General features: G+C 43.0%; 1 protein-coding gene across 3 annotated transcripts; it reads left to right on the forward strand.

Annotated features, from left to right (window-relative positions):
• Positions 1–27,401: 27,401 nt before the first annotated feature.
• Positions 27,402–40,889, forward strand: wu:fa11c10 (protein FAM110A). Of its 3 annotated transcripts, XM_061736876.1 has the most exons (3): positions 27,402–27,461; positions 34,405–34,716; positions 39,138–40,889. In XM_061736876.1, exon 3 carries the CDS (start codon positions 39,146–39,148, stop codon positions 40,355–40,357), a length of 1,212 nt encoding a protein of 403 aa, XP_061592860.1. In that variant the 5' UTR covers positions 27,402–27,461; positions 34,405–34,716; positions 39,138–39,145; the 3' UTR covers positions 40,358–40,889. The 3 variants fall into 3 exon arrangements, with proteins under 3 accessions (XP_061592860.1, XP_061592859.1, XP_061592861.1); XM_061736875.1 differs by lacking the exon at positions 27,402–27,461 and having other exon boundaries at positions 34,292–34,716; XM_061736877.1 differs by lacking the exons at positions 27,402–27,461; positions 34,405–34,716 and adding an exon at positions 38,439–38,486.
• The last annotated feature ends 31,200 nt before the right edge of the window (positions 40,890–72,089 follow it).

Raw genomic sequence — 72,089 nt, forward strand, 5'->3', positions numbered from 1 at the left:
TATAGTACCAGTTATAGTACCAGTTATAGTACCAGTAGTACCAGTTATAGTACCAGTTATAGTACCAGTAGTACCAGTTATAGTACCAGTAGTACCAGTTATAGTACCAGTTATAGTACCAGTAGTACCAGTTATAGTACCAGTAGTACCAGTTATAGTACCAGTTATAGTACCAGTAGTACCAGTTATAGTACCAGTAGTACCAGTAGTACCAGTTATAGTACCAGTTATAGTACCAGTTATAGTACCAGTAGTACCAGTTGTAGTACCAGTTATAGTACCAGTAGTACCAGTAGTACCAGTTATAGTACCAGTTATAGTACCAGTTGTAGTACCAGTAGTACCAGTAGTACCAGTTGTAGTACCAGTTATAGTACCAGTTATAGTACCAGTAGTACCAGTAGTACCAGTTGTAGTACCAGTAGTACCAGTTGTAGTACCAGTTATAGTACCAGTTGTACCAGTTATAGTACCAGTTATAGTACCAGTTATAGTACCAGTAGTACCAGTTATAGTACCAGTAGTACCAGTTATAGTACCAGTTATAGTACCAGTAGTACCAGTTATAGTACCAGTAGTACCAGTAGTACCAGTTATAGTACCAGTTATAGTACCAGTTATAGTACCAGTAGTACCAGTTGTACCAGTTATAGTACCAGTAGTACCAGTTATAGTACCAGTTATAGTACCAGTTATAGTACCAGTTATAGTACCAGTTATAGTACCAGTAGTACCAGTTATAGTACCAGTTATAGTACCAGTTATAGTACCAGTTATAGTACCAGTAGTACCAGTAGTACCAGTTATAGTACCAGTTATAGTACCAGTTATAGTACCAGTTATAGTACCAGTTGTACCAGTTATAGTACCAGTAGTACCAGTTATAGTACCAGTTATAGTACCAGTTATAGTACCAGTTATAGTACCAGTTATAGTACCAGTAGTACCAGTTATAGTACCAGTTATAGTACCAGTTATAGTACCAGTTATAGTACCAGTAGTACCAGTTATAGTACCAGTTATAGTACCAGTAGTACCAGTTATAGTACCAGTAGTACCAGTTATAGTACCAGTTATAGTACCAGTAGTACCAGTTATAGTACCAGTAGTACCAGTTATAGTACCAGTTATAGTACCAGTAGTACCAGTTATAGTACCAGTAGTACCAGTAGTACCAGTTATAGTACCAGTTATAGTACCAGTTATAGTACCAGTAGTACCAGTTGTAGTACCAGTTATAGTACCAGTAGTACCAGTAGTACCAGTTATAGTACCAGTTATAGTACCAGTTGTAGTACCAGTAGTACCAGTAGTACCAGTTGTAGTACCAGTTATAGTACCAGTTATAGTACCAGTTATAGTACCAGTTGTACCAGTTATAGTACCAGTAGTACCAGTTGTAGTACCAGTTATAGTACCAGTTGTACCAGTTATAGTACCAGTAGTACCAGTTATAGTACCAGTTATAGTACCAGTAGTACCAGTTGTAGTACCAGTTATAGTACCAGTTATAGTACCAGTTATAGTACCAGTTATAGTACCAGTAGTACCAGTTATAGTACCAGTAGTACCAGTAGTACCAGTTGTAGTACCAGTTATAGTACCAGTTGTACCAGTTATAGTACCAGTAGTACCAGTTATAGTACCAGTAGTACCAGTTATAGTACCAGTAGTACCAGTTGTAGTACCAGTTATAGTACCAGTTATAGTACCAGTTATAGTACCAGTTATAGTACCAGTAGTACCAGTTATAGTACCAGTAGTACCAGTTATAGTACCAGTTATAGTACCAGTAGTACCAGTAGTACCAGTTATAGTACCAGTTATAGTACCAGTAGTACCAGTTATAGTACCAGTTATAGTACCAGTTATAGTACCAGTAGTACCAGTAGTACCAGTTGTAGTACCAGTTATAGTACCAGTAGTACCAGTTATAGTACCAGTAGTACCAGTTATAGTACCAGTTATAGTACCAGTAGTACCAGTAGTACCAGTTATAGTACCAGTTATAGTACCAGTAGTACCAGTTATAGTACCAGTTATAGTACCAGTTATAGTACCAGTTATAGTACCAGTTATAGTACCAGTTATAGTACCAGTTATAGTACCAGTAGTACCAGTTATAGTACCAGTTATAGTACCAGTTATAGTACCAGTAGTACCAGTAGTACCAGTTATAGTACCAGTTATAGTACCAGTAGTACCAGTTATAGTACCAGTTATAGTACCAGTAGTACCAGTTATAGTACCAGTTATAGTACCAGTAGTACCAGTTATAGTACCAGTTATAGTACCAGTAGTACCAGTTATAGTACCAGTAGTACCAGTTATAGTACCAGTTATAGTACCAGTAGTACCAGTTATAGTACCAGTTATAGTACCAGTTGTACCAGTTATAGTACCAGTACTACCAGTTATAGTACCAGTTATAGTACCAGTAGTACCAGTTATAGTACCAGTAGTACCAGTTATAGTACCAGTTATAGTACCAGTTGTACCAGTTATAGTACCAGTTATAGTACCAGTTGTACCAGTTATAGTACCAGTTATAGTACCAGTTATAGTACCAGTAGTACCAGTTGTAGTACCAGTTATAGTACCAGTTGTACCAGTTATAGTACCAGTTATAGTACCAGTAGTACCAGTTGTAGTACCAGTTATAGTACCAGTAGTACCAGTTATAGTACCAGTTATAGTACCAGTTGTACCAGTTATAGTACCAGTTATAGTACCAGTTATAGTACCAGTTGTACCAGTTATAGTACCAGTTATAGTACCAGTTGTACCAGTTATAGTACCAGTTATAGTACCAGTTATAGTACCAGTAGTACCAGTTATAGTACCAGTAGTACCAGTTATAGTACCAGTTATAGTACCAGTTATAGTACCAGTTGTACCAGTTATAGTACCAGTTATAGTACCAGTTGTACCAGTTATAGTACCAGTTATAGTACCAGTTATAGTACCAGTAGTACCAGTTATAGTACCAGTACTACCAGTTATAGTACCAGTTATAGTACCAGTAGTACCAGTTATAGTACCAGTTATAGTACCAGTAGTACCAGTTATAGTACCAGTTATAGTACCAGTTATAGTACCAGTTGTACCAGTTATAGTACCAGTTATAGTACCAGTTGTACCAGTTATAGTACCAGTTATAGTACCAGTTATAGTACCAGTAGTACCAGTTATAGTACCAGTTATAGTACCAGTAGTACCAGTTATAGTACCAGTTATAGTACCAGTTGTACCAGTTATAGTACCAGTTATAGTACCAGTTATAGTACCAGTAGTACCAGTTATAGTACCAGTTATAGTACCAGTTGTACCAGTTATAGTACCAGTTATAGTACCAGTTATAGTACCAGTAGTACCAGTTATAGTACCAGTTGTAGTACCAGTTGTAGTACCAGTAGTACCAGTTATAGTACCAGTTATAGTACCAGTAGTACCAGTTATAGTACCAGTTATAGTACCAGTAGTACCAGTTATAGTACCAGTTATAGTACCAGTTGTACCAGTTATAGTACCAGTTATAGTACCAGTTATAGTACTAGTAGTACCAGTTATAGTACCAGTAGTACCAGTTATAGTACCAGTTATAGTACCAGTTGTACCAGTTATAGTACCAGTTATAGTACCAGTTATAGTACCAGTAGTACCAGTTATAGTACCAGTACTACCAGTTATAGTACCAGTTATAGTACCAGTAGTACCAGTTATAGTACCAGTAGTACCAGTAGTACCAGTTATAGTACCAGTAGTACCAGTTATAGTACCAGTTATAGTACCAGTAGTACCAGTTATAGTACCAGTTATAGTACCAGTAGTACCAGTTATAGTACCAGTAGTACCAGTTATAGTACCAGTAGTACCAGTAGTACCAGTTATAGTACCAGTTATAGTACCATTAGTACCAGTTATAGTACCAGTAGTACCAGTTATAGTACCAGTAGTACCAGTTATAGTACCAGTAGTACCAGTAGTACCAGTTATAGTACCAGTTATAGTACCAGTAGTACCAGTTATAGTACCAGTTATAGTACCAGTAGTACCAGTTATAGTACCAGTTATAGTACCAGTTATAGTACCAGTAGTACCAGTTATAGTACCAGTTATAGTACCAGTTATAGTACCAGTTATAGTACCAGTAGTACCAGTTATAGTACCAGTTATAGTACCAGTTATAGTACCAGTTATAGTACCAGTTATAGTACCAGTAGTACCAGTTATAGTACCAGTTATATTACCAGTTATAGTACCAGTAGTACCAGTTATAGTACCAGTAGTACCAGTTATAGTACCAGTTATAGTACCAGTAGTACCAGTTATAGTACCAGTAGTACCAGTTATAGTACCAGTAGTACCAGTTATAGTACCAGTTATAGTACCAGTTATAGTACCAGTAGTACCAGTAGTACCAGTTATAGTACCAGTAGTACCAGTTATAGTACCAGTTATAGTACCAGTTATAGTACCAGTAGTACCAGTTATAGTACCAGTAGTACCAGTTATAGTACCAGTTATAGTACCAGTAGTACCAGTTATAGTACCAGTAGTACCAGTAGTACCAGTTATAGTACCAGTAGTACCAGTTATAGTACCAGTAGTACCAGTTATAGTACCAGTAGTACCAGTTATAGTACCAGTAGTACCAGTTATAGTACCAGTAGTACCAGTTATAGTACCAGTTATAGTACCAGTTATAGTACCAGTTATAGTACCAGTAGTACCAGTAGTACCAGTTATAGTACCAGTAGTACCAGTTGTAGTACCAGTAGTACCAGTTATAGTACCAGTTATAGTACCAGTTGTACCAGTTATAGTACCAGTTATAGTACCAGTAGTACCAGTTGTAGTACCAGTAGTACCAGTTATAGTACCAGTTATAGTACCAGTAGTACCAGTTGTAGTACCAGTAGTACCAGTTATAGTACCAGTTATAGTACCAGTTATAGTACCAGTTATAGTACCAGTTGTAGTACCAGTTATAGTACCAGTAGTACCAGTTATAGTACCAGTAGTACCAGTTATAGTACCAGTTATAGTACCAGTAGTACCAGTTGTAGTACCAGTTATAGTACCAGTAGTACCAGTTATAGTACCAGTAGTACCAGTTATAGTACCAGTTGTACCAGTTATAGTACCAGTTATAGTACCAGTAGTACCAGTTATAGTACCAGTAGTACCAGTTATAGTACCAGTAGTACCAGTTATAGTACCAGTTATAGTACCAGTTATAGTACCAGTTATAGTACCAGTTATAGTACCAGTTATAGTACCAGTAGTACCAGTTATAGTACCAGTAGTACCAGTAGTAACAGTTATAGTACCAGTTATAGTACCAGTAGTACCAGTTATAGTACCAGTTATAGTACCAGTTGTACCAGTTATAGTACCAGTTATAGTACCAGTTATAGTACCAGTAGTACCAGTAGTACCAGTTATAGTACCAGTTATAGTACCAGTAGTACCAGTTATAGTACCAGTTATAGTACCAGTTGTACCAGTTATAGTACCAGTAGTACCAGTTATAGTACCAGTTATAGTACCAGTTATAGTACCAGTTATAGTACCAGTAGTACCAGTTATAGTACCAGTTATAGTACCAGTAGTACCAGTAGTACCAGTTATAGTACCAGTAGTACCAGTAGTACCAGTTATAGTACCAGTAGTACCAGTTATAGTACCAGTTATAGTACCAGTTGTACCAGTTATAGTACCAGTAGTACCAGTTATAGTACCAGTAGTACCAGTTATAGTACCAGTTATAGTACCAGTAGTACCAGTTATAGTACCAGTAGTACCAGTTATAGTACCAGTTATAGTACCAGTAGTACCAGTTATAGTACCAGTAGTACCAGTTATAGTACCAGTTATAGTACCAGTAGTACCAGTTATAGTACCAGTAGTACCAGTAGTACCAGTTATAGTACCAGTTATAGTACCAGTTATAGTACCAGTAGTACCAGTTGTAGTACCAGTTATAGTACCAGTAGTACCAGTAGTACCAGTTATAGTACCAGTTATAGTACCAGTTGTAGTACCAGTAGTACCAGTAGTACCAGTTGTAGTACCAGTTATAGTACCAGTTATAGTACCAGTAGTACCAGTAGTACCAGTTGTAGTACCAGTTATAGTACCAGTTGTACCAGTTATAGTACCAGTAGTACCAGTTGTAGTACCAGTTATAGTACCAGTTGTACCAGTTATAGTACCAGTAGTACCAGTTATAGTACCAGTTATAGTACCAGTTATAGTACCAGTTATAGTACCAGTAGTACCAGTTATAGTACCAGTTATAGTACCAGTAGTACCAGTAGTACCAGTTGTAGTACCAGTTATAGTACCAGTAGTACCAGTTATAGTACCAGTTGTACCAGTTATAGTACCAGTAGTACCAGTTATAGTACCAGTAGTACCAGTTATAGTACCAGTAGTACCAGTTGTAGTACCAGTTATAGTACCAGTTATAGTACCAGTTATAGTACCAGTTATAGTACCAGTAGTACCAGTTATAGTACCAGTAGTACCAGTTATAGTACCAGTTATAGTACCAGTAGTACCAGTAGTACCAGTTATAGTACCAGTTATAGTACCAGTAGTACCAGTTATAGTACCAGTTATAGTACCAGTTATAGTACCAGTAGTACCAGTAGTACCAGTTGTAGTACCAGTTATAGTACCAGTAGTACCAGTTATAGTACCAGTAGTACCAGTTATAGTACCAGTAGTACCAGTAGTACCAGTTATAGTACCAGTTATAGTACCAGTAGTACCAGTTATAGTACCAGTTATAGTACCAGTTATAGTGCCAGTAGTACCAGTTATAGTACCAGTTATAGTACCAGTTATAGTACCAGTTATAGTACCAGTAGTACCAGTTATAGTACCAGTTATAGTACCAGTTATAGTACCAGTAGTACCAGTAGTACCAGTTATAGTACCAGTTATAGTACCAGTAGTACCAGTTATAGTACCAGTTATAGTACCAGTAGTACCAGTTATAGTACCAGTTATAGTACCAGTAGTACCAGTTATAGTACCAGTTATAGTACCAGTAGTACCAGTTATAGTACCAGTAGTACCAGTTATAGTACCAGTTATAGTACCAGTAGTACCAGTTATAGTACCAGTTATAGTACCAGTTGTACCAGTTATAGTACCAGTACTACCAGTTATAGTACCAGTTATAGTACCAGTAGTACCAGTTATAGTACCAGTAGTACCAGTTATAGTACCAGTTATAGTACCAGTTGTACCAGTTATAGTACCAGTTATAGTACCAGTTATAGTACCAGTAGTACCAGTTGTAGTACCAGTTATAGTACCAGTTGTACCAGTTATAGTACCAGTTATAGTACCAGTAGTACCAGTTGTAGTACCAGTTATAGTACCAGTAGTACCAGTTATAGTACCAGTTATAGTACCAGTTGTACCAGTTATAGTACCAGTTATAGTACCAGTTATAGTACCAGTTGTACCAGTTATAGTACCAGTTATAGTACCAGTTGTACCAGTTATAGTACCAGTAGTACCAGTTATAGTACCAGTAGTACCAGTTATAGTACCAGTTATAGTACCAGTTATAGTACCAGTTGTACCAGTTATAGTACCAGTTATAGTACCAGTTATAGTACCAGTAGTACCAGTTATAGTACCAGTTATAGTACCAGTTATAGTACCAGTTGTACCAGTTATAGTACCAGTTATAGTACCAGTTGTACCAGTTATAGTACCAGTTATAGTACCAGTTATAGTACCAGTAGTACCAGTTATAGTACCAGTACTACCAGTTATAGTACCAGTTATAGTACCAGTAGTACCAGTTATAGTACCAGTTATAGTACCAGTTATAGTACCAGTAGTACCAGTTATAGTACCAGTTATAGTACCAGTTGTACCAGTTATAGTACCAGTTATAGTACCAGTTATAGTACCAGTTATAGTACCAGTTATAGTACCAGTTATAGTACCAGTAGTACCAGTTATAGTACCAGTAGTACCAGTTGTACCAGTTATAGTACCAGTTATAGTACCAGTTATAGTACCAGTAGTACCAGTTATAGTACCAGTTATAGTACCAGTAGTACCAGTTATAGTACCAGTTATAGTACCAGTTGTACCAGTTATAGTACCAGTTATAGTACCAGTAGTACCAGTTATAGTACCAGTTATAGTACCAGTTGTACCAGTTATAGTACCAGTTATAGTACCAGTTATAGTACCAGTAGTACCAGTTATAGTACCAGTTGTAGTACCAGTTGTAGTACCAGTAGTACCAGTTATAGTACCAGTTATAGTACCAGTAGTACCAGTTATAGTACCAGTTATAGTACCAGTAGTACCAGTTATAGTACCAGTTATAGTACCAGTTGTACCAGTTATAGTACCAGTTATAGTACCAGTTATAGTACCAGTAGTACCAGTTATAGTACCAGTTATAGTACCAGTTGTACCAGTTATAGTACCAGTACTACCAGTTATAGTACCAGTTATAGTACCAGTAGTACCAGTTATAGTACCAGTAGTACCAGTAGTACCAGTTATAGTACCAGTAGTACCAGTTATAGTACCAGTTATAGTACCAGTAGTACCAGTTATAGTACCAGTTATAGTACCAGTAGTACCAGTTATAGTACCAGTAGTACCAGTTATAGTACCAGTAGTACCAGTAGTACCAGTTATAGTACCAGTTATAGTACCATTAGTACCAGTTATAGTACCAGTACTACCAGTTATAGTACCAGTTATAGTACCAGTAGTACCAGTAGTACCAGTTATAGTACCAGTAGTACCAGTTATAGTACCAGTTATAGTACCAGTAGTACCAGTTATAGTACCAGTTATAGTACCAGTAGTACCAGTTATAGTACCAGTAGTACCAGTTATAGTACCAGTAGTACCAGTAGTACCAGTTATAGTACCAGTTATAGTACCAGTAGTACCAGTTATAGTACCAGTTATAGTACCAGTTATAGTACCAGTTATAGTACCAGTTATAGTACCAGTAGTACCAGTTATAGTACCAGTTATAGTACCAGTTATAGTACCAGTTATAGTACCAGTAGTACCAGTTATAGTACCAGTTATATTACCAGTTATAGTACCAGTAGTACCAGTTATAGTACCAGTAGTACCAGTTATAGTACCAGTTATAGTACCAGTAGTACCAGTTATAGTACCAGTTATAGTACCAGTAGTACCAGTTATAGTACCAGTAGTACCAGTTATAGTACCAGTAGTACCAGTTATAGTACCAGTAGTACCAGTTATAGTACCAGTAGTACCAGTTATAGTACCAGTAGTACCAGTAGTACCAGTTATAGTACCAGTTATAGTACCAGTAGTACCAGTTATAGTACCAGTAGTACCGTTATAGTACCAGTTATAGTACCAGTTATAGTACCAGTAGTACCAGTTATAGTACCAGTTATAGTACCAGTAGTACCAGTAGTACCAGTTATAGTACCAGTTATAGTACCAGTTATAGTACCAGTAGTACCAGTTATAGTACCAGTAGTACCAGTTATAGTACCAGTAGTACCAGTTATAGTACCAGTTATAGTACCAGTAGTACCAGTTATAGTACCAGTTATAGTACCAGTAGTACCAGTTATAGTACCAGTAGTACCAGTTATAGTACCAGTAGTACCAGTTATAGTACCAGTAGTACCAGTTATAGTACCAGTAGTACCGTTATAGTACCAGTTATAGTACCAGTTATAGTACCAGTAGTACCAGTTATAGTACCAGTTATAGTACCAGTAGTACCAGTAGTACCAGTTATAGTACCAGTTATAGTACCAGTTATAGTACCAGTAGTACCAGTTATAGTACCAGTAGTACCAGTTATAGTACCAGTTGTAGTACCAGTTGTAGTACCAGTTATAGTACCAGTTATAGTACCAGTTGTACCAGTTATAGTACCAGTTATAGTACCAGTTATAGTACCAGTAGTACCAGTTATAGTACCAGTTATAGTACCAGTAGTACCAGTTATAGTACCAGTAGTACCAGTTATAGTACCAGTTATAGTACCAGTTATAGTACCAGTAGTACCAGTTATAGTACCAGTTGTACCAGTTGTAGTACCAGTAGTACCAGTTATAGTACCAGTAATACCAGTTATAGTACCAGTTATAGTACCAGTAGTACCAGTTATAGTACCAGTAGTACCAGTAGTACCAGTTATAGTACCAGTAGTACCAGTTATAGTACCAGTACTACCAGTTATAGTACCAGTTATAGTACCAGTAGTACCAGTTATAGTACCAGTAGTACCAGTAGTACCAGTTATAGTACCAGTAGTACCAGTTATAGTACCAGTACTACCAGTTATAGTACCAGTTATAGTACCAGTAGTACCAGTTATAGTACCAGTAGTACCAGTAGTACCAGTTATAGTACCAGTAGTACCAGTTATAGTACCAGTTATAGTACCAGTAGTACCAGTTATAGTACCAGTAGTACCAGTTATAGTACCAGTTATAGTACCAGTTGTACCAGTTGTAGTACCAGTAGTACCAGTTATAGTACCAGTTATAGTACCAGTTGTACCAGTTATAGTACCAGTTATAGTACCAGTTATAGTACCAGTAGTACCAGTTATAGTACCAGTAGTACCAGTTATAGTACCAGTAGTACCAGTTATAGTACCAGTTATAGTACCAGTTATAGTACCAGTTATAGTACCAGTTATAGTACCAGTAGTACCAGTAGTACCAGTTATAGTACCAGTTATAGTACCAGTTATAGTACCAGTAGTACCAGTTATAGTACCAGTTGTACCAGTTATAGTACCAGTTATAGTACCAGTTATAGTACCAGTTATAGTACCAGTTATAGTACCAGTAGTACCAGTTATAGTACCAGTTATAGTACCAGTTATAGTACCAGTTATAGTACCAGTTATAGTACCAGTAGTACCAGTTATAGTACCAGTTATAGTACCAGTAGTACCAGTTATAGTACCAGTAGTACCAGTTATAGTACCAGTTATAGTACCAGTAGTACCAGTTATAGTACCAGTTATAGTACCAGTTGTACCAGTTATAGTACCAGTAGTACCAGTTATAGTACCAGTTGTACCAGTTATAGTACCAGTTATAGTACCAGTTATAGTACCAGTAGTACCAGTTATAGTACCAGTAGTACCAGTTATAGTACCAGTTATAGTACCAGTTGTACCAGTTATAGTACCAGTTATAGTACCAGTTATAGTACCAGTAGTACCAGTTATAGTACCAGTTATAGTACCAGTTGTACCAGTTATAGTACCAGTAGTACCAGTTATAGTACCAGTTATAGTACCAGTTATAGTACCAGTAGTACCAGTAGTACCAGTTATAGTACCAGTTATAGTACCAGTTATAGTACCAGTTATAGTACCAGTTATAGTACCAGTTATAGTACCAGTAGTACCAGTTATAGTACCAGTTATAGTACCAGTTATAGTACCAGTAGTACCAGTTATAGTACCAGTTATAGTACCAGTTATAGTACCAGTTATAGTACCAGTAGTACCAGTTATAGTACCAGTTATAGTACCAGTAGTACCAGTAGTACCAGTTATAGTACCAGTTATAGTACCAGTTATAGTACCAGTTATAGTACCAGTTATAGTACCAGTTATAGTACCAGTAGTACCAGTTATAGTACCAGTTATAGTACCAGTTATAGTACCAGTAGTACCAGTTATAGTACCAGTTATAGTACCAGTTATAGTACCAGTTATAGTACCAGTAGTACCAGTTATAGTACCAGTTATAGTACCAGTTATAGTACCAGTAGTACCAGTTATAGTACCAGTAGTACCAGTTATAGTACCAGTTATAGTACCAGTTATAGTACCAGTTGTACCAGTTATAGTACCAGTAGTACCAGTAGTACCAGTTATAGTACCAGTTATAGTACCAGTAGTACCAGTTATAGTACCAGTTATAGTACCAGTAGTACCAGTTATAGTACCAGTTATAGTACCAGTTATAGTACCAGTAGTACCAGTTATAGTACCAGTTATAGTACCAGTTATAGTACCAGTAGTACCAGTAGTACCAGTTATAGTACCAGTTATAGTACCAGTAGTACCAGTTATAGTACCAGTTATAGTACCAGTAGTACCAGTTATAGTACCAGTAGTACCAGTTATAGTACCAGTTGTACCAGTTATAGTACCAGTAGTACCAGTAGTACCAGTTATAGTACCAGTTATAGTACCAGTAGTACCAGTTATAGTACCAGTTATAGTACCAGTTATAGTACCAGTAGTACCAGTAGTACCAGTTATAGTACCAGTTATAGTACCAGTAGTACCAGTAGTACCAGTTATACTAGGAGGAAGCTCAGAGTTATCCTGTCCCAAGATGATCATCCCCTGTACGTATTTTTTTACAGAAGTGTCAGAAGTAGAAGCTTCTTTTGCCCAGATGCTCCAGAGAGATTTAGGAAGTCCTTTTTTCCTGCAGCAACCAGACTTTTTAACGTGAACTGCTAATGTCATGTCTTGCTGCTATACTAATATATACTAATACTAATATATATTAACCCTTGAGCTGCACATTGCACTTTAAACTGCAGCCACTCTTTTAGACTCTTTTGCTGCCATATTCTCTTGTACAGTGCACTTTAATTGCAGCTATATTCTTAGCTGTTTAATTTGCTGCTATACTTGTCTTTCACATTGCACTTTTAAATGGATTTGTATTCTTTTTCTTTTATCTCCCTTTTCTGGGGGGTCATTTTCTGGTTATTTTCTGTTGTATTGATCCACTGCTGTCCCTAGGTGGAGACATGTTAATGTGTATTGTTGATTGTTATGTTGTATTGTTGTGGCCATGGTGGCAATGAAGTTTCCCCTTTGGGGATTATTAAAGTTGAATCCTATCCTATCCTAACTTGTGGTTCCTAGAGGTTCTGACAGTAGAACAGGAAGTAGAACCTTCAGGTACCAGGTTCCTCCTCCAGTTCAGTTCAGAGTTCACTTCACATAGTTTAAAGATGAACAGTTCACGTTCATAGTTCAGCATTTTCATTTTGAACTAGTTCAGAGTTCAGTTCACATAGTTTAAAGATGAACAGTTCACATTCATAGTTCACCATTTTCACTTTGAACTAGTTCAAATTCAGTTCATTTCAATATTTTTAGGTGAGAAGTACGAATGAAACGCCCCCTATCCTAAAACTGTTCCCTGTATACAAACATGTCTCGTCCTAGTGGCTTTTCAACTTTCCTCAGAGGCTGTAAATCTCCAACAATGTAGTCCATCATCTACGGAATTATTATATGGAGTATTAGGGCCATGAAGGACTTTTTTTTATTGTGCACTTCGAGAAAAAAGTCGAAATGTTGAGATTAATGTTGAAGTACAATTTCAATAATAAAGTTGAAATTTCGTGAATAAAGTTGAAATTTCGCCTTTTTTCTCAACATTTCAACTTTTTTTTTTCGACATTTCGACTTTTTTCTTGAAATTCTACTTCAACATCAATCACAACATTTCGCCTTTTTTGTCAACATTTCAACATTAATCTTGAAATCTCGACTTTTTTCTTGAAATTTTGACTTTTTTCTCAAAATTTCGACTTTTTTCTCAAAATTTTACTTCAGCATTAACCTCAACATTTCGACTTTTTACTCGACATTTCAACATTATTCTCGAAATTTCGACTTTTTTCTCGAGATTTCGACTTTTTTCTCGACATTTCGACTTTTTTCTCGAAGTGCATAATGAAAAAAAAATCTTCCTCCTGTAAAATATTATTTTTATTTTTCTCCTGCCCTAATACTCTTCCGTAGTTATCAGTGTTTCTACCTGTTGCAGGTAAATCAACCCTGAAGGTGCAGCAGTAACTGGGGTTGTTCGGGGCTGTTGGGTCTTCTTGCTCTTTCCTGATCACTTAGTTTGATTGTCAAGGACTTGCAGATATTTCCTCCCACTGGACGGATGCTTTAACTCCACATGACGTTTCAGATGTGAAGTTGACGAGGCAGACGCTCTGACTTGTTTTTTCAGCGCAGGTGGACATAATTTGCACAGAAAGGTTAGATTTTTACCGTCGGACTCTTTGAGAGACAATGTGTAAAATTCCTGCAGATAATGATAAGGATCATCATCTGATGCTACGTCTGCATCGTCTCTCTCTCCACTGGTCATGTAAAGATGCACCGGGCTCGGGCCGCCGTTGCCATGGAGATGGTGCCCCGTGTGGTGATAGTGTGCGCTGCATTGTGGGTAATGTAGTGTGAAGTCGTCATCTCGTCCAGTATTTTAAATGTGGTGAAATGTATTCAGTAATAATTGGACCTGAACAGTGAAGCTGAAACTGACATTAACCAAACAGTTCAAATTCCAGTTCTTGATCTGCAGAATGAACAAGTTCAAGTTCTTTATTTGCAAATATGTTGCGTTCAGTTCAACGTTCTCACAGAAATTAAACGTGTTCATTTGAACTCGTTCATGCAGAACACTGGGGATACTAGTGGTTCCTAGAGGTTCTGACGTCCCAACAGTGACTACGTTTCCATGCAGTCAAAATTCGGTTAATATTCCGGTTACTGAAACATTGGGAATATTCCGTTTACATGGTAATTAATCATTCTGGATATCTGGATCAAACCAGCGACGCACGGAGAACATCATGACGCAATTCCTGTCATTTCTGCTTCTTCTTCCTGGATCCAAATCCAAAACAAATGCTGCTTCAACTTTTCTCTCACCTTCTTGTAAATCTTCTATCCCGGTACTTTCTACCGTCTACAAATGCAGAAATGTTCATATCCTTCATTACATTTATGAAGTGATTAGTCTCCTCCTGGTCTTGTTTCTCCGTGTTTATAAGAACTTCCTGAAAAAAAGGAAAAAAAGATGAAAAAAAGATGAAAAAAGAGGGGAAAAAAGAGGAAATAAAGAGAGAAAAAAGAGGAAAAAAAGGAAAAAAAAGGAAAAAAAGGAAAAAAAGAGGAAAAAGATGAAAAAAGACAAAGAGGAAAAAAGAGGAAAATAGATGAAAAAAAGAAGAAAGATGAAAAAAATGATGAAAAAAGAGAAAAGAGATGAAAAAAATAAAAAAAGGAAAAATGATAAAGAGGAAAAAAGAAAGGAAAAAAGAGGAAGAAATATGAAAAAAGAGAAAAAAAATCTCCGTGTTTATAAGAACTTCCTGGACTCAAAAGACCAGGATTCCTTGTGAACAGAGCATGAGCAGAAAACAGATTCCTGTTCCGTTTGATGGGGATATTCCGTTAGGCGTTTACATGACCCAATATTCAGGTTTTAAAAGGAGTAACCCAGGAGTAAAAACCGGAATATGAGCAAATTCGGGTTATTCAAAGGGGTTATTGGTGTTTACATGGCCGTGCAAAACCGGGTTATTGCTAATATTCGTGTTTTAAAAGGGTTATTGATGCTGGAAACAGTGATTGAAGTAAAGAGTTAAACCCCTGCAGCAGCAGCTGCAGACGGGGAGGAACCAACTCACGTCTCACAGAAGCTCCTTGTGTTTCCACCAGCGGTTTCTGCAGGACCGCAGACGTCCTGGTTACATAACCGTCTTATCTGTAAACCTCCTGGCACCAGTTCAGACGGGCCCAGAACCAGACCGGAGGACCCGCATCCACGAGGAGCAGACCCGTGATCCTCCCTGGAACTGGTGCAGGTCTGGATCTGGACCCTAGTGGTCTGTAGAGGACCTGCAGGTCTGGATCTGGACCCTAGTGGTCTGTAGAGGACCTGCAGGTCTGGATCTGGACCCTAGTGGTCTGTAGAGGACCTGCAGGTCTGGATCTGGACCCTAGTGGTCTGTAGAGGACCTGCAGGTCTGGATCTGGACCCTAGTGGTCTGTAGAGGACCTGCAGAACTTGCATCCTTCCCCCAGACCCCCCTCTGTCCGTGGGGGTCCAGTTCTTGAGGAACCCCCCTAAGGGGGTTGTGGTTCATCATTTCCAGCTGGAGCTGCTCATAAAAACAGAGTTTCTGCTCCAAACTCTCTTCTGCTCCCTGGTCTGGTTTTTCTGAGTAAACTTGAGCAGCAGAACCAGCGCTGCTCCTCCTGGAGCTGAGGTAACCCGGAGTTGTTCATTAAAGCATCAGCTGCCAAGACATGAGCTCATACTTGTTTTGAGGGGAACGTGAGGCCGGTTCTGGCCCGGCTCCAGGACCAGAACACGGAGCAGAACACGGAGGAGCCAGATCGGCCCGGTGCAAAGCTGCTCACTTTACAACAGTTACAGTTAAAACAGTTACAGTTAAAACAGTTACAAATCAGCCAAATGGATGAAAGTACATAAATATATTTGTTTTATTCACTTATAAACACATTGGTGTTATATAACATATTGGGGGTGGTAGTCTAGTGGCTACAGAGGCGGGCTTGGGTTCCTCAAAAATACCTAAATGATGGAACATTCACCCAAAATAACGTTCATCTCAGCAAATATGACAAAGATACACTGACCAACTGCTGATTTAAGATGTTTGACTTGGCAGAAATAAACATATTCTCAGTCTCCACCGACCTCCATCAACCTCCAGGTTCAAATGTCTAACTTTGGAGAAGAAATCAACATATTTATAGTCTTATTAAAAAATACATTTTGGTCTCAATCGTTTGGTTTCACGTCCACAACGAATCTGGGTGGGGATGTTTCTGTTCCACGTCAGGAGAGTTTATATCAAGCATTACGTTTATTTCTAGAATGATTGATTGACGGTCAAAGCAACCAGCCGTTCGTACTAACCCAGGCTAGGGGAAACATGGCAGCCATTTTTGATTTGGTTTCATATGTTTTCTGGATCATTGTTCTTTTTTTTTAATCATTGTGTTTCTGCGGTATATACATACATCTTATCTTATCTTATCTTATCTTATCTTATCTTATCTTATCTTATCTTATCTTCCATATATTTTTCTATTATTTCCTTTGACATACCAGTTTTAATCATACCGTAATTACTTATTTAGCCTCGTCTCTGTATCTGTCTGGAAGAAGGCCTACATGGCTGAAACATGTTGGCATCTTTTAACTTTTACAAAGCCATGATTTAATAAAGGCTTTTTATATTTTTCTATCTTTTTGAGTGCCTCCGTTTTTTAAATTGTTTTTCAGTCTTTTTGATCTCCATGCCGAAGAGCACCTGAAGTATACACTTTTTTTCTCACACCCAGCAGCACTTGTAGTTATACTTAACATACAGTACAAACAGCGACAAAAGACGACATCAGTTACAATGATATGTATCTAGGTGTGTGTGTGTGTGTGTGTGTGTGTGTGTGTGTGTGTGTGTGTGTGTGTGTGTGCGTGTAAATAATATGATGAAAGTAGATGAATAAATTAAGAATATTAATTCGAGAATAAATAAGTAAACAAATAAATAATTATCATATAGAGTGGTGTAGCACGATATAATATAAATATAGCATAACAATATGGTAATATCCTAATATAACATAATCATTTTTATAATATTATAACATATAACAAAATTATTTAGCCTATTTTGATCAAATCGGTTCGTTTTAAAAAAACAAAGAAAGAAAACAAAAGAAGCATTTTTTAAATAATGACCCGTTGTGTCCGAGTTCTCGCGAGATCTCGTGGTTACCGGGGTACCGTTGGTCCGTGTTCTCGCGGGATCCCGTGGTTACCGGGGTAACGGCGGCAGCAGCGTCCCCCCCAAACTGGACCCCGGAAAGTACCAAGTCGGGGTCCAGTTCCGGGGTGGGGGGAACCTTTAATAGAGTTTAATAAAACACGGATAAAAGCAGCACAAACTTACAAAAAACAGAATTATTGACTTAAAAAAAGTTATTTTAACAACTTTATAAGCTGTAGGTGTGTGTGTTGTGACGTCAGGGGCTCGGTTCGGGTTCGGGTTCGGGATGGTTTCGTCCAGTCTCGTCTCGGGGTTTGAAAGTGAAAACTTTCACTGGTTTCTCTAGTTTATCTGGACCTTCGACCTTCGACCTTCGACCCGCTACTGGAGGATTCGGTACCGCTGTCTGGTACCGGGAGGTTCTGTTCGTCGGTACCGGAGTGGTTCGGTTCTGTTCGGGTGAGTGTTTGATAACTGGAGAAGATTCTCCCACGACGGATGTTCAGTGTTCTGTTCACACTACACGACCGTTAACGACCAGATGAGGGGGTTTAGGACCAGAACCAGGACCAGAACCAGGACCAGGTCCCGTCGGTCTGGGTCCGGTTCTGGACCCGGGTCTGGTTCTAGGTCTCAGTCTAGGACTGGGTCTGGGTCCAGACCTGCGGTTCTGGTCGTTCTGGGTCCATTAGTGAGTTCATCTCCAACTTTCCAGCAGAAATTATTCATTTTCATTTCATTTTATTCTTTATTTCATTCAAAAATAAAACAAACAATTCAATACAAATACAAATACAAATGTTCATAAATTGTGAATGAAAAGGGAGCAGAAAGAAGAAGAATCTTATCTAATCTGCCCCTTTTTCCAAGAAATAAATTCACAAATAACATACATTAATAATTTAAAAACAACAACTAAGTAAATAAAAAACTAAAATAAAATTACCGCCGTCTATGGGTATGTCTAACATATTTAATTATATTTACTTAACATACTGGCTTTAATTGTTCTTTTGAATGTAATGTTTGATTTGGATTATTTGTTTTCTTTATTCAGATTGTTCCATAAACTGATTCCTTTCACAGAAACACAACGTTCCATCAAATTCGGCCACGTTTCCACGTAGCCGGGTATTTACAAAACTACGTTTTGAAAAATCCCATCATTTCCAGGAACCTGCATAAATATCTGTTAAGGTGCTATGAGCAGCCAAACCTGCAGGGGGCAGTGTAACGAGAAGATAAAGTCATGCTAGCCAATCAGAATCCTGGAAAAAAACATCAACAAATGACACGAGTAACTTCCAGTTACTTCCAAGATGAACGAGAGTCTTTGGTTTGGAGTGACAGAGAAGTGGAGTTACTTTTAAGTGTGACTTTAGAATATAAAAGAGGTAAAATACAAGAAAATATTGACGGTTACAAACTAATTGTAACCACAGGTGTCTCTCATGACGCTGGTGACGTTTCTGTCTCATAATGTGACGTTCTGAAGCCTAAATGTCCGTTTCCCTCCATTAACAAGCAAACGTGAAGACGAAGTTTTTGAAAATCTCCACTTTGGCCGGAGTTTTCAGAAATGATGGTTTTTGGAAACTTTGAGCTTCGTTTTCCTGTAAACGAACGAACAAAACGCATGAAAACACCAGCGTTTTTGATACGTGGAAACGGGGCCTTAGTCCTGAATCTTGGTTTTTTCAGTCTGGTACCAACACAGTTCTGGTCTCCATGGTTACGGTTCACATCCATGACACCTGAACTACTTTGGAGCCAGTTCTTTATCAGTGGAATCAGAAAACCCGGTTCCAAACTCAGTACTGGCCCAGAACCAGAACCAGTTTCGTGGAAAAGGGGTGTGAGCTGTCAGTAAACACTTAACAGGGTACAATTCATCTTAAAAGGCCGCCAGCGTCCAATCAGAGCGCTGCGTCCGGCGCTGAGGCAGGAAGTGGAACCTTGGAGATGTTGATGCTGCAGTTTCCTGCAGCTCCTCCTCCTCCTGGTTCCCGGTTTTCCTCCACGCCGGCGGTTCTGGGGAACAGCTCTCCACTTCCTGTTTCCCTCCAGACATTTAACAAACATTAATCACTGAATCACCAGGTTATCTCAGGTTCTGGATCCACGGTGAAACTTTAAACTCGTCTTCTGTAAGTCCAAACTAAACTAGTTAAAAGTATTTGATCTTGCTGATTCTGGGTGTTGTCATCCGTAACCATGACGACGCCTCTGTTAACCCTCATCTCCAGTTCAACATCATTACCGGGTCCATTTTTAGATGAAAAGTGCTTTTTTTGTGTAAAAAAACTAACTGGAACAAGGTTTCCACGCAGTCTCCATGGTAAAACTACTGGATCTGTCACTGTGTTTCCAGCATCAATAACCTTTTTAAAACCGGAATATTAGCAATAACCTGAATTTGCACGGCCATGTAAACACCAATAACCCCTTTGAATAACCAGAATTTGCTCATATTCAGGTTTTTAAAAACCCCAATATGACCCCTGGGTTACTCCTTTTAAAACCTGAATATTGGGTCATGTAAACACCAAACGGAATATCCCCATCAAACGGAACAGGAATTAGTTTTCTGCACATGCTCTGTTCACAAGGAATCCTGGTCTTTTGAGTCCAGGAAGTTCTTATAAACACAGAGAAACCAAGACCAGGAGGAGACTAATCACTTCATAAATGTAATGAAGGATATGAACATTTCTGCATTTGTAGACGGTAGAAAGTACCGGGATAGAAGATTTACAAGAAGGAGAGAGAAAAGTTGAAGCAGCATTTGTTTTGGATTTGGATCCTGGAAGAAGAAGCAGAAATGACGGGAATTGCATCATGATGTTCTCCGTGCGTCGCTGGTTTGATCCAAATATCCTGAATGATTAATCACCATGTAAACGGAATATTCTGAATGTTTCAGTAAACGGAATATTAGCAATAACCTGAATTTTGACTGCATGTAAACGTAGTCTGTGGATATACTGGATCTGTGGCCAGAGACGACCAGACTAGAGTAACAAAGTATATCTAAGATGGCTGCAGCGTACAGGCGACTGTTGTTATTGTTGTTGTTCTTGGACGCTCCTGTATAGGGGTGGGATGATACGGTAACTCACGATTCATTACTGTGGCGATATGTGGCCCACTATAACGATAATATCGTGATACACACGATATCTACGATATTCGATATATTGTAAGAAATTTCATCAACGATATATGTGACTGAAAAAATACCCATAAAAAGGAAAACGTCTGTAGTTTATTCAACATTTATTCAATGCCAAAACTTCATACAATGTACAAAGAAAGTGCATTTGTATATTTCCTCACTGCCTGCTAGGCTTGTAAATGTAAACACTGTACAGCTGGACAAATTAAAGTGCATGAACATTAATAAGATGTTTTATATAAACCAGGACAGTCACTTGCTTTGTTTCTAATACTGAAAAGTCAGTAAGAAACTTAATTTTGCATAGTACGTCACTGCCTCCTAGTAATTGTAAACACTGTACAGCTGGACTAATTGAAGTGCATGAACAATAGTGTGGTGACAACCGCATAAATACATTATGTGTGTTGTAATAAAATACAGATATTTGCCGTCAGTTTATCCATTATTTATTGCGACATCGATTTTTTTCCCCCACCACTAATCCTGTATGAGTCATTCATCCTCATCCCATTGGCTCGGTACGTTTTGTACCAGTGAGGTCACGAGGTCTTGGCTCCGCCCCCTTTGAGCATCACAGACACGCCCCCGTCTGAGCTGTTATCATTCCTGGACTGGTTCTGGTTCAGGTTCAGGTTCTGGTTCTGGTTCTGGTTCTGGTCCAGGGCCAGGTCCAGACCGCAGCGCTGCTCCGACTCGGCAGATTTCCTGTCGTAAATCTTGTGAAACATTTGTGGGCTGAGTCAGGCCCGGCTGCTCCCCCCCAGAACCCTGTGGTCTGGGATCTGCGTCAGAGCCATGTGGTTTGGAGATACCGGGCCTGACCGGGCCCGTCTGGACCCTGCAGCCGGGAAGCGGCTCGCGTGAAAGAATAGAAACCAGGCGGTGGTTCTGCACCCAAACCCGGGGTACCAGCACCTACTGAGCATGCTCAGTGCTGAGAAACGGGGGTGTGGGACTCCAGTCCTGAGGGTCACTGACTGTGTTTCCAGCATCAATAACCCTTTTAAAACCAGAATATTAGCAACAACCCGAATTTGCTCATATTCCGGTTTTTAAAAAACCCCAATATGACCTAGGGCTGGGCGATATGGACCAAAAGTCATATCTCGATATTTTCTAGCTGAATGGCGATACTCGATATATATCAATATTTTTTCTGTGCCATAATTGGGGTTTCCCCCAAAGCATTATAGCATAGCTTCTCTGTTAGCATCTCTGTTAGCTTCATTGTTTTCTGAGGCAAACCCTTAAAAAAACAGTCAGTTTTAATACAAAGCCTCGTGCCAAATGTCACACAGGTTCCTTTTATTAACAGAGGTCTGCACAATATCAACATGTATAAAACAAATGAAATAAAAATAAACTGCCTGCATATATAGAATAAAAATGTTTCTTGAATAAAATAAAACAAATATCCCTTTCCTGCATAACAATTAAATTAAAATACACTGCAATTAATACAATGTAGACAGTAACAGGCAGACTTTTCCACTGAGGTTGACAGTTGTGCAAATAACAAAACATTTGTGCAAATCTCAAATAAAACATTCAAGTCAATTTGTCAGAAAATAAAGCTATATCAAAATCATAAAAAAAAAAATATATATTCTTTTTAAATCGAAATAAACGATATTGTCTAGTACCATATCGTGTTTGAAAATATATCGATATATATTAAAATCTCCATATATCGCCCAGCCCGAATATGACCCCTGGGTTACTCCTTTTAAACCCGAATATTGGGTCATGTAAACGCCAAACGGAATATCCCCATCAAACGGAACAGGAATCTGTTTTCTGCACATGCTCTGTTCACAAGGAATCCTGGTCTTTTGAGTCCAGGAAGTTCTTCTAAACACGGAGAAACCAAGACCAGGAGGAGACTAATCACTTCATAAATGTAATGAAGGATATGAACATTTCTGCATTTGTAGACGGTAGAAAGTACCGGGATAGAAGATTTACAAGAAGGTGAGAGAAAAGTTGAAGCAGCATTTGTTTTGAATTTGGATACAGGAAGAAGAAGCAGAAATGACGGTAATTGCGTCATGATGTTCTCCGTGCGTCGCTGGTTTGATCCAGATATCCTGAATGATTAATTACCATGGAAACAGAATATTCTGAATGTTTCAGTAACCGGAATATTAGCAATAGACCAGAATTTTGACTGCATGGAAACGTAGTCACTGTCCTGCATGTTTCAGATGTTTCCCTGCTTCAACACAAGGAGCTGTGTCAACACCAGAACTGTCCAGACCTGGATGACACGCTGGTGACCATTAATTAGAATCAGGTGTGTTGATGCAGGGAAACATCGAGAACATGCAGGACTACGGCCCTGTAGGACTGGAGGACCTGGACCTCTGTGGACCAGATCTACACCAGAATCATGAAAAATACAGGAATCAAGGTTCTGGAAGGACCAGGTCCAGGTCCAGACCTGAACCAGGTCCAAGTCCAGACCTGAACCGGGTCCAAGTCCAGACCTGAACCGGGTCCAAGTCCAGACCTGAACCGGGTCCAAGTCCAGACCTGAACCGGGTCCAAGTCCAGACCTGAACCGGGTCCAAGTCCAGACCTGAACCGGGTCCAAGTCCAGACCTGAACCGGGTCCAGGTCCAGACCTGAACCAGGTCCAGGTCCAGACCTGAACCGGGTCCAAGTCCAGACCTGAACCGGGTCCAGGTCCAGACCTGAACCGGGTCCAGGTCCAGACCTGAACCGGGTCCAGGTCCAGACCTGAACCGGGTCCAGGTCGGTCCTCCTCCTGACCCGGGAGTGGTTCCTCCTCTGGCAGAACAAAAACATGACGAAGTTCTGTGTTTTGTAAACTTCCTCTTTAGTATTGACTCATGACGGTGTCGGTAACTGAGAGTGTGTGTGTGTGTGTGTGTGTGTGTGTGTGTGTGTGTGTGTGTGTGTGTGTGTGTGTGTGTGTGTGTGTGTGTGTGTGTGTGTGTGTGTGTGTGTGTGTGAGAGTGTGTGTGTGTGTGTGTGTGTGTGTGTGTGTGTGTGTGTGTGTGTGTGTGTGTGTGTGTGTGTGTGTGTGTGTGTGTGTTCTGAATCACAGTAAAATCAACACCGAGTCACTTCAGACTCGTATTGACCTGCGTTTCTCCAGGCGAAGGTGTGAGTTGTGGTGGAGCTGGAGGAGCTACGGTGCAAATACTCTAATGTACTGTAATATACTCTGAAATACTCTGAAATACTCTAATATACTCTGATACTCAACTGTAATATACTCTAATATACTCTGATCCTCTACTGTAATATACTCTAATATACTCTGATCCTCTACTGTAATATACTCTAATATACTCTAATATACTCTAATATACTCTAATGTACTCTAATATACTCTGATACTCTACTGTAATATACTCTAATATACTCTAGAATACTCTAATATACTCTTAGATACTACTACTAAAACTACTACTACTACCTAAATCCATCACGGGGGTCTGCTGGAGTTTATCCAGCTAATATTCAGGCCAGAGGCAGGAGTTACAGCCTGGACAGGTCGCTAGTCCATCACAGTACTCTAAAATCCTCAAATATACTCTAAAATACTCTAATATACTCAGAAATACTCTAATATACTCTAAAATACTCAAATATACTCTAAAATACTCTAATATACTCTGAAATACTCTGAAATACTGTAGTACACTCTAATATACTAAGAAATACTCTAATATACTCTAAAATACTCTACTGTAATATACATAATATAATCTAAAATACTCCAATATAATCTAAAATACTCCAATATAGCCTACTCTAATATACTCTTACATGCTCTAAAATCCTCGAATATAGTCTAAAATACCCCAATATCCTCTAAATACTCTGATATAGTCTAATATCCCCCCCTGCTGAATCAGCGGTCTGGTCTGGACTGCAGGACGACGGATCCTCAGGAAGTGACAGAAACTGCTGACGGGGAACAAACCACTTCCTGTTCTGGACACAAATCTTTGTTTACAAACTCCACGAGTCGCCGGCGGCGCCGCGTCACCTTCCTGGACCGGGCCTGGTACCGGGCCTGGTACCTGGGCCGGGCCTACGTCACCTTCCTGGGCCGGGCCTGGTAACTGGGCCGGGCCATGACGGCGTTCTCGTCAGCCGTCGACCCGTTTCCACGTTTTCATTCCTTCCCAGAATACCCAGAATACCTCAGATCCGTCCGTTGCCACGGAAACGGCCTCTTTGTTTGGGTGCCAGGAGACCGGACCTAATAATATATGTAATAAGGTATTACATTATTGGTAAAAATGTTATTACAATATCAGTCAGGATATTTTATTACATTATTGGTGAAATTATTACATTATTGGATTTGATTACATTTTCGATTGAGTTAAGTGCAAATTTTATTACATTTTCAGGAAATTATTACATTATAGGAAATTATTACATAATAGGGAAATTTTTACATTATAGGAAATTATTACATTATACGGGAAATTATTAAATTATAGGAAATTATTACATTATAGGGTGAAATTATTACATTATAGGGAAATTATTACATTATAGGACATTTTTACATTATAGGGTGAAATTATTACATTATAGGAAATTATTAAATTATAGGGTGAAATTATTACATTATAGGAAAGTATTACATTATAGGGTGAAATTATTACATTATAGAAAATGATTACATTATAAGGTGAAATTATTACATTATACGAAATTATTACATTTAGGGTGAAATTATTACATTATAGGAAATGATTACATTATAGGGTAAAATTATTACATTATAGGGTGAAATTATTACATTATAGGCTGAAATTATTACATTATAGGGTGAAATTATTACATTATAGGAAATTATTACATTATAGGGTGAAAAGTATTACATTATAGGGTGAAATTATTACATTATAGGAAAGTATTACATTATAGGGTGAAAAGTATTACATTATAGGGTGAAATTATTACATTATAGGAAATTATTACATTATAGGGTGAAATTATTACATTATAGGGTGAAATTATTACATTATAGGGTGGAAATTATTACATTATAGGGTGAAATTATTACATTTTTATTACTCTACTCGACCTTTAATTTTATCGACCTTTAATTATATATTCTTTCTCATTGTACTGCTTTTGTCACATTTTTTGTTCCTTCTTTGTGTTTTTTACTATTAGTTGTTTCAAGTACTTGAATTCCTGTTGCTATTGATCTTTGTCTTTTGTTGTTGTTTAGCTCATGCATGCTGTCTGCTTGTCCTTTGTTTTGTTTTTTTTGACAGGGGTGGAACCTTGTACAAGTTCGCTATAGAACTTCGTTCCCTCCTTGCGCAGTGCTTTATGCATCTAATTGTGCTAAATTAATAAACTCTAAACTCTAAACTCTAAACATTATAGTGTGAAATTATTACATTATAGGGTGAAAATATTACATGTAATAATAGGGTGAAGTTATTACATTATAGGGTGAAATTATTACATTATAGGGTGAAATTATTACATTATAGGAAATGATTACATTATAGAGTGAAATTATTACATTATAGGAAATTATTACATTATAGGGTGAAATTATTACATTATAGGGTGAAATTATTACATTATAGGAAATGATTACATTATAGAGTGAAATTATTACATTATAGGAAATTATTACATTATAGGGTGAAATTATTACATTATAGGAAATTATTACATTATAGGGTGAAATTATTAGATTATAGGGTGAAATTATTACATTATAGGAAATTATTACATTATAGGGTGAAATTATTACATTATAGGAAATTATTACATTATAGGGTGAAATTATTACATTATAGGCTGAAATTATTACATTATAGGGTGAAATTATTACATTATAGGGTGAAATTATTACATTATAGGCTGAAATTATTACATTATAGGGTGAAATTATTACATTATAGGAAATTATTACATTATAGGGTGAAATTATTACATTATAGGAAATTATTACATTATAGGGTGAAATTATTACATTATAGGCTGAAATTATTACATTATAGGGTGAAATTATTACATTATAGGGTGAAATTATTACATTATAGGCTGAAATTATTACATTATAGGGTGAAATTATTACATTATAGGAAATTATTACATTATAGGGTGAAATTATTAGATTATAGGAAATTATTACATTATAGGGTGAAATTATTACATTATAGGGTGAAATTATTACATTATAGGGTGAAATTATTACATTATAGGGTGAAATTATTACATTATAGGGTGCTACAGGGATGTTTTGGTCAGAAGTGTTTCCATGGAAGTTTTCCTGAAACCCTTTAAATCCACTCATGCTGGTTTCCTGGTGGGAACATAGAGACTTCTGGGAAAACCAGCTCCTTCCTGCCCCGCCCACAAGGGGCGGGGCCTGAGCAGCAGCTCTGTGTCTGAGGGGGCGGGGCCTCTCGAGGGGGCGGGGCCTGAGCAGCAGCTCTGGGTCTGGGGGCGGGGCCTCCTGAGGGGGCGGGGCCTCCTGAGGGGGCGGGGCCTGAGCAGCAGCTCTGGGTCTGGGGGCGGGGCCTCCTGAGGGGGCGGGGCCTCCTGAGGGGGCGGGGCCTGAGCAGCAGCTCTGGGTCAGACTCAGACCGGCTGCTGCTGCTGCTGCAGCCAGAACTCTGACCCGCTACGTGGCTCCGGTGCCGACCCGGTTCTGTCTGGATCCTGTTCAGTGAGTAGACTTTACCTTCTGGTCCTGGTCCTGGTTCTGGTCCTGGTTCTGGTCCTGGTCCTGGTCCTGGTCCTGGTTCTACATTAATCTTCTCTCATGTCTCATGCCTGAGGAGCAGAACCGTCTGCACCGGTGCCAGAACCTCCTCGTCCCCGGGCCCGGGCCCGGCTGCCAGATCTAAAAATACCGGTTCTGGTTCCAGCCCGGGGACTGTTTTCTCTGGCCCGCTGGCGGCGGGACCGGGTCGTGCTGACGGAGTCGTGCACCGGCTCACAGAGCTTTAATAATGTTTAACTTCCAGACCCGGGAGGTTCTGAGGGGGTAGGACCAGGACCTGGACCTGGAACTGGAACTGGACCAGGACCAGGTCCAGGTCCAGGTCCAGGTTCTAGTCCTGGTCCTGGACCTGTACCAGGACCAGGACCAGGACCTGGACCTGGACCAGGACCAGGACCAGGACCAGGACCAGGACCTGGACCCGCTTCTTGTTGTTGTTTTGTGATGGGTTCCCTTCTGGTGTTGCACCACATGGTCTTTATCGTACGTCCCATGTCAGCAACCGTCACACGGGTCATGTGACCCCGGGTGCCGGTGGTACCGGGCCCCCTGAAGCTCCGCCCACTGGCGGCCCGGTTCAAACACCACCTGACACCATCAGTGTGACTCTGCGTGATTCCCTGAGGGGATGAGCGTGGAGGAGGCGGAGCCTGGCCGGGTCACATGACTCAACACGAACCCGGGTCACGTGACTGATGAGGTCATAGACTGACTCCGGAGCTCTGATCCAGATCAAGCGGATCCAGGATCCATCGTTGGACGTGACGGTCTAAAGCCTGGGATGTTCTTGCGTTCACGTCCGTTCACGTCCAATCGCGTACACCACCAACTGCAACGTCGCTAGCGTAGTACACGAGGAGAGCGCCGTACCGGCAGTGACAGATAGGGGGCAGCAAGCAGAGCAACAGTTGGAAAAGTGACGTCAGAACTCTGGTGGCCCAGCCCACAGGAAGTCTGGTTCTGGAGCGGTTGTGCTGTGTTTCCATGGTTACCAGTGACCCCCGAAGGCTCTGAGGTCACCGCTGACGCCGCCGCGGCTCCCTCCGTCTCCAGCTACACGTGTAAAAAGCCGCTAGAACGACTGCTCTGATGTTGTACAGTAGATCTGGCTCTAGTGCTAATGCTAGCTAATGGTAGTGCTAGCTAGAGCCACCTTCGCCCACAGACCCTCCGGACCGCCCCAGAGGTCGAGGTCGTCCGTCGCTACGGTAAAATAAGTTGTATTGCTCTTCTATGTCCCAGAATGCTACGTTGCTAAGGTTGTTACGCTCGTTTATGTCCCAGAATGCTACGTATTTACGGTTGTTATGCTCTTTTATGTCCCAGAATGCTACGTAGCTACGGTTGTATTGCTCTTTTATGTCCCAGAATGCTACGTAGCTAAGGTTGTTACGCTCTTTTTTGTCCCAGAATGCTACCTAGCTAAAATTGTTAGGCTCTTTTATGTCCCAGAATGCTACGTAGCTACGGTTGTAATGCTCTTTTATGTCCCAGAATGCTACGTAGCTACAGTTGTAATGCTCTTTTATGTCCCAGAATGCTACGTAGCTACGGTTTTTACCCTCTTTTATGTCCCAGAATGTTACGTAGCTACGGTTGTTACGCTCTTTTATGTCCCAGAATGCTACGTAGCTACGGTTGTTACGCTCTTTTACTCCCGGAATGCTACGTAGCTACGGTTGTTATGCTCTTTTATGTCCCAGAATGCTACGTAGCTACGGTTGTTACGCTCTTTTACGTCCCAGAATGCTACGAAGCTACGGTTGTTACGCTCTTTTACGTCCCAGAATGCTACGTAGCTAAGGTTGTTACGCTCTTTTATGTCCCAGAATGCTACTTAGCTACGGTTGTTATGCTCTTTTATGTCCCAGAATGCTACGTAGCTACGGTTATTAAGCTCTTTTATGTCCCAGAATGCTACTTAGCTAAGGTTGTTACGCTCTTTTATGTCCCAGAATGCTACGTAGCTACGGTTGTTAAGCTCTTTTATGTCCCAGAATGCTACTTAGCTACGGTTGTTACGCTCTTTTATGTCCCAGAATGCTATGTAGCTACGGTTATTACGCTCTTTTATGTCCCAGAATGCTACGTAGCTACGGTTGTTAAGCTCTTTTATGTCCCAGAATGCTAAGGTTATTACGCTCTTTTTTGTCCCAGAATGCTACGTAGCTAAAGTTGTTATGCTTTTCATCCCAGAATGCTACGTAGCTAAGGTTGTTACGCTCTTTTATGTCCATGAAAGCTACGTAGCTACGGTTGTTATGGTCTTTTATGTCCCAGAATGCTACGTAGCTATAGTTGTAACTCTTTTACGTCCCAGAATGCTACGTAGCTATGGTTGTTACAGGAAGTGATGCTGAAATCATGAGGTCATGAGGTTCACCGCTGGCAGCGTTTGAGCGGTTAAACCCCCTGAATGCAGGGAATGCTAGTGTGTGTGTGTGTGTGTGTGTGTGTGTGTGTGTGTGTGTGTGTGTGTGTGTGTGTGTGTGTGTGTGGAGCAGACTAACAACAGCGTTAAGCGTTGCCTCCTCGTCTCCTCTAAAGGAGGAACAGGCGCCTTTTCTTTCCTCCTCATTTTCCTTATTTTTTCCGCCGTTGCAGCAAAAATGTGAGACGGCACGTGTTTTAGTGTGTGTGTGTGTGTGTGTGTGTGTGTGTGTGTGTGTGTGTGTGTGTGTGTGTGTGTGTGTGTGTGTGTGTGTGTGTGTGTGTGTGTGTGTGTGTGTGCGAGACTTGGATCTCTGATCTACATCAGATCCCGGGACTGGTTCCTCCTGGACCCTGAACCTCGGGGGTCAAGGGTCGCCACAGCCCCTAGTGGTCTGTAGAGGACCTGCAGGTCTGGATCTGGACCCTAGTGGTCTGTAGAGGACCTGCAGGTCTGGATCTGGACCCTAGTGGTCTGTAGAGGACCTGCAGGTCTGGATCTGGACCCTAGTGGTCTGTAGAGGACCTGCAGGTCTGGATCTGGACCCTAGTGGTCTGTAGAGGACCTGCAGGTCTGGATCTGGACTGGTTCCCAGCAGGACTAAGCTGCAGTTAAACTGTTATGTAACAGAGTTGTTGAAGCTCCAGCCGAGCGAGACGACGTTGTTACAGGGAGCTTTGTGTGGTCAGACCCCCCCCCCCCCCCCCACCAGACCCCCAACCTCTGTCTGTGGCCTCAGGAAAAACACACCGCCGAAGGGTCCGTGGACTTTTGTTTTGAAATGACAAAATAAAAATAGAGAAATAATCCAAAATAATCTGTTTCCCGTTTTTTGCTTTTTAATAAAAACGTAAAACGAATCGTTTTCCATTATCCATTATCCGATTTCATTGATGTGTTTGAAAATCGAAATTTGGAATTAAAACAGCGAGTGGATGGAAACTCAATCCGTGTATCATTCGTTCTTTCCATTTTTAATTGGCAATCAAAAATCAAAACATGAAAAAGTGACTGGTTATTTTGTTATTAGTTTTTTATTATAACACAAAAAACGGAAAAACGTCTGGTTTTTCATATTTCAATTTTAGGCACAGATCAAAAATACGAAATAGAAAAATGGGCCACAGGACTGAATTTGATTTTAATATTTAATTGGTCGAGTTTACGTGACCCGGCGGTTCTACATCCATGGTACAGTTCGGGTAACCATGGCTACCATGGCGGTGCTGGAACAACACATGGATTATTTTTTTAAACCCGACCAATTAAATATTAAAATCAAATTCAGTCAGATTTATTTTTTTTCATTATGCACTTCTAGAAAAAAGTCAAATGTCGAGAAAAAAGTCGAAATGTCGAGATTAATGTTGAAGTACAATCTAGAGAAAAAAGTGGAAATGTCGAGAAAAAAGTAAAAATTTCGAGAAAAATGTTGAAATGTCAAGATTAATGTTAAAGTACAATCTAGAGAAAAAAGTGGAAATGTTGAGAAAAATGTTGAGAAAAAAGTAAAAATGTCGAGAAGAAAGTAAAAATTTCGAGAAAAAAGTCGAAATGTCAAGATTAATGTTAAAGTACAATCTAGAGAAAAAAGTGGAAATGTTGAGAAAAAAGTAAAAATTTTGAAAGAGCTCCAGGAGCCACTAGGGCGGCGCTGAAGAGCCGCGGGGCTGATCCCTGATCTAGACCGGTCCCGTGGTTCTGTTCCTCTGGATCAGGTCGGTTCTGTTCCTCTGGAGCGGGCCGGTCCCGTGGTTCCGTCGTGGTGAAACTGCTCATCTGGGCTGGTTTCCAGCGGTTCTGGTCTCGGTACCGCCGGGCCGCCGTCTCATCAGAACCACAAATACCGTGGTTGGAAGCCCGGCGCCGCTGCAGCAGCCGGGTCCAAATTCTTGAGGGATCCTTGATCCAACTTTCCTCTGAGTCTGCGGTTCTGAATCCTGCAGACGAGGACGTTTGGGTCGGAGCCGCCGGGTCGAGCTGCACTTCTGGTCGCCATGGAAACCTCTAAACGCCAACCGGGCCTCGGGTTCTGCAGAACGTCCCGCCTCCGGGACGGGTCCAGGTCCGTTTCTCTGGTGTTCAGATACGTTTCATTAGAAGAACCTGGTTCAGAGGTCGGTTCTGGTCCGGTCCAGGCAGAACAACCTTAGCTACGTAGCATTCTGGGACATAAAAGAGCATAACAACCGTAGCTACGTAGCATTCTGGGACGTAAAAGAGCGTAACAACATTAGCTACGTAGCATTCTGGGACATAAAAGAGCGTAACAACCGTAGCTACGTAGCATTCTGAGACATAAAAGAGCGTTACAACCATAGCTACGTAGCATTCTGGGACGTAAAAGAGCGTAACAACCGTAGCTACGTAGCATTCTGGGACGTAAAAGAGCGTAACAACCGTAGCTACATAGCATTCTGGGACATAAAAGAGCGTAACAACCGTAGCTACGTAGCATTCTGTGACGTAAAAGAGCGTAACAACCGTAGCTACGTAGCATTCTGGGACGTAAAAGAGCGTAACAACCGTAGCTACATAGCATTCTGGGACATAAAAGAGCGTAACAACCGTAGCTACGTAGCATTCTGGGACATAAAAGAGCATAACAACCGTAGCTATGTAGCATTCTGAGACATAAAAGAGCGTTACAACCGTTGCTACGTAGCATTCTGAGACATAAAAGAGCGTTACAACCGCAGCTACGTAGCATTCTGGGACGTAAAAGAGCGTAACAACTGTAGCTACGTAGCATTCTGAGACATAAAAGAGCATAACAACCGTAGCTACGTAGCATTCTGGGACATAAAAGAGCATAACAACCGTAGCTACGTAGCATTCTGGGACATAAAAGAGCGTAACAACCGTAGCTACGTAGCATTCTGAGACATAAAAGAGCGTTACAACCGTAGCTACGTAGCATTCTGGGACGTAAAAGAGCGTAACAACCGTAGCTACGTAGCATTCTGGGACATAAAAGAGCATAACAACCGTAGCTACGTAGCATTCTGGGACGTGAAAGAGCATAACAAACTTAGCTACGTAGCATTCTGGGACGTAAAAGAGCGTTTATCTGGAGCAAACCGGTTTCTGGGCTTGATCCAGATCCAGAACCAGAACCAGGATCTGAAACAGCGACCTGGACCGGATCAGGTCCTTAAAAACCCGGTTTGGTTCCGGACGGGTTCACGTTTCTTCCTGCTATAAATAAAAGTCGTGTTGAGATGTTTATGTGGTTAAAACGGAGAGTTGAGCCGGATCAGAACCAGAACCAGACCCTGAACCAGAACCAGAACCTGAACCAGAACCAGAACCAGAACCTGAACCTGAACTAGAACCAGAACCAGAACCTGAACCAGAACCTGAACCTGAACCTGAACCTGAACCAGAACCAGAACCAGAACCAGAACCACGGTTCACGGACAAAAATGTTCTGGTAGTTGTTGTCGCGCTACAATCTTATTTATTTATTTAGGTAGTTAGTTATGTATTTATTTATTTAATAATTTATTTATCTTTTTTTAACAATAACCTGGTTTATTTATTTAGTTATACATTTATTTATTTTTTTTAACAATAACCTGGTTTATTTATTTAGTTATACATTTATTTATTTTTTTAACAATAACCTGGTTTATTTATTTAGTTATACATTTATTTATCTTTTTTTAACAATAACCTGGTTTATTTATTTAGTTATACATTTATTTATTTTTTTTTAACAATAACCTGGTTTATTTATTTAGTTTTCTAGTGTTTTAACAATAACCTAGTTTATTTATTTAGTTTTCTAGTGTTTTAACAATAACCTAGTTTATTTATTTAGTTATACATGTATTTATCTTTTTTTTTAACAATAACCTGGTTTATTTATTTATTTATCTTTTTTTTAACAATAACGTGGTTTATTTATTTAGTTTTCTAGTGTTTTAACAATAACCTGGTTTATGTATTTAGTTATACATTTATTTATCTTTTTTTTTTTTTAACAATAACCTGATTTATTTAGTTTATTTAGTTAAGGTTCAACTTTCCCTGTTTCTCTTCTCTGTCGTCACGGAGCTTGATGCAAGTGGATGTAAAACCTTCCTAGCCCCGCCCCCACTACCCAGACCACGCCCCTAGCCCCGCCCCTGCTCTGTTGTGCTGAAGGGGGGAGGGTTCCCATCGGTCCGGACGGCTCCCGATCCGGACCAATCAGAGCGGGCCTCCCCTCCCTCTGGCCCCGCCCCCGCGCTGTGATCGGCCGGCCGGGCGTAGAGGGGGCGTGGCCGGGCGGGGAGGGGGCGTGGCCAGCCGGGGTATTAAAGGCCGGCTCGTCGGCTGCTGCTCAGTGTTGTCGGCGCCGGCGCTGAGGAGAGTTCAGTGTGTGTGTGTGTGAGTGTGTTTGTGAGTGTGTTTGTGGGGGGGAACACACACTCCAGCTGGCGTCTGACCCGGATACCCGTCTCCCCGCAGGACTAGGACTCCGGGACCTGAACCTGGACCAGGACCAGGACTCCAGTACCAGGACTAGGATTCCAGGACTCTGGGACTCCAGGAACCGCAGGAGGACCGGGGACTTTCTACTGGACCAGACTCTGGACCAGACTCTGGTCCGGCGGCTTTGACCCAGAATCCTCGGCCCCCCCAGGGGTCACCGGTCTGGAAGGGGGGGTCCGGCTGGTCCTGCCGGTCCTGATGTGGAATTTAACCCCCGCTGACCCCGAACCAGGAGCCGGCTTTCACTGATCCGGATCCAGGAGGATAAAGGATAAAGGAGCGGGAGCGGTAAGAGAGTTAGAGAGGGGGGACCAGGGGGGTTATAAAAGAGGGTTTCTCAGCCTGGGGGGGCCACGAGACCCGACCGGTCCGACTTCCAGGTTCTCTGACGGTCTGGGGGTTAAAAACAAGGAACTAGGAACTAAAAACTAGGAACTAGGAACTACTGCCATCAGAACTACCGGGGGGAGGATTAGAGGACCTGCAGGTCTGGATCTGGACCCTAGTGGTCTGTAGAGGACCTGCAGGTCTGGATCTGGATCCTAGTGGTCTGTAGAGGACCTGCAGGTCTGGATCTGGATCCTAGTGGTCTGTAGAGGACCTGCAGGTCTGGATCTGGACCCTAGTGGTCTGTAGAGGACCTGCAGGTCTGGATCTGGACCCTAGTGGTCTGTAGAGGACCTGCAGGTCTGGATCTGGACCCTAGTGGTCTGTAGAGGACCTGCAGGTCTGGATCTGGACCCTAGTGGTCTGTAGAGGACCTGCAGGTCTGGATCTGGACCCTAGTGGTCTGTAGAGGACCTGCAGGTCTGGATCTGGACCCTAGTGGTCTGTAGAGGACCTGCAGGTCTGGATCTGGACCCTAGTGGTCTGTAGAGGACCTGCAGGTCTGGATCTGTTTGGGACCACTTCCTGTCCCGTGACCCGGTTTCAGCCAGACGTCCTCACATGTGTCTCTGGAGGACGAGAGGAGGTTCTGGTCCACCCGGGGATCCAGATCCAAGTCTGGACTTGGACCAGGTCTGGTCTAGTCAGGGTCCAGGTCCAGCTCTAGACTAGTGTCCCCCCTCCAGGGGTTCTGAGGTGGTTCTGGTTCTGGACCTGAAGACCTCGTGGTTCCAGGTCCAGGTTCTGGTCCAGTTTCCTTCATTAATCATCTGAAACAGTCGGGGTACTTAGTCCTGCCCTCCGGGTTTAGGTTTTTGTTTTTGGTTAACGAGAAAAATGTTCTGAGGTCGTAGTCGCGCTACGACCTGCTTATTTATTGAGACCCCGTCCAGACGTAGCCGGGTATTTTTAAAACCAAATATTTCCCCCCTCCGTTTATAAAATAATTTGTATCCACATTACATCGTTTAAAAAAAAAAACCTTCCACACATAACCGAAGATCTGCGTTTTCGACCACATTCATAAGCATTCCAAACCTGTATGGCGTAGCCTACGGCGTAGCCTACGCCGTAAGCTACGCCGTAGGCTACGCCGTAGGGCTGCGCGTACCCTACGGCGTAGGCTCTGTGTCGGTGTAACGCAGTAAACGGTGGTCAAGAGCAGAGACCATTTATTTAATAAATAGCTTGGAGAACGGATGCTGGATCATCTGTAGTGAACAAAAGTCGCACGTCAGAGCAGATTTGTTGTTGTTTTGGAGCATAATGTGACGTTCGAAAACGCAAAACTCCGGTTGTCTCTGTCTACACGCATCTACATAAACGGAGTTTTCAAAAATCTTCACTTTGCCCGGAGTTTTTTTAAACATTTGTTTATTTGTGTTTTCATGTGAATGACAGGTCAAAACGTAGGAAAATATCTTGGGTTTAGCAGATACCGGCTACGTGTGGACGGGGTCTTATTTAGTTAGTTATGTATTTATTTATTTATTTAGTTATCTAGTGTTTTAACAAAAACCTGGTTTGTTTATTTATTTATTTATTTTTTTAGTTAGTTAGTTAGTTCGTTAGTTAGTTCGTTATTTAGTGTTTTAACAATAAACTGGTTTATTTATTTAGTTATTTAGTTAGTTAGTTATCTAGTGTTTATCTAGTGTTTTAACAATAACGTCTGTTCTTTGTTTTCCTGAACATTTATGTTCCTCTTAGTTCATATTTCTAACTCTGCTTCGGAAGAGCTTCTGAATTCTGTCAGGAAGTGTTTTATTGTTGATTTTAAACATAAATTGTGCTGTTTTAAGGTCCACTAAATCTCTAAATTTAAGCACTTTTAAATTTATGAATAATCTAGTTGTTGGTTCTCGATAACCTGCTTTGTTTACAACTCTAATGGCTCTTTTTTGTAAGATAAAAATCGGGCCTGTGATTGTTTTGTATGTATTTCCCCAGATTTCCACACAATAAGTGATGAATGGGACGATGAAGCAACTATATAAAATATTCAGGAAGTCATGAGGGAGAACGTCTTGGTTCTGATCAATATTCCTATTGATTTAGAAACCTTTGCCTTTAAATTATCAACACCCAAAAATGTATCATAAACTCTTTCTATTTCCAAACCATTTATCATAGTTTTTATGTGATTATTAGTTTTCCGATATCCAAATAATATACATTTTGTTTTATTTTAATTTAATGATAATTTATTGGTATCAAACCATCACTTTAGGGTTTTCACTTCCTGTTGAACTGGATTCAGAAGCTCCTCCATATCATTTCCAGAATAATGTGGTATCATCTGCAAACAGTAACACAATTTATAAGCTTTGACACATTACATATATCATTTATATACAGTATGAAGAGTTTGGGGCCCAGGATAGATCCCTGTGGCACCCCGCAGGTTTGACTGACAGGTGGTTGGCCACGGTTACATGATGTTTTTTAATTTGGAATTAATTATTCCGAATTAAATAATTCCGAATTAAACTATTTTCCTTCCAGTTTACATGGAAATAGTAATTCTGAATTGAGGTTTACATGGAAAACACGTTTGATGGTCTTTCTCCAATTCCTCTCCAGGTCTGGGGGTTGAAGGTTCTGATTGGATAGGGGGGGGGCCGGAAGTTAAACTACCGGAAGAAAAACTAACTTAGCCGCTACAACTTTGAAAAGATCAGCATTTTGATGTTTCCTGTTTCCATCTGTTCTTTTAATGATTTCTATTTATTAAATAAATGTTCTCTGCTCTTGACCAGCGTTTACTGCTGCTGCATCTGGAAACTTTGTTTGGAAAACCAGCCCAGTGGAATATAAGATCATGGAGACAGACGGGGAGGGAACGAGCAGAAAGAAAGACCGGGATTAATTTAAAGAGGAATGAGTGTAAACATGATCTGGAATTATTCTATTCAGATTTAAAATTGGAATAAGACCCCGTCCACACGTAGCCAGGTATTTTTAAAACCGAATATCCCCCCCCCCCTCCGTTTATAAAATTATTTGTATCCACATTACATCGTTTTAAAAAAAAAAACCCTTCCACACATAACCGAAGATCTGCGTTTTCGACCACATTCTAACCTGTAGATCATCTGCGGCTCCCGGGGAAGCTGCGCCTCCGCGGCGCAGCTTCCCCCTACATAAACAGAGTTTTCAAAAATCTTCACTTTGCCCGGAGTTTTTTTAAACCTTCGTTTATTTGCGTTTTCGTGTGGATGACAGGTCCAAACGTAGGAAAATATCTTCGGTTTAGCAGATACCCGGCTACGTGTGGACGGGGTCTAAACCAGCCACTTACTTCGGAATTAAGTTTAATTCAGAATGGCCATTTTCATTCAGAATTAGGTGTTTGCATGGTCATTTTTACTCATTTTAAATCGGATTTAATTTTTATTCCTGAATTAAAGAGGAATTAAACTTCCCATGTAAACGCACTGCATATCATTTCCAGAGCACCGCAATGTGGTATCATCTGCTAACAGTATGACACAATTTATAAGCTTTGACACATTATATATATCATTTATATACAGTATGAAGAGTTTGGGGGCCAGGATAGATCCCTGTGGCACCCCGCAGGTTTGACTGACAGGTGATTGACTGACAGGTGTTTGACTGACAGGTGTTTGACTGACAGGTGTTTGACTGACAGGTGTCTGTGGTTCCAGGTAGGCCTGGGCGATATGGACCAAAAGTTATATCTCGATATTTTCTAGCTGAATGGCGATAGCATTATAGCATAGCATCTCTGTTAGCATCTCTGTTAGCATCTCTGTTAGCTTCTCTGTTAGCATCTCTGTTAGCTTCATTTTTTCTGATCAAACCCTTAAAAAAACAGTCAGTTTTAATACAAAGCCTCGTGCCAAATGTCACACAGGTTCCTTTATTAACAGAGGTCTGCACAATATCAACATGTATAAAACAAATTAAATAAAAATAAACTGCCTGCATATATAGAATAAAAATGCTTCTTGAATAAAATAAAACAAATATCCCTTTCCTGCATAACAATTAAATTAAAATACACTGTGCAATTAATACAATGTAGACAGTAACAGGCAGACTTTTCCACTGAGGTTGACAGTTGTGCAAATAACAAAACATTTGTGCAAATCTCAAATAAAACATTCAAGTCAATTTGTCACAAAATAAGCTATATCACAATCATTAAAAAAAAATAAAATACATTTTAATAATCGATATAAACGATATTGTCTCGTACCATATCGGGTTTGAAAATATATCGATATATATTAAAATATCGATATATCGCCCAGCCCTAGTTCCAGGTGATTGACTGACAGGTGTCTTTGTTCCAGGTCCCATCATGCCCGTGGAGACGCTGCGTCCGTCGGACGGCCGCCTGGCGGCGCTGCCCTTCGCCTCCGCCATGCCGTTCCGGATTCTCAACAAAGGCCCCGCCTACTTCCGCCGGCCCGCCGAGGGCGGCGCCGGCGCCCGCAAGCCCAGCGCCGTGGAGCGGCTGGAGGCCGACAAGGCCAAGTACGTGAAGAGCCAGCAGGTGGCGCTGACCCGCCAGGCGCCCATCCAGCCGCCCATCATCCGCAAGCCCCTCCTCCCGCCGGGGGCGGGGCTGGCGGCGCTGGCGGGCCACCACGCCCCCGTCCCGGCGCGCCGGGTCCGGGAGCCGGAGCGGCGGCCGGCGCTGAACCTGGACGTGCTGAACCACCTGATCGGCGACGTGTGCGGCAGCGGGGCGGGGGCGGCGTCGCCCTCGTCGTCCTCGCCGTCCTCGTCCTCGCCGTCGTCGGGGGGGCAGAGCGGCGGCAGCACGGGCGGCGTTAGCCCCGCCCCCGGAGGGAGGAGGGTGGAGCTGGTGCGGCGCCTGCCCCCCGTCCCGGCGCGGGCGCCGCGGCTCATCGCCCGAGCCGGTACGGGGGGCGGGCCCGGGCCCCCCAACACGGTGACGGTGCGGCGGGTGGACGTGCGGCCGCCCCAGAGGACGCCCCTGCAGCCGCGCCCCCTCCGGCCCCGGCAGACGCCCCAGGGCCAGGTGGCCCCGCCCCCTCCCCAGACTCCGCCCCCGGCGTTCCCGCTAACCCCCGGCCCCGCGCCGCCCCCGCCCCGCGCCGCGCCGCCGGCCTCGCCCGCCTTCACCCGCCTCTCCGGCGCCAGCTCGCGGGGCTCGAGCCGCCGGCCCGGCGCCGCGCTGCACCGGTCCCAGTCGGACCTGAGCGACCGGCTCAGCCGGGCCACCGCCGACCTGGAGCGCTTCTTCAACTACTGCGGCCTGGACCCGGGCCAGGTGGCGGCGCTGGGCGGCGTGGAGCGCTTCGCCCCGCGCGCCAGCTCCGACATCGTGTCCGTGTCAAAGCTCCGCAGCGCGTCCTCGCCCTCGTCCTCGGGCGGGAACGAGGAGAGACGGACGGAGGACGAGGACGAGGAGGACGGCCCGGTCCGGCCCGGGGACCGGGTCCCCTACGGGATCTCCGTCATCGAGAGGAACGCCCGCGTCATCAAGTGGCTGTACGGCATCCGGCAGGCCAGGGACCCGGGCAGCGCCGTGTCCAACGTCTGACCCGGGACTGACCCGGGTCTCCCACGTCTGACCCGGGACTGACCCGGGTCTCCGGCGTCTGACCCGGGACTGACCCGGGTCTCCCACGTCTGACCCGGGACTGACCCGGGTTAGGAGACCCGGCAACGCCGTCTCCGACGTCTGAACTGCAAAAACTCAAAATCTTACCAGGAATATTTGTCTTATTTCTAGTGATGCACCGAAATGAAAATTTGTGGCCGAAACCGAAAAAAATAATAAACACTTGGCCGAATACTGAAAAATACTGAACATGGTTCTTCAGCAGTTTTTCATTTATTTTGCCAATTTTTTCACCATTGCATAAATCAAATAAATTTGATTTAGACATGCTTTTAAAAGAAAAAAATCTTTTACAAAATTACAAGGTAGAAAATATTTATTGAACATAAAAAACTGAACATGTTTTAATTTCCAGCATTATGTTGTTTTGGTTCCACCTCCTGGTGAATGTTGGTAAAATTCTTATGGGGTTACTTTTTGGTTGGCCAACGATTTATGTTTGTGTTGCAACAGTTACCTTATTTTAAATTTTTCTTATATTTCCTTATATTACAACGCCGTTATTAATTGTTTGGTTTTTTCCCACTTATTCCACCGAAAGTGTTTTTTTGCCATTTTCGGCCGAACAATTTCGGTTACCGAACAATCGGTGCATCACTAATTATTTCTAGTTAAAATGTCTCATTTTTAGTCAAAAAATCTCATTACACTTAAAACAATTAGTCATTACCAGAAAAATAACTTTTTTGACAATTTTCACCTGTTTCAAGTAAATTTTGATTTGATTTGATTTATTTTATTTTTGTACATGTAAAAAAAATAAAATAATAACACTTCATGAGAAGTTTAAGAAAACAAAACAACCAAACAAAGAATTTCATCCTTTAAAACTTGCTATCTTGATTTAAATGTGCCAAAAAAGGAGTAGGAAGAAGTGTAAACTTTTCACTTAAAATAAGTAGAAAAATCTGCCAGTGGAACAAGATTTTTTTGCTTGTAATGAGAAGATAAATCTTGTTCGACTGGCAGATTTTTCTACTTATTTCAAGTGAAAATTTACTGAAAATTGTCAAATAACAAGTTATTTTTCTGGTGATGACTCTTGTTTTAAGTGTAATGAGATTTTTGGACTAAAAATGAGACATTTTAACTAGAAATAAGACAAATATTCCTGGTAAGATTTTGGGTTTTTGCAGTGTGACCCGGGTTTCCAACGTCTGACCCGGGTCAGGAACTTTGGTGGGACCTGGACCCAAACCTGGACCTGGACCTGGATTTGGACCCGGTTCTTCCACCGGTCCAGGAATAACGAGCAATAATGAACAATGAGCTGTTAGGGTACTCTGTGTGTGTGTGTGTGTGTGTGTGTGTGTGTGTGTGTGTGTGTGTGTGTGTGTGTGTGTGTGTGTGTGTGTGTGTGTGTGTGTGTGTGTGTGTGTGTGTGTGTGTGTGTGTGTGTGTGTGTGTGTGTGTGTACCCGGTCCCGGGTCGGCACCAGGACCACACGGATACTGTGAATACGAGACTCTTGTGTGTCGCCTGTTTCTGTTTCTGTGGCTCAGGAAGCAAAAGGACCAATATTTATGTGTTTTTATGGGCCGGCGGCGCCGAGCCGCGACCCGGTTACTGATGTCACCAGGGGGCGGGGCTAATGGAGGGGGCGGGGCTAATGGAGGGGGCGGAGCTAAGGTTGGGGGCGGAGCTCCGCCGCCGCCGTGTTTCTGAATCCCAATAAAAATCACTTCAGGAAGTTTCTGGTCTCGAGTCTCTTTTCTGTTGAGGTTTCTGAAGGTCCAAGTCTAATAAACTAATAAATCATTAAATCAATCAATAAATGATTATAATAAATAATAATAATAATAAATGAATGATCTTCATCTTCCGGGTCTCGACGAAGGCGGACGCTTTTTCTGCTCCTCTCCCTTATCCATCTGCCCTGCTGCTGCTTGTTGTCTCGTCTTCAGAGTCTCTTCTTTTCACTCCTCCAAAACTCTACAATCATGGAATTGATTAACTGGTCTCTCAGCACATTTTTTTTCTGGATATACAATGGATTCCTACAAATACTGGAAGCCTATGTGTCTCAAAATTCTGTCTGTCGAGGACGTTGAAGATGCTTCATAATTGGATTTATGATAGCAGGATTTCTCTTGATCATCCTCCTGATCAGAGGTGGGGGATTCCTGGTCTACCGACAAACGCGTAACACGTCGACAGCTGTTTTGTCTCTTTCAGAGCTGCCGGACGTGGCTGAAGGGACAAGCAAGGTGATCAACACTCAGACTCTAACGTTGGGGGAGCAAAGCTGTAAGCTGGATGTGATTCTCGAACAGAATCGCAGGCTAGTGGCGGTGTTCGAGCTCATTGGCAAGATGGATAACACCTTGGAGAAGTTGGAAGCTCGGCTTGTCGGGAAGTGATCACAAATTCGTCTGATTGGAGTCGCCATTGAGGAACCAGAGACCGAAAGGCAGATGGAAAATTACTGGGCTGCCTGTTTTTCAATATAATTGTTGATTCTATAATCTGGCCTTGACAGAGCGGTCTTAGGCCGATCGCTCCTGGTCACAATCTCCCTGGTGGAATGTAAACAAGATGACTCTGCCCCCACTAACCTTCCCCTCTCCCACGAACACCTGTGGACCTGTCTCAGAACTGTACCGAGCCGTTTGATAACATCAAGGACATTTGGCTGAGAGCAGCTCTGGGCGAAGGTTCACGGACTTATCGCGTCACAGACACTTACTGAAAAACACACACTTCCCTCAACTTCAACGCCTTCCTTGGCTCCTCCCTCTTATCAGCCCCCCAAACAGTCTCCGGGTTTTGAGCGCCACGATGGCGATCACTTGGATGTACTGTTTGTTCTGTGTGCTGCTCAGGTGTTTTTTTTGCAACTTGATACTGTGTATTGTATGATATTCAGTGTGAAGATGTATTCCCCCCCCCCATCCCAGTGTTACCCTTTGGAAAATAGGCGCACAATACCATCGTGCCGCCGCCGGTGTATCCAAAGTCAAAAACAGTTTTCTAAGCTGACCTAATAAACCTGATTCTGATTCTGAAATGAATGAACGACTGCGTGCTGGTTTATTTGAACCCGGGTCCTGGTCTCCGGCTGTGGGGTCGAGGTTAGTTCAAGAGTTTGAATCTAAAAGAAGTCTCTGTTAGTCTCTACTAGTCTCTATTAGTCTCCGTTAGTCTCTGCTAGTCTCTGCTAGTCTCTGTTAGTCTCTACTAGTCTCCGTTAGTCTCTGCTAGTCTCCGTTAGTCTCTGCTAGTCTCTGCTAGTCTCTGTTAGTCTCTGCTAGTCTCTGTTAGTCTCTGCTAGTCTCCGTTAGTCTCTGCTAGTCTCCGTTAGTCTCTGCTAGTCTCCGTTAGTCTCTATTAGTCTCCGTTAGTCTCTGCTAGTCTCCGTTAGTCTCCGCTAGACTCTATTAGTCTCCGTTAGTCTCTGCTAGTCTCCGTTAGTCTCCGCTAGTCTCTATTAGTCTCCGTTAGTCTCTATTAGTCTCTACTAGTCTCTGCTAGTCTCTACTCTGCTACTCTCTACACCACAGACTAAAACTCTCTACACCACAGACTAAAACTCTCTACACCACAGCGGAATAAAACTCTCTACACCACAGACTAAAACTCTCTACACCACAGACTAAAACTCTCTACACCACAGACTAAAACTCTCTACACCACAGACTAAAACTCTCTACACCACAGACTAAAACTCTCTACACCACAGACTAAAACTCTCTACACCACAGACTAAAACTCTACACCACAGACTAAACTCTCTACACCACAGACTAAACTCTCTACACCACAGACTAAAACTCTCTACACCACAGACTAAAACTCTCTACACCACAGACTAAAACTCTCTACACCACAGACTAAACTCTCTACACCACAGACTAAAACTCTCTACACCACAGACTAAAACTCTCTACACCACAGACTAAAACTCTCTACACCACAGACTAAAACTCTCTACACCACAGACTAAAACTCTCTACACCACAGCGGAATAAAACTCTCTACACCACAGACTAAAACTCTCTACACCACAGCGGACTAAAACTCTCTACACCACAGACTAAAACTCTCTACACCACAGACTAAAACTCTCTACACCACAGACTAAAACTCTCTACACCACAGCGGACTAAAACTCTCTACACCACAGACTAAAACTCTCTACACCACAGACTAAAACTCTCTACACCACAGACTAAAACTCTCTACACCACAGACTAAAACTCTCTACACCACAGACTAAAACTCTCTACACCACAGACTAAAACTCTCTACACCACATACTAAAACTCTCTACACCACAGACTAAAACTCACTACACCACAGACTAAAACTCTCTACACCACAGACTAAAACTCACTACACCACAGACTAAAACTCTCTACACCACAGACTAAAACTCTCTACACCACAGACTAAAACTCTCTACACCACAGACTAAAACTCTCTACACCACAGACTAAAACTCTCTACACCACAGACTAAAACTCTCTACACCACAGACTAAAACTCTCTACACCACAGACTAAAACTCTCTACACCACAGAATAAAACTCACTACACCACAGACTAAAACTCTCTACACCACAGAATAAAACTCTCTACACCACAGAATAAAACTCACTACACCACAGACTAAAACTCTCTACACCACAGACTAAAACTCTCTACACCACAGACTAAAACTCTCTACACCACAGACTAAAACTCTCTACACCACAGACTAAAACTCTCTACACCACAGACTAAAACTCTCTACACCACAGACTAAAACTCTCTACACCACAGACTAAAACTCTCTACACCACAGACTAAAACTCTCTACACCACAGACTAAAACTCTCTACACCACAGCGGACTAAAACTCTCTACACCACAGACTAAAACTCTCTACACCACAGACTAAAACTCTCTACACCACAGAATAAAACTCTCTACACCACAGACTAAAACTCTCTACACCACAGACTAAAACTCTACACCACAGCGGAATAAAACTCTCTACACCACAGACTAAAACTCTCTACACCACAGAATAAAACTCTCTACACCACAGCGGACTAAAACTCTCTACACCACAGAATAAAACTCTCTACACCACAGACTAAAACTCTCTACACCACAGACTAAAACTCTCTACACCACAGACTAAAACTCTCTACACCACAGACTAAAACTCTCTACACCACAGACTAAAACTCTCTACACCACAGACTAAAACTCACTACACCACAGCGGAATAAAACTCTCTACACCACAGACTAAAACTCTCTACACCACAGCGGACTAAAACTCTCTACACCACAGACTAAAACTCTCTACACCACAGACTAAAACTCTCTACACCACAGACTAAAACTCTCTACACCACAGACTAAAACTCTCTACACCACAGACTAAAACTCTCTACACCACAGACTAAAACTCTCTACACCACAGACTAAAACTCTCTACACCACAGCGGACTAAAACTCTCTACACCACAGACTAAAACTCTCTACACCACAGACTAAAACTCTCTACACCACAGACTAAAACTCTCTACACCACAGACTAAAACTCTCTACACCACAGACTAAAACTCTCTACACCACAGACTAAAACTCACTACACCACAGCGGAATAAAACTCTCTACACCACAGACTAAAACTCTCTACACCACAGCGGACTAAAACTCTCTACACCACAGACTAAAACTCTCTACACCACAGACTAAAACTCTCTACACCACGGACTAAAACTCTCTACACCACAGCGGACTAAAACTCTCTACACCACAGACTAAAACTCTCTACACCACAGACTAAAACTCTCTACACCACAGACTAAAACTCTCTACACCACAGACTAAAACTCTCTACACCACAGACTAAAACTCTCTACACCACAGTGGAATCTGAACTGGATTTGATAATATTCTTCAACACGGTTAACGGGGAACTGGGCCCTAGCATGAACCGGGCCCTAACAGAACCGGGCCCTAGCAGAACCGGGCCCTAGCAGAACCGGGCCCTAACAGAACCGGGCCCTAGCATGAACCGGGCCCTAACAGAACCGGGCCCTAACAGAACCGGGCCCTAACAGGAACCGGGCCCTAACAGAACCGGGCCCTAACAGAACCGGATGATCTTTGGTTCCTGCTCTGGTGAAAGTGTGTCAGAGCTGGAGCCGCGAGTGATAAGCTGATTACAGCCGGGGCAGATGGGAGATCTGAGTGTGTGTGTGTGTGTGTGTGTGTGTGTGTGTGTGTGTGTGTGTGTGTGTGTGTGTGTGTGTGTGTGTGTGTGTGTGTGTGTGTCGTGGGAAAACATAACTGGGTTGTCTGTGTTAGCTTAGCGTGTTGTTGCAGAGCTCGTCTCTCCAAACTCACGTCTTCCTCTCCGTCTCTCTCTGTTCATCCGGAAGCTTTTATCTATCTATCTATCTATCTATCTATCTATCTATCTATCTATCTATCTATCTATCTATCTATCTATCTATCTATCTATCTATCTATCTATCTATCTATCTATCTATCTATCTATCTATCTATCTATCTATCGGACCGTCCGTCCTGCTTGTATCTTCATTCCACTTTTTGCCTCTCCCTTCTTTTCACATTGATGAAAGATTGATGATTGATCTGATATTGATTGATCTGATATTGATTGATCTGATATTGATTGATCTGATATTGATACCAGATGTAAACACACCACCGGCGACTCTGCGTTTGATGCAGTCGAGTCAAATGGTGGGAAAAAAGGATAAAGGATAATCTTTATTGTCTCTCTTGAGAGAAATTTGTCTTGGACAAAACTAGAGACTCCAGGCTCCACATATATAACAAAACATATAAAATCACAATAAACAAAAACACATCATCATATCCCCCCGCTCTTTGCATAGCCCCCCCGCAATGTCCTGAAAACACCTCTACACAAAAAATACCTACAGCAACATTATTGCACTTCCCTCTACACATACAGCAGCACACGTTATTGCACATTCACCCTTCACACACACACACACACACGCACGCACACACACACGCACACACACACACACACACACAGCTCATTTCCTGTTATTGAGTAACTTAATTGATAATGGAATAAATGAGAATTTATATCTATTGAGTTTACAGCTTGGCAACCTACACCTTCTGCCTGAAGGCGTCAACTCATATTCAACTCATATTCAAAAAGTGTCAACTGGACCGGTCCCGGGTCCCTCTGGACCAGAACCAGGTCCCTCTGGACCGGTACCGGGTCCCTCTGGACCAGAACTGGGTCTCTCTGGACCAGAACTGGGTCTCTCTGGACCAGAACTGGGACCACCTCTGACCCCGGGCCAGTATTTTCCCACGTTTCCTCTGTTTTCTTTCTGTTTCAGAGTTTTCTGTTAATGTTTCCTCCATCCTGCTGATGTCATGAGTGGGCCGGAGCTCTGGGGACACGACTCGAGGAGACGAGGACTCGAGGAGACGAGGACTCGAGGAGACGAGGACTCAAGGAGACGAGGATTCGAGGAGACGAGGACTCGAGGAGACGAGGACTCGAGGAGACGAGGACTCGAGGAGACGAGGACTCGAGGAGACGAGGACTCGAGGAGACGAGGACTCGAGGAGACGAGGAGACGAGGAAACTGTTAGTGACATAAAGAGCAGCAGAGCTTCTTATGAAGACATGGTTCTGGTTCTGAGGGGGAGTGGATTTGGGTCCAGGGTTCTGGACTCTCCGCAGGTGCAGAATCAGAGGAAACAGGCCGTTGAGGTGACGGCTGCCAGCAGGACGCCGGCCGGTTCCAGAGGTCTGATGTTTCTTGAGGAAGACTCATAGTATTCTGGAACTTCCGGGCCAGTCTTAAGGCTGAATTATGGTTCTGCGTCAAAATGGCGCCATGCCTACGGCGTGTGGTTTGGATCGACGCAGACGACACGCCGTCATTGACCTGCACCTCCCGAAAATTGTAACTACGCGTCGAGGAGACGCAGACCACACGCAGACCGAGAGGGCTGTGATTGGTTCGTTTGAAAGCGAAGCATTTCCGGTTTCCGGTTTGAATCAGTAGTGAACTTCCAGGGCTCTTTTCTTCGTTTATATGTGATTTTTTTTGTTTTTGTTTTTTGCACAATAGTTGTCCTTATCTCTTTGATTTACTGTGACCGGAAAAAGTCGGATAAACCATTCAGAAAAAGATCACTAACTAGTGGCCGCGGGGGGTACTGCACCGCGACCAAATGAAGAGACGGAGAAGTCTGAAGGGTTCAGCACGGCGTCACGGGTGTGGCGTGTGCTCTGCGTCGGTGTGACGCAGAAGCATAATTCAGCCTTTAGAAAAATAATTTTCCCTGCTCCTTCAGGACGTCGTTCTGCCCAACCTGTTTAAGAGTAATCGCTTTTCCAAGTCTTTTATCCCCTCTGCTGTCCGGCTATTACATTTATCCTTATGAATTTGTTTGGTATGTGCATTTAGGTACTGTGTACCTTCTAGGAATGATATCCCGAACACGGCGTCTGCAACAATTACCTCTTTTTTGGTTTGGACACGCCCATCCAAGGTTCCCAGAACTGAAATAGGACGGAAGTGGTCCCTCTGGACCAGAACCGGGTCCCTCTGGACCCGGAGACGGGTCTGAGGCCTCGTTTCCACGTAGCAAACACGTTGGTGTTTTCATGCGTTTTGGCCGTTTGTTTACACGAAAACGAAGCTCAAAGTCTCCAAAAACCATCATTACTGAAAACTCCGGCCAAAGTGGAGATTTGCAAAAACTCTGTCTTCACGTAGTGACACATGTGTTTACAATTAGTTTGTAACCGTCAATATTTTCTTGTATTTTACCTGTTTTATATTCTAAAGTCACACTTAAAAGTAACTCCACTTCTCTGTCACTCCAAACCAAAGACTCTGGTTCATCTTGGAAGTAACTGGAAGTTACTCGTGTCATTTGTTGATGTTTTTTTCCAGGATTGTGATTGGCTAGCATGACTTTATCTTCTCGTTACACTGCCCCCTGTAGGTTTGGCTGCTCATAGCACCTTAACAGATATTTATGCAGGTTCCTGGAAATGATGGGATTTTTATAAACGTAGAGGGGAAATATCAGTTTTTGAGAAATTTGTCGAAATTTCGAGAAAAGAGTCGAAATTTGGAGAAAAAAGTCAAATTTTTTAGAAAAAAGTTGAGAAAAAAGTCAAAATTTTGAGAAAAAAGTTGAAATCGCAAAGAAAGTTGAAATTTTGAGAAAAAAGTCGAAATTTTGAGAAAAAAGTTGAAATCGCAAAGAAAGTTGAAATTTTGAGAAAAAAGTTGAAATTTTGAGAAAAAAGTTGAAATCGCAAAGAAAGTTGAAATTTTGAGAAAAAAGTCACAATTTTGAGAAAAAAGTTGAAATGTCGACAAGAAAGTTGAAATTTTGAGACAAAAGTCAAAATTTGGAGAAAAAAGTTGAGAAAAAAGTCGAAATGTCGAAAAAAAAGGTCAAAATGTTGAGAAGTAACTCCACTTCTCTGTCACTCCAAACCAAAGACTCTGGTTCATCTTGGAAGTAACTGGAAGTTACTCGTGTCATTTGTTGATGTTTTTTTCCAGGATTCTGATTGGCTAGCATGACTTTATCTTCTCGTTACACTGCCCCCTGTAGGTTTGGCTGCTCATAGCACCTTAACAGATATTTATGCAGGTTCCTGGAAATGATGGCATTTTTCAAAACGTAGAGGGGGAAATATCCGTTTTTGAGAAAAGACGAAATTTTGAGAAAAAAGTCAAAATGTCTAGAAAAGAGTTTAAATTTTGAGAAGAAAGTCAAAATTTTGAGAAAAAAGTCGAGAAAAAAGTTGAAATTTTGAGAAAAAAGTAAAAATTTTGAGAAAAAAAATCGAAATTTTGTGAAAACAGATTAAATGTTGAGAAGTAACTCCACTTCTCTGTCACTCCAAACCAAAGACAGCTATTTAAATGATGGGATTTTTCTAAACGTAGAAGGGGAAATATCAGTGTTTGTATGTGTAAACGTGGCCTAACACGATGGAAAACCCTCCAGACCAGCTGGTAAAAAGCTCAGTGGACTAACATGACCACTGGTGTCCTGCAGGTCCCAGGTTCAAATCCCTCACTAACATGATCCCTGGTGTCCTGCAGGTCCCAGGTTCAAGTCCCTCACTGAGTTTCCTTTGGCAAAGCATTTTACCTAAAATCGAACCACCAACATTGAAGTGTAAAGCTTCAAAAACACATTTCCATGTGTGGGACACGTAGCTCAGCGGGTTAGACGACCGCGCTGTAATCCAGAGGTCGAGGGTTTGAGACTCAGCTGAAAGAGTTTTCTGGTTTTGACTCTAAATGTAGATAGAAAACACTGAAATAAACCCAGTTCTCTACCGACAGCGTAGCTCAGCGTGTCAGAGAGCTGCCTGGGGAGTCAGAGGACACAAGTTCAGAGGGGGTTTTACTGCTCTAGAAGAGGATAGAGTGTCTTAGGTAACAAACTAAGTTACTTACGTAAGTAACTTAGTACGTAATTTAGTTTCTTACGTAACTTGGTTTCTTACGTAACTTGGTTTCTTACGTAACTAACTTAGTTTCTTACGTAACTAACTTAGTTTCGTACGTAAGTAACTTAGTTTCGTACGTAAGTAACTTAGTTTCGTACGTAAGTAACTTAGTTTCTTACGTAACTTAGTTTCGTACGTAACTTAGTTTCTTACGTAATTTAGTTTCTTACGTAAGTAACTTAGTACGTAACTTAGTTTCTTACGTTAGTAACATCGTTTCTTATGTAACTTGGTTTCTTACGTAAGTAACTTAGTTTCGTACGTAATTTAGTTTCTTACGTAACTTAGTTTCGTACGTTAGTAACATCGTTTCTTATGTTTCTTACGTACCTAACTTAGTTTCTTTCTACTTATGTAAATTACTTTGATTAGCTACTTATGTTATAAATAACTTATCCTCTTCTAGTCTCATGTTTAGCAGTAAAACCCTTTCTGTTCCTGCTTCCTCCTCCATAACCTCCTACCTTTATGTCCCAGTATTTCGGGGAGGAGACACCTGAACCTCCTCCCCTTTCCCTCTCTATCCTCCTCTTCTCCAGTGACACCAGCTTTAAGAGCTCCAGGTACCGGTGTGGGGTTTGAACCGGCGTCACCGTCCTCCTGGTCCTTACAGCCGGTAACTAACCCACCACACCACCAACCCTTCACGCTGAGGGCGGTTCTCGTAGAACATTTAACCTCTGGTTTCAGGCGGGGACTTTAAAACTGGATCCATAAGTTGTGTCTCCATCACTTTGACCCAGATCCTCCAGGGGATTGAACTTGTGTCCTCTGACTCCCCAGGCAGCTCTCTGACGCCCTGAGCTACGCTGTCGTAGATCACGGGGTTTATTTCACTCTTTTCTATCTACATTTAGAGTCAAAACCACTAAAGTATTTCAACTGAGTCTCAAACCCTCGACCTCTGGATTACAGCGCGGTCATCTAACCCTCTGAGCTACGCTGTCGGTAGAGAACTGGATTTATTTCAGTCTTCACTCCAAACGAAAGACTCGAATTTTCAAAACGTGGAGGGGGAAATATCAGTTTTTGAGAAATTTGGAGAACCTTTAGAAAAAAGTCGAGAAAAAAGTCGAAATTTTGAGAAAAAAGTCGAAATTTTGAGAAAAGTCAAAATTTTGAGAAAAAAGTCGAGAAAAAAGTCAAAATTTTGAAAAAAAAGTCGAGAAAAAAGTAAATTTTGAAAAAAAAGTTGAAATTTTGAGAAAAAGTCGAGAAAAAAGTAAATTTTGAAAAAAAAGTTGAAATTTTGAGAAAAAGTCGAGAAAAAAGTCAATATTTTGAGAAAAAAAGTCTAAATTTTGAGAAAAAAGTCGAGAAAAAAGTCTAAATTTTGAGAAAAAAGTCGAGAAAAAAGTCAAAATTTTGAGAAAAAAGTCAAAATTTTGAAAAAAGGTCGAGAAAAAAGTCAAAATTTTGAAAAAAAAAGTCAAGAAAAAAGTAAATTTTGAAAAAAAAGTTGAAATTTTGAGAAAAAGTCGAGAAAAAAGTCAATATTTTGAGAAAAAAAGTCTAAATTTTGAGAAAAAAGTCGAGAAAAAAGTCTAAATTTTGAGAAAAAAGTCAAAATTTTGAGAAAAAAGTCAAAATTTTGAGAAAAAAGCCAAATTTTGAGAAGAGTCACATTTTTGAGAAAAAAGTCAAAATTTTGATAAAAAAGTCAACATTTTGAGAAAAAAGTCAAAATTTTGAGAAAAAAGTCAAAATTTTGAGACAAAAGCCAAATTTTGAGAAGAGTCACATTTTTGAGAAAAAAGTCCACCTACTTATAACTCCACTTCTCTGTCACTCCAAACCAAAAACTCTGGTTCTTCTTGGAAGTAACTGGAAGTTACTCGTGTCATTTGTTGTTGTTTTATTCCAGGATTCTGATTGGCTAGCATGACTTTATCTTCTCGTTACACTGCCCCCTGTAGGTCTGGCTGCTCATAGCACCTTAACAGATATTTATGCAGGTTCCTGGAAATGATGGGACTTTTATAAACGTAGAGGGGGAAATATCCGTTTTTGTAAATACCCGGCTCTGTGGAAACTTGGAAAAGGACCTGCAGGTCCAGGTCCAGGTCCAGGTCTGGATCCAGGTCCAGGTCCAGGTCTGGGGTCCAGACCCTGCTGGACTTCCTAACCTCGTGGAACTCCATCCTCGTCTCTTCCCAACGGTGTTTCTTATCCAGGTGGCGTTGTGTCTATCCGGATTAAAGCGGATCTGTTTGTTCCGTCTCCGTCATCCGGCCAGAACCGGATTAACTGGGACCGCTGGTCCGGGTCGCCGGGGGACACGCGGGCCCGACGTGGTTCTGGATGTTCTTCACTTCCTCCAGACTCTCCATGGTGATTGGTCACGGTGTGTGTGTGTGTGTGTGCGTGTGTGCGTGTGTGTGTGTGTGCGTGTGTGTGTGTGGTGTGTGTGTGTGTGTGTGTGTGTGTGTGTGTGTGTGTGTGTGTGTGTGTGTGTGTGTGTGTGTGTTCCAGAACCGTTGCACCACAGCTGCCACCAGGATCCAGTAAAACCTCCGGAGCAGCTGCTGCTGAACTGAACTCTGGGAGAATATTTCCTGGACTGAGTCATGTGGTGACGTCACCGCCGGTGCTGCAGCTCAGACGCCGTAAATATGGGTTATAACTGATGAAAACATGCGGTGGACGTCCCGGCCTCATGGACGAGTCTGCAGATGAACGATGGAGAGATCAGTGTTTGTTCACCCAGTAGAGGAACGAAGGTCCTGACTTCTCCAGACAACCTGGAACTTCAGAGCAGAAGAACGAGGAGGAACCAGAGCAGACATGGAGAAGATCTTCTCCAGAACACAACATGTTCTGTTGTTCTGTTAATCTTCTGGCAGACGTTCTTGTTTCCCTCTGACCCACTAAAATGAATGAGAAATGAGAAAAATGAGAAAAAAGTCAAAATTTCGTAAATAAAGTTGAAATTGTTGAAATACGTTTGATCGCGCCAGGAGGAACTTCGAGACGACGTCAGGAGGAACTCCAAGATAGCGCCAGGAGGAACTCTGAGATAGCACTAGGAGGAACTCCGAGATAGCGCCAGGAGGAACTCTGAGATAGCACCAGGAGGAACTTTGAGATAGCGCCAGGAGGAACTCTGAGATAGCGCCAGGAGGAACTTTGAGATAGCGCCAGGAGGAACTCTGAGATAGCGCCAGGAGGAACTTTGAGATAGCGCCAGGAGGAACTCTGAGATAGCACCAGGAGGAACTTTGAGATAGCGCCAGGAGGAACTCTGAGATAGCGCCAGGAGGAACTTTGAGATAGCGCCAGGAGGAACTCTGAGATAGCGCCAGGAGGAACTCTGAGATAGCACTAGGAGGAACTCCGAGATAGCGCCAGGAGGAACTCTGAGATAGCGCCAGGAGGAACTCTGAGATAGCGCCAGGAGGAACTCCGAGATAGCACCAGGAGGAACTCCGAGATAGCGCCAGGAGGAACTCTGATATAGCGCCAGGAGGAACTCCGAGATAGCGCCAGGAGGAACTCCGAGATAGCACCAGGAGGAACTCTGAGATAGCGCCAGTAGGAACTCCGAGATAGCGCCAGGAGGAACTCTGAGATAGCGCCAGTAGGAACTCTGAGACGACGTCAGGAGGAACTCCGAGATAGCGCCAGGAGGAACTCTGAGATAGCGCCAGTAGGAACTCTGAGACGACGTCAGGAGGAACTCCGAGATAGCGCCAGGAGGAACTCCGAGATAGCGCCAGGAGGAACTCCGAGATAGCGCCAGGAGGAACTCTGAGATAGCGCCAGGAGGAACTCCGAGATAGCGCCAGGAGGAACTCCGAGATAGCGCCAGGAGGAACTCCGAGATAGTGCCAGGAGGAACTCTGAGCTAGCACCAGGAGGAACTTATGAAATTCTGCTTAAATTTTTGACGTTGAATAATGTTACCTGAAGAGAGACGTTTCCTCCGTATTCAGGTTCTAAACCCGTGAATACTTAAACCTTAAACCTCGTTGGTTCAGCTGGTGATGATCTTCTCCTCTCGTCCTCATCTCACCTCCAACCCTGTCGTCGCTATTAGTCGATCCTCCAAACTAGATGTGTACCAGAATAAACAAGCCTTCATCTAAATTTAGTTCCCTGTTTGAGGTAGCGTAGCGGCGCTGGCGCCGGGCCCAGCCGCCGCCTCAGCGATGTCTCAGCTCGCGAGCTTCCTCGGCTCGCGCCGGCGACCTACTTTAGCGGCTCGCCTCCGAGCCGCAGAGACTGGCTGCGTTTGAAGATGCTGAGCTGCTCAGCGTGACGAGATGCTAAAGAGCCGCGGGAGGAACCGGCGGATCGGGGGGGGGTTCACTTCACCAAACTGTTCCTGCAATAAAGGCTTTACTTTAGAGCTCGTTCAGGACCAGAAACCACCAGCAGGTTCCAGGTCAATGTTTTAATATTCTGAATTAGGCCTGTGTTGAAAAAAATCGATTCTCCGATTCTAAATAGATTCTTATATTCATTCCTAAAAATCGATTAGTATGTCTAAAGATTGATTTTTTTCATTATTACATTTTTTTTTTACATCTTTAATCCCAGTAGTGATTTAATTCACACATGCACTGTTGACCTGTTGCAATTTCTTTCTTTTTTTGCACTTGAAATGGATATTGAAAGGCAATTTGAGTTATTTATTTCTTAGTTATTTATTTCATACGAATAACTTTTTTTTATGGGCAGAAATATGTGCCACTAGAAACTGAATTTGAATAATTTATATTTTAATTTGAATTGCTCAACTTGAATAATTGCATTAAAAAACTGAATCTGAATCACATAATTTGAATTTGTATTGTTTAATTTGAATCATTGCATTGAAAAACTGAATCTACATTCAGTTCTCACAATTCAAATTCAGTTCTTGCAATTCAATTTAAATTTCACTGTGCCAGACATCCGGGTCTTCCGCAGGAACAGCAATCGAGTGCAGATACAAAGAACTCCTTTTCACGTAGCCTACTATAACCTCTATTTTCTTTCAACGATATAAACGACCAATGGGAGCTAGATATTTCGAAACCTATTGTGTTTTCTCCATTCTGTGTAAAAAGTGTAGATTTATATCTTGCCAGGTGCTCCAGGTTCTCCAGGTGCTCCAGGTGAGCCCTGTTCACCCAGGAACCCCTCCAGGTCGTCCTAGAGCCGGACACTGAGGTCTGAAACACAACTGAACACAAAAACCTCCATGAATGAGACGCAGCGGCAGCTACAATCCTGCACAAACACAAAAACACACTCTCAGTCTCACTCCGGTTTCTCCAGTGAAATATTCATGGAGCTGCAGCTCCTCACGCAGACGGTAACCTAAATCCTACGGTGGCCGACAAGGGCCAAACGCACTGCAACGGCCTAATGCGTCTCAGTTAAGGAAAAACGGCTTCAATTACAGAAACGATTCAAATTCACAAACTCAAAACCAGGTTCAAAAAGAGGAACGTGGTGCAAATGAAAAAACGTGCTGCAAAAAACAAAGACAAATGCAGCATCATCAAACGCTGCAAATAGAGAAACGATGCAAAGCACAAAACGATATCAAACCAGAAACCATCTTCAAAGAAAAACGCTTCATAACCAGTTACCAAACCTGCAGGGGGCGCTCTCGGCGTAACAGCTCAATGGACACACGGGATGTAGAGAGAAACCGAACAGCTGACTGTAACGTTAAAATATAATAAAGAAACGTCTCGTAATGTACAGTGTTGTACAGTGATAAAAACCACATTATATCACATTACCGTTGTATGTTTACTGGTTATGAAGCGTTTTGTACTTGAAGCCGTTTTCCTTAAAGGGGACCTATTGTGAAAAACACGTTTTTTCTTGTTTTAACATATATAAAGTGGTCTCCCCTCACCCTGCCAGCACAGGGGAGACAAAATACCATGAATTTCTGCAAGCTCTCTGACCCCCGCCGGACCGAGTCCCCCAGTGTCACGGGATTTTTTGAGCCGATTAAAATCTGCGCCTATGGTGACGTCACCCGAGGCGCAGAGGTTCGGCCTCCGCTGCTGAAACCACCAGGCGGGTTCCTGCGGTCCCGGCCGGTCGGAACCGGTCAGATTCCCCGGTTGAAGTCGCGGTGATGCGCGCTGCTCCAGCCTACTTCCCCGTTCCCAAAGCGCGGCCCGTCCGACTAAATTGTCCAGGTTCCCAGCCGCTTTGGGAGCAGGGATTTCTGGGGTCCGTCCCAGGCTGGACCAGCTTCACCCTCCGAGATTTTCATCGAAATCTGTCGGTTTGATCCCCGGTAACGGGCGATGCGCCCCGGAGCCATGCTGGGCGCCCGGCGTGGCTCCGGGGCCAGCGTTCAGCATCCGCCGGGCAGATCCGGCTGAAATAGTGCATAAATGTTATTTATATACAACTCATATTTTATTTTTTTAACAATAAAGTTTCCATTTGTGAAAATTCAGTGTTGTGATAATTTACAGGCTCGGGCTGCTCTGGCGGAGCGAGGTTTATGCTCCTCCCCTGCTACACGTCATTCAGGGAGCCAATCAGCACAGAGCCTCATTATCATACCCCCCCCTCCCCTAAAAATGAGGCGCAGAAAAAGAGTTTAGAAGCGGTAAAACTAGTGACAGGGCCCACAGGCTGGATTTATGATTTATGTAGAAAAAACAAGCTTTAGATTGTTTTTAAGACATTCAAGGCCTGTTTAAAATATACATTAAATGCCATAATAGGTCACCTTTAACTGAGACGCATTAGGCCGTTGCAGTGGGTTTGGCCCTTGTCGGCCACCGTAAGATCCTTCCTGGACCTCCAGGTTGTTCAGATCAAATTCCTCCGTCAGATTCCAACAAGCTGCAACAAACACCGGATTATTTTATGGGTACAGAGATTATTTGTTGTATGTCCAGATCCAGACCTGCAGGTCCTCTACAGACCACTAGGGTCCAGATCCAGACCTGCAGGTCCTCTACAGACCACTAGGGACCAGATCCAGACCTGCAGGTCCTCTACAGACCACTAGGGTCCAGATCCAGACCTGCAGGTCCTCTACAGACCACTAGGGACCAGATCCAGACCTGCAGGTCCTCTACAGACCACTAGGGTCCAGATCCAGACCTGCAGGTCCTCTACAGACCACTAGGGTCCAGATCCAGACCTGCAGGTCCTCTACAGACCACTAGGGTCCAGATCCAGACCTGCAGGTCCTCTACAGACGGGAGGAGTTCCTCCTGGCGCCGTCTCGGAGCTACCGCAGTTTTCATTTCAATTACTGCAGCACTTTTTTCAAATGTTGTTTCGGTAGCAACATCAGGAATGTCTTATTCTTTATTTAATTAAAAAAATAAAACAAACAATTCAATACAAATACAAACACAAATGTTCATAAATTGTGAATGAAAAGGGAGCAGAAAGAACTTTTCCAAGAAATAAATTCACAAATAACATAAATTAAAAACTAAAAAACAACTAAGTAAATAAAAAACTAAAATAAAATAAGATTACCGCCGTCTATGGGTATGTCAATCAAACTTAAACTAACATATTTAATTATATTTACTTAACATACAGGCTTTAATTGTTCTTTTGAATGTAATGTTTGATTTGGATTCTTTGTTTTCTTTATTCAGATTGTTCCATAAACTGATTCCTTTCACAGAAACACAACGTTCCATCAATTTAGTCCTCAATCTTGGTTTTTTTAAAGATCTTTGTTCCTTTTAAGTTTTACTTGCTTTCTCTTTTTTCAAATCTTTTCTGAATGTTGATTGGTAAAGTTTTTTAATGAGCTTTAAACATAATTTACAGAATACTATAGTCTACTAGTTCATGAAATTTCAACAGTTTTAACTGAAGGAATACTGGATTTGTTGGATCTCTGTAGTGTTTTCTACTCAGACCTGCACGCCACCCTCATGAAATATGCAAACCCACTCTGCTGGAACGCTAGTTAGCGTGTGAGGGAATCAGGGCATCAGGGTATTTAAGGTGACCCGGTCTGACGGTCCAGGACTAGCTGGGACCCAGACCAGGTCTGACCCGGTACCCTGACCCCCCCCATACCTGGGCAGCCCAAAGACCCGCTACCCGTTAGCCGCTACCCGCTAGCCGCTAGCTGCCCTCTCAGATCCTGAGGAAGTGGAGCGTTGGACGCTCACACGAGCTCATTCTGTTTCATGCTTCAGTTTCCTCAAATAAATAATGGAGAGGTGAACTAGGAGGATTATTTTCCTCAGATGACTTTACTTTTCTTACCAGAATGGAACCAGAGAAGGAGAAAAACTAACTTCTGCACATCGTCAAAGAAGTGTCCTAATTTATGTTGACAGATAATAAATAACTAATCAATTAGTTGATTTGAGACATTTCTGTATTTCTGACACACTTTTTTAACAACTGAATCCAGGACAGGAGAGCTGCTAACGGACGAGGAGCCGGAGTGAAGGGAACGGGGGGGGACTGGGGGTCGGGTCGGAGGCCGAGGAAGAGGAGGAGGATTAGGGAGGGAAAGAAAAGGGGGATGAGTCCCAAGTGGAAAGATTTCATGAGAATGTAATTGTCTTTTTGTTGCAGGACGGTTGGATGGAGGTGGGGAAGACGGGATGAGCCGTCTGAACAAAAGAGATGTACGTGGGGGGAGATAACAGGAACTGAACCAGCAGCTTTGTATTCTGCTATAAGTTCGGAGGGTTTTATTACAATAATCAGCTCATTTGAAAAGGGAGGATTTACTGCCAGTTACATGATTAGATAACAGAAGTAGTTCCTATTCAGCTTCATGAAAACGTTTAACCGCTGCTAGCAGGGAAAACGCTAGCGGGTTTAAATGTTAGCATGGTCTAAACGCTTGCAGGGTTATATATTTATATATGTATATATATATATATATATTTTTTTTTTTTTTTTTTTTTGATATACACATATATACGGTATATATATATATATATATATATATATATATATATATATATATATATATATATATATATATATATATATATATATATAGTGTATATATATATATATATATGTATATATAGTGTGTGTATGTATATATGGCCTACATGTATTTTTTATTATTTAAAGGTTTAGTTATCAGGGACAATGCACATTAATAATACATTTAAACAAATGTAAAATGTGCCAGAATTAGCCAAAAAGGCTATTTTGCATCTGCTGTCCCTGGACTGGTGTAAAATAGTCAACCTAAAAGAAAAGATATTAAGATATAATCAATAAAACATTTCTGAATAAGAAAGCTACATCAGAATAAAGATTAAAAGGTAAGAGACTAAGCTAAAATACATAAACACACACACAGGTTAACATAAGCTCAACAACAGACAATCGCTACAAACGAAAACAGAAACAACATGAAGCAGCAACAGTAACATCATACATGTATATATGTGTATATATATATGTGTGTGTGTATATATATATATATATATATATATATATATATATATATATATATATATATATATATATATACATATACACATATATATATGTATATATACACACATATGTATGTATATGTGTGTATATATGTGTATATGTGTTATATACATTTTATAAATTGCACAAAGTAAAATACAGATCCTTAACAAAACTACAAGACCGGTGAGCTGGAGATTAAAGGTTTTATCTGAACTGATGCTGATCAGGAGAGTGGACGTGCAGCACGCAGGCTGGACAGTCCAGTCTGAGGAAACTTGTTCTTCACTTCTTTATAGGAATGGATCAGACCTGACAGATCATAGGATGGAACCTGACTAGTTATTCAATGCAGATTGTGTTCTCCTGCAGCCGACACATAGGTGCTAGTTCTCTGAGAGAAAGGCATACAGTACAAAACAGATAACACCAACACCTTTATCTGCCTCATCATCCTCCGTGTCTCCCCACTATCAGTTCCCTCTCGCGGCTGACCCTCGTTAGTAATCACATTAAAACAGCTGTTGATCTGTTTTTAGAAAAATACAATGTTTGAATGTTTCCATGACAGTGTGTATATATATAATTGATAATCTTTTAATAATAATAATTGAATATCTTTTTGAAATTTTTTTTTTTTTTTCTGAATTTTTATTTAAAGCCTGGGATAGAAGGAGAAAGGTAACTTTTATGGGATAAAATCCTCAATGTTTGTGTTTCTCTGTGACATGCACTGCATAATATTATTGTATGGATGGGTTAATAGTGTGTAAGGGTTGGTATTGGCTGTTGTGGAGTGAGTTATGATATGATCTAATTATGGACTTGGGTATGGGGGGGCTGTGTGTGTGTGTGTCGCTATTTCTGTGGGTGTATTTCTTTGTATTTTTGTATTTTTTTTTGGTTCATTTTCTAGTGTGGGGTATTTTATTTTATTTGCTTTTAATTTTAATCTTAATTTTATTTATTATTAATATTTGTTGCTGCTTATTATCATTATTATTATTATTTGTAGCTGGAAGTTGGTGGTTCACACACCGGAATGTTATATTTTGATGTAATTAATGTGTCTGTGTAATCCCATGAGGGATGGGTCATTTAAATGTCCGGACATGAAAATAAAATAATTCAAAAATAATTCATTCATATACACACTGTCATGTATATCATGTATATATACATATATACATGATATACACACACACACACACACATATATATATATATATGTGTGTGTGTGTGTGTGTGTATATAGAAAAAAACACACACACACACACATATATACGACGGAGTATTAGGGCCAAATAAAAAACAAAAAAAGGAAATTACGAGAATAAAGTCATAATGTAATGAGAATAAAGTCGTAAAATTATGAGAATAAAGTCATAATATTACGAGAATAAAGTTGTAATATATTCTAAATATATAAATATAACTTCACAAGATGCTCAATATTCTTCATTTTAACACAGGGAGAAGATGCTCTTCCTGTTAGAGTTCTCATAAATTACCACTTTATTTTCATAATATTATGACTTTATTCTCATAAATTACCACTTTATTCATTACAACTTTATTCTCGTAATGTCACAACTTTATTCTCGGAATTTTACGACTTTATTCTCGTAATATTACGACTTTATTCTCATAATATTACGACTTTATTCTCGCAACATTACGACTTTATTCTCATAATATTACGACTTTATTCTATTACGAGTTTATTCTCACAACATTACGACTTTATTCTCGTAATTTTACGACTTTATTCTCATTATATTATGACTTTATTCTCATAAATTACCACTTTATTCATTACAACTTTATTCTCGTAATGTCACAACTTTATTCTCGGAATTTTACGACTTTATTCTCGTAATATTACGACTTTATTCTCATAATATTACGACTTTATTCTCGCAACATTACGACTTTATTCTCGTAATGTTACGACTTTATTCTCGTAATTTTACGACTTTATTCTCATAATATTACGACTTTATTCTATTACGAGTTTATTCTCACAACATTACGACTTTATTCTCGTAATTTTACGACTTTATTCTCATTATATTACGACTTTATTCTCGTAATTTTACGACTTTATTCTCATTATATTATGACTTTATTCTCGTAATTTCCAAATTTGTTTTGTCTTAGTTTGGCCCTAATACTCCGTCGTACATATATGACTCTGTTATGATGACCTACAATTTTTTTCATCCAACAACAGATTTGGGGTTTTCCTGAATTCAGAGGCCGATTAGAATAAACCTCTTTAACATGAGGGGGGGGTTAACATGAGGGGGGTTAACATGAGGGGGGGGTTAACATGAGGGGGGGGTTAACATGAGGGGGGGGTTAACATGAGGGGGGTTAACATGAGGGGGGGGGTTAACATGAGGGGGGGGTTAACATGAGGGGGGGGTTAACATGAGGGGGGTTAACATGAGGGGGGTTAACATGAGGGGGGTTAACATGAGGGGGGGGTTAACATGAGGGGGGGGTTAACATGAGGGGGGTTAACATGAGGGGGGGGTTAACATGAGGGGGGTTAACATGAGGGGGGGGTTAACATGAGGGGGGGGTTAACATGAGGGGGGGGTTAACATGAGGGGGGTTAACATGAGGGGGGGGGTTAACATGAGGGGGGTTAACATGAGGGGGGTTAACATGAGGGGGGTTAACATGAGGGGGGGGTTAACATGAGGGGGGTTAACATGAGGGGGGTTAACATGAGGGGGGGGTTAACATGAGGGGGGGGTTAACATGAGGGGGGTTAACATGAGGGGGGGGTTAACATGAGGGGGGGGTTAACATGAGGGGGGTTAACATGAGGGGGGTTAACATGAGGGGGGGGGTTAACATGAGGGGGGGGTTAACATGAGGGGGGGGGTTAACATGAGGGGGGTTAACATGAGGGGGGTTAACATGAGGGGGGGGGTTAACATGAGGGGGGGGTTAACATGAGGGGGGTTAACATGAGGGGGGTTAACATGAGGGGGGGGTTAACATGAGGGGGGGGTTAACATGAGGGGGGGGTTAACATGAGGGGGGGGGTTAACATGAGGGGGGGGTTAACATGAGGGGGGGGTTAACATGAGGGGGGGGTTAACATGAGGGGGGGGTTAACATGAGGGGGGGGGTTAACATGAGGGGGGGGTTAACATGAGGGGGGGGGTTAACATGAGGGGGGGGTTAACATGAGGGGGGGGTTAACATGAGGGGGGGGTTAACATGAGGGGGGGGTTAACATGAGGGGGGTTAACATGAGGGGGGGGGTTAACATGAGGGGGGGGTTAACATGAGGGGGGGGTTAACATGAGGGGGGGGGTTAACATGAGGGGGGTTAACATGAGGGGGGGGTTAACATGAGGGGGGGGGTTAACATGAGGGGGGTTAACATGAGGGGGGTTAACATGAGGGGGGGGGTTAACATGAGGGGGGGGGTTAACATGAGGGGGGTTAACATGAGGGGGGTTAACATGAGGGGGGGGTTAACATGAGGGGGGTTAACATGAGGGGGGGGTTAACATGAGGGGGGTTAACATGAGGGGGGGGGTTAACATGAGGGGGGGGTTAACATGAGGGGGGTTAACATGAGGGGGGGGTTAACATGAGGGGGGTTAACATGAGGGGGGGGTTAACATGAGGGGGGTTAACATGAGGGGGGGGTTAACATGAGGGGGGTTAACATGAGGGGGGGGGTTAACATGAGGGGGGTTAACATGAGGGGGGGGGTTAACATGAGAGGGGGGTTAACATGAGGGGGGTTAACATGAGGGGGGGGTTAACATGAGGGGGGGGTTAACATGAGGGGGGGGTTAACATGAGGGGGGGGTTAACATGAGGGGGGTTAACATGAGGGGGGGGGTTAACATGAGGGGGGGGGTTAACATGAGGGGGGTTAACATGAGGGGGGTTAACATGAGGGGGGTTAACATGAGGGGGGGGTTAACATGAGGGGGGGGTTAACATGAGGGGGGTTAACATGAGGGGGGTTAACATGAGGGGGGGGTTAACATGAGGGGGGGGTTAACATGAGGGGGGTTAACATGAGGGGGGGGTTAACATGAGGGGGGGGGTTAACATGAGGGGGGGGTTAACATGAGGGGGGTTAACATGAGGGGGGTTAACATGAGGGGGGGGTTAACATGAGGGGGGGGTTAACATGAGGGGGGGGTTAACATGAGGGGGGTTAACATGAGGGGGGGGGTTAACATGAGGGGGGGGTTAACATGAGGGGGGGGGTTAACATGAGGGGGGGGGTTAACATGAGGGGGGTTAACATGAGGGGGGTTAACATGAGGGGGGGGTTAACATGAGGGGGGGGTTAACATGAGGGGGGTTAACATGAGGGGGGGGTTAACATGAGGGGGGGGGTTAACATGAGGGGGGTTAACATGAGGGGGGGGTTAACATGAGGGGGGGGGTTAACATGAGGGGGGTTAACATGAGGGGGGGGTTAACATGAGGGGGGGGGTTAACATGAGGGGGGGGTTAACATGAGGGGGGTTAACATGAGGGGGGTTAACATGAGGGGGGTTAACATGAGGGGGGGGGTTAACATGAGGGGGGGGGTTAACATGAGGGGGGGGTTAACATGAGGGGGGGTTAACATGAGGGGGGTTAACATGAGGGGGGGGTTAACATGAGGGGGGGGTTAACATGAGGGGGGGGTTAACATGAGGGGGGTTAACATGAGGGGGGGGGTTAACATGAGGGGGGGGTTAACATGAGGGGGGGGTTAACATGAGGGGGGGGTTAACATGAGGGGGGGGTTAACATGAGGGGGGGTTAACATGAGGGGGGGGGTTAACATGAGGGGGGGGTTAACATGAGGGGGGGGTTAACATGAGGGGGGTTAACATGAGGGGGGGGTTAACATGAGGGGGGTTAACATGAGGGGGGGGGTTAACATGAGGGGGGTTAACATGAGGGGGGTTAACATGAGGGGGGGGTTAACATGAGGGGGGTTAACATGAGGGGGGGGTTAACATGAGGGGGGGGTTAACATGAGGGGGGTTAACATGAGGGGGGTTAACATGAGGGGGGGGTTAACATGAGGGGGGTTAACATGAGGGGGGTTAACATGAGGGGGGGGGTTAACATGAGGGGGGGGGTTAACATGAGGGGGGGGGTTAACATGAGGGGGGGGGTTAACATGAGGGGGGTTAACATGAGGGGGGGGGTTAACATGAGGGGGGGGGGTTAACATGAGGGGGGGGTTAACATGAGGGGGGGGTTAACATGAGGGGGGGGTTAACATGAGGGGGGGGTTAACATGAGGGGGGTTAACATGAGGGGGGGGGTTAACATGAGGGGAGTTAACATGAGGGGGGGGTTAACATGAGGGGGGTTAACATGAGGGGGGGGTTAACATGAGGGGGGGGTTAACATGAGGGGGGGGTTAACATGAGGGGGGGGTTAACATGAGGGGGGGGTTAACATGAGGGGGGGGTTAACATGAGGGGGGGGTTAACATGAGGGGGGTTAACATGAGGGGGGGGTTAACATGAGGGGGGGGTTAACATGAGGGGGGTTAACATGAGGGGGGGGTTAACATGAGGGGGGGGGGTTAACATGAGGGGGGGGTTAACATGAGGGGGGGGTTAACATGAGGGGGGGGGTTAACATGAGGGGGGGTTAACATGAGGGGGGGGGTTAACATGAGGGGAGTTAACATGAGGGGGGTTAACATGAGGGGGGGGGTTAACATGAGGGGGGGGTTAACATGAGGGGGGTTAACATGAGGGGGGTTAACATGAGGGGGGGGTTAACATGAGGGGGGGGGTTAACATGAGGGGGGGGTTAACATGAGGGGGGGGTTAACATGAGGGGGGGGTTAACATGAGGGGGGTTAACATGAGGGGGGGGTTAACATGAGGGGGGTTAACATGAGGGGGGTTAACATGAGGGGGGTTAACATGAGGGGGGGGTTAACATGAGGGGGGTTAACATGAGGGGGGTTAACATGAGGGGGGTTAACATGAGGGGGGGGTTAACATGAGGGGGGTTAACATGAGGGGGGGGGTTAACATGAGGGGGGGGGTTAACATGAGGGGGGTTAACATGAGGGGGGGGGTTAACATGAGGGGGGGGGGTTAACATGAGGGGGGTTAACATGAGGGGGGGGTTAACATGAGGGGGGGGTTAACATGAGGGGGGTTAACATGAGGGGGGGTTAACATGAGGGGGGGGTTAACATGAGGGGGGTTAACATGAGGGGGGGGGTTAACATGAGGGGGGGGGTTAACATGAGGGGGGGGGTTAACATGAGGGGGGGGGTTAACATGAGGGGGGGGTTAACATGAGGGGGGTTAACATGAGGGGGGGGTTAACATGAGGGGGGTTAACATGAGGGGGGGGTTAACATGAGGGGGGTTAACATGAGGGGGGGGTTAACATGAGGGGGGGGGTTAACATGAGGGGGGGGTTAACATGAGGGGGGGGTTAACATGAGGGGGGGGTTAACATGAGGGGGGTTAACATGAGGGGGGGGTTAACATGAGGGGGGGGTTAACATGAGGGGGGTTAACATGAGGGGGGGGGTTAACATGAGGGGGGGTTAACATGAGGGGGGGGTTAGAGGTTTTGACGAAAAAACGTACGAAAAAACGTACGAAAAAACGTACGAAAAAAAGTACGAAAAAACATACGAAAAAACGTACGAAAAAACGTACGAAAAAACGTATGAAAAAACGTACGAAAAAACGTACGAAAAAACGTATGAAAAAACGTACGAAAAAACGTACGAAAAAACGTACGAAAAAACGTACGAAAAAACGCACGAAAAAACGCACGGAAAAACGTACGAAAAAACGTACGAAAAAACATATGAAAAAACATACGAAAAAACGCACGAAAAAACGTACGAAAAAATGTACGAAAAAATGTACGAAAAAACGAAAAAAAAAGTACGAAAAAACGTACGAAAAAAAGTACGAAAAAAAGTACGAAAAAAAGTACGAAAAAACGTACGAAAAAACGTACGAAAAAACGTACGAAAAAACGTACGAAAAAACGTACGAAAAAAAGTACGAAAAAACGTACGAAAAAAAGTACGAAAAAACATACGAAAAAACGTACGAAAAAACGTACGAAAAAACGTATGAAAAAACGTACGAAAAAACGTACGAAAAAACGTATGAAAAAACGTACGAAAAAACGTACGAAAAAACGTACGAAAAAACGTACGAAAAAACGTACGAAAAAACGTACGAAAAAACGCACGAAAAAACGCACGGAAAAACGTACGAAAAAACGTACGAAAAAACATACGAAAAAACATACGAAAAAACGCACGAAAAAACGTACGAAAAAATGTACGAAAAAATGTACGAAAAAACGAAAAAAAAAGTACGAAAAAACGTACGAAAAAAAGTACGAAAAAACGTACGAAAAAACGTACGAAAAAACGTACGAAAAAACGTACGAAAAAACGCACGGAAAAACGTATGAAAAAACGTACGAAAAAACATACGAAAAAACATACGAAAAAACGCACGAAAAAACGTACAAAAAAACCTACGAAAAAATGTACGAAAAAACGAAAAAAAAAAAGCGCACGCAAAAACGCACGCAAAAAGCGCACACAAAAACGCACGCAAAAACGCGCGAACGCACGCAAAACGCACGAAAAAACGCAGGAACGCACGCAAAAACGCACGCAAAAACGCACGCCAAAACGCACGCAAAACGCACGCAAAACGCACGAAAAAACGCACGAACGCACGCAAAAACGCACGCAAAAACGCACGCAAAAACGCAAGCAAAACGCACGCAAAACGCACGCAAAACGCACGCAAAAACGCACGCAAAACGCACGCAAAAACGCACGCAAAACGCACGAAAAAACGCACGAACGCACGCAAAAACGCACGCAAAAACGCACGCAAAAATGCACGCAAAACGCACGCAAAAACGCACGCAAAAACGCACGCAAAACGCACGCAAAAACGCACAAACGCAAACGAGGGGGGTTAACATGAGGGGGGGGTTAACATGAGGGGGGGTTAACATGAGGGGGGGGTTAACATGAGGGGGGGGTTAACATGAGGGGGGTTAACATGAGGGGGGGGGTTAACATGAGGGGGGGGGTTAACATGAGGGGGGGGTTAACATGAGGGGGGTTAACATGAGGGGGGTTAACATGAGGGGGGGGGTTAACATGAGGGGGGGGGTTAACATGAGGGGGGGGGTTAACATGAGGAGGGGGGTTAACATGAGGGGGGTTAACATGAGGGGGGTTAACATGAGGGGGGGGTTAACATGAGGGGGGGGTTAACATGAGGGGGGTTAACATGAGGGGGGGTTAACATGAGGGGGGGGGGTTAACATGAGGGGGGGGTTAACATGAGGGGGGTTAACATGAGGGGGGTTAACATGAGGGGGGGGTTAACATGAGGGGGGGGTTAACATGAGGGGGGGGTTAACATGAGGGGGGGGGTTAACATGAGGGGGGTTAACATGAGGGGGGGGTTAACATGAGGGGGGGGTTAACATGAGGGGGGGGGTTAACATGAGGGGGGTTAACATGAGGGGGGGGTTAACATGAGGGGGGTTAACATGAGGGGGGGGTTAACATGAGGGGGGTTAACATGAGGGGGGGGGTTAACATGAGGGGGGGGTTAACATGAGGGGGGTTAACATGAGGGGGGGGGTTAACATGAGGGGGGTTAACATGAGGGGGGGGGTTAACATGAGGGGGGTTAACATGAGGGGGGTTAACATGAGGGGGGGGGGTTAACATGAGGGGGGTTAACATGAGGGGGGTTAACATGAGGGGGGGGGTTAACATGAGGGGGGGGTTAACATGAGGGGGGGGTTAACATGAGGGGGGGGGTTAACATGAGGGGGGGGTTAACATGAGGGGGGGGGGTTAACATGAGGGGGGGGGTTAACATGAGGGGGGTTAACATGAGGGGGGGGGGTTAACATGAGGGGGGTTAACATGAGGGGGGGGTTAACATGAGGGGGGTTAACATGAGGGGGGGGGTTAACATGAGGGGGGGGGTTAACATGAGGGGGGGTTAACATGAGGGGGGGGTTAACATGAGGGGGGGGTTAACATGAGGGGGGGGGTTAACATGAGGGGGGGGGTTAACATGAGGGGGGTTAACATGAGGGGGGGGGTTAACATGAGGGGGGTTAACATGAGGGGGGGGTTAACATGAGGGGGGTTAACATGAGGGGGGGGTTAACATGAGGGGGGTTAACATGAGGGGGGGGGTTAACATGAGGGGGGGGTTAACATGAGGGGGGTTAACATGAGGGGGGGGTTAACATGAGGGGGGGGGGGTTAACATGAGGGGGGGGGTTAACATGAGGGGGGGGTTAACATGAGGGGGGTTAACATGAGGGGGGGGGTTAACATGAGGGGGGGGTTAACATGAGGGGGGGGTTAACATGAGGGGGGGGTTAACATGAGGGGGGTTAACATGAGGGGGGGGGTTAACATGAGGGGGGGGTTAACATGAGGGGGGTTAACATGAGGGGGGGGTTAACATGAGGGGGGTTAACATGAGGGGGGGGTTAACATGAGGGGGGTTAACATGAGGGGGGGGGTTAACATGAGGGGGGGTTAACATGAGGGGGGGGGTTAACATGAGGGGGGGGGTTAACATGAGGGGGGGTTAACATGAGGGGGGTTAACATGAGGGGGGGGTTAACATGAGGGGGGTTAACATGAGGGGGGGGGTTAACATGAGGGGGGGGGTTAACATGAGGGGGGTTAACATGAGGGGGGGGGTTAACATGAGGGGGGGGTTAACATGAGGGGGGTTAACATGAGGGGGGGGTTAACATGAGGGGGGTTAACATGAGGGGGGTTAACATGAGGGGGGTTAACATGAGGGGGGGGTTAACATGAGGGGGGGGGGTTAACATGAGGGGGGGGTTAACATGAGGGGGGGGTTAACATGAGGGGGGGGGTTAACATGAGGGGGGTTAACATGAGGGGGGGGTTAACATGAGGGGGGGGTTAACATGAGGGGGGGGTTAACATGAGGGGGGGGGTTAACATGAGGGGGGGGTTAACATGAGGGGGGGGTTAACATGAGGGGGGTTAACATGAGGGGGGGGGTTAACATGAGGGGGGTTAACATGAGGGGGGTTAACATGAGGGGGGGGGTTAACATGAGGGGGGGGGTTAACATGAGGGGGGTTAACATGAGGGGGGTTAACATGAGGGGGGGGTTAACATGAGGGGGGTTAACATGAGGGGGGTTAACATGAGGGGGGGGGTTAACATGAGGGGGGTTAACATGAGGGGGGTTAACATGAGGGGGGTTAACATGAGGGGGGGGGTTAACATGAGGGGGGTTAACATGAGGGGGGTTAACATGAGGGGGGTTAACATGAGGGGGGGGGTTAACATGAGGGGGGTTAACATGAGGGGGGGGTTAACATGAGGGGGGTTAACATGAGGGGGGGGGTTAACATGAGGGGGGGGGTTAACATGAGGGGGGTTAACATGAGGGGGGGGGTTAACATGAGGGGGGGGGTTAACATGAGGGGGGGGTTAACATGAGGGGGGGGTTAACATGAGGGGGGGGTTAACATGAGGGGGGGGTTAACATGAGGGGGGTTAACATGAGGGGGGTTAACATGAGGGGGGGGTTAACATGAGGGGGGTTAACATGAGGGGGGGAATTTTGAGAGAAAGTCGCGAAAAAATTTGAAATTTTGAAAAAAAAATTGAAATTTTGAGAAAAAGTCAAAATTTTGAGAAAAAGTCGAGAAAAAAGTCAAAATTTTGAAAAAAAGTCGAGAAAAAAGTCAAAATTTTGATAAAAAATCGAGAAAAAAGTCAAAATTTTGAAAAAAAGTTGAAATTTTGGGAAAAAGGCGAGAAAAAAGTCAATACTTTGAAAAAAAAAGTCGGAATTTTGAGAAAAAGTCAAGAAAAAAGTCAAAATTTTGAAAAAAAAGTCAAAATTTTGAGAAAAAGTCGAGAAATTTGTCGAAATTTTGAGAAAAAGTCGAGAAAAAGTTGAAATTTTGAGAAAAAAGTTGAAATTTTGAGAAAAAGTCCGGCTGACGGAGAGAGAGATCCAGGTCTGTGGGTGGAGGAGAGAGAGAGAGAGAGAGATCCAGGTCTGTGGGTGGAGGAGAGAGAGAGAGAGAGATCCAGGTCTGTGGGTGGAGGAGAGAGAGAGAGAGAGAGATCCAGGTCTGTGGGTGGAGGAGAGAGAGAGAGAGAGAGATCCAGGTCTGTGGGTGGAGGAGAGAGAGAGAGAGAGAGATCCAGGTCTGTGGGTGGAGGAGAGAGAGAGAGAGAGAGATCCAGGTCTGTGGGAGGAGAGAGAGAGAGAGAGATCCAGGTCTGTGGGTGGAGGAGAGAGAGAGAGAGATCCAGGTCTGTGGGTGGAGCCAGGTCTGTGGGTGGAGGAGAGAGAGAGAGATGGAGCAGATTAGCATCAACTGTTGTTACTCCAGATTTACAGCTGGCCGATTGTTCATCTGTGTTTCCCCATCGGAAACACGAGCAATCCTCTTACACGTATCCGACCTGCATCCGTCTAATCCCTGGGCTCTTATCTCCATCGCCCCCCCGGACTGACACCCCCCCACGTTATTGATCGGAGGCTCTGAAAGCATCTCTACAGTGAACAGCTGTAAAACAGGCATTTGTAGCACTTACTGATCAATGACGGCCGTTACTCCGACACTCGGTCCTCAGGGTGCTGTAACCACCGACACGTTTACAGGAGCAAACAAAGTATGTGAACCCCTTCAATTCCCTGGT

This window comes from Cololabis saira, chromosome 12 (genome assembly GCF_033807715.1).
Source record: "Cololabis saira isolate AMF1-May2022 chromosome 12, fColSai1.1, whole genome shotgun sequence".
NCBI lineage: Eukaryota > Metazoa > Chordata > Actinopteri > Beloniformes > Belonidae > Cololabis > Cololabis saira.

What these genes read in the sequence shown, in the direction of transcription:
- wu:fa11c10 (XM_061736876.1), top strand. Translation starts at nt 39,146, where the DNA reads ATGCCCGTGGAGACGCTGCGTCCGTCGGACGGCCGCCTGGCGGCGCTG.